General features: G+C 38.3%; 2 protein-coding genes across 6 annotated transcripts; both read right to left on the bottom strand.

Moving 5' to 3' along the window:
- Positions 1-32712: 32712 nt before the first annotated feature.
- On the bottom strand, positions 32713-33404 carry LOC133803496 (uncharacterized). Its single transcript, XM_062241565.1, has one exon. It carries the CDS (start codon positions 33185-33187, stop codon positions 32930-32932), a length of 258 nt encoding a protein of 85 aa, XP_062097549.1. The 5' UTR covers positions 33188-33404; the 3' UTR covers positions 32713-32929.
- A 1625-nt stretch (positions 33405-35029) lies between these two features.
- Positions 35030-41640, bottom strand: LOC133803472 (crossover junction endonuclease EME1B). 5 transcript variants are annotated; one of them, XM_062241537.1, is made up of 15 exons: positions 41292-41640; positions 41104-41220; positions 40902-41009; positions 40459-40620; positions 40240-40319; positions 39064-39243; positions 38827-38980; positions 38601-38710; positions 37261-37436; positions 37089-37152; positions 36879-37009; positions 36500-36589; positions 36122-36236; positions 35436-35632; positions 35030-35157 (listed from the first exon to the last, which is right to left on the bottom strand). In XM_062241537.1, exons 1-14 carry the CDS (start codon positions 41554-41556, stop codon positions 35453-35455), a joined length of 1932 nt encoding a protein of 643 aa, XP_062097521.1. In that variant the 5' UTR covers positions 41557-41640; the 3' UTR covers positions 35030-35157; positions 35436-35452. The 5 variants fall into 5 exon arrangements, with proteins under 5 accessions (XP_062097521.1, XP_062097543.1, XP_062097511.1 ...); XM_062241559.1 differs by having other exon boundaries at positions 35030-35632; positions 39100-39243; XM_062241527.1 differs by having other exon boundaries at positions 35030-35632; positions 41292-41639.
- Positions 41641-72089: the final 30449 nt, after the last annotated feature.

Here is a 72089-nt window from a genome sequence, read left to right as displayed (position 1 = left end):
AGGGGTTTTTTACTTCGAAAAACGCTCTTTGCTCAATATCATTTAGGCTATGTCTGTTTGTAGATATGAAATAGGGTTCAATTTAGGCTAAATGAATGAAATTGAGCTTGTTTAGAAATAAGGTACTCATAAAACTGGGCAACTTTTTTGGGTTTTCCTGAGAAAATTATAATGGTAAATCGGTTTCTGTACCCGTTTGGGGTGTAGAAGCCGAAGGGCTTTTAGGTTTAATCATAGGTAGCTTAAAGGTTACGATTCCTTAGGCAGTTTTGCATTAACCTCTTTCAAAAGGAAAGTAGTGGGTCTGACGGATCTGACACACGAATCCCGAAGTATCTGGGAATTTTAAGAAATTGAGGTTCGTGGCCAAAGCTTAGCTTGTATAATTTTTCAAATCTCAAAAGTAAACCACTTAAACCTTTGGACTTCCATACCTCTACAACCGTAGCTAGAAACCATCTTAGGTCACCTACTAATAGGTCATTTTGTCGTCAGGCAATCTTAATCATGGCACCCACAAAGAAAGCTTCTGCGAGCTCCTCTGTTCAAAACCAAGATAAAGGCAACCAGGTCGCCTCTGATTCTCCCATCCCTTACTTTGGTCCTATGGTGGGAGAGAGATCGTGGTCGACCCCAACGCATTCCTTGAGGCCAAGCACATAGTCTCTCGGATAACGACTCAGGGGAAAGTGAACATGATCCTGCTGAGTCATAGGATTGAGATGGGAGCTGACGGTCTTATCCCCCAACATGCGCTAGAGGGAGAGCGGATATGTGGCCCTCTCCAAGATAACTACGAGGCTGGGAGTGATGAGCACTTGAAGGCTGGTGCTTTTCTCCCATTGGACCAATATTTCTTAGACTTTTTGAACTACGTCAAATTGGCTCCATTCCAGCTCCCCCCAAACTCATGCAAGCTTTTGGCAGGGTTAAAGTATTTGTTTCTGAGGCATGAGTGGGAGGTCCCCACTCCGACAGACATTATGTATTTCTTTTGCCTCAAAGCCAGTCCCGACCAGAAGGGGCGAGGTGACAGTTTTTACTAACTCACTCATTTTCCAAACTCAGCCTCTATCATTGACCTCCCCAGCCACCCAAATGACTATAAAGATTTATTCTTTATGTCAAATGGGTTCAAGAACTGCGACCATCAGTACTTCAACCGTACTCGTAAGTCTTCCATCCTTGTGAATTCAGCATGTGAACCTTATCAAGTGCATTATACATATATATTGTTTTTTAGATTATGTCTGTGACCCTCGGGGGTCAGTACGAGACCTTATACAGTCTTCGTCCTGGGGAGAAAGACTATCGTCAGATTGTGAACAACGCCACCATGGTGGCTTGCAAATTGATTAGCAAGGGCTAAACATTAGCTCTGAGGACCCGACCTCCTCTTCCCGTCATCCCCAAGCTTCCCCCTTCTCAAGATACCTTGCTAGACAGTAAGGACGTCGAGGAGGAAGAAAATTTGGCACTGCTGGTGCGAAAAAGGCGAACTCCTGAAGATAATCAGGGGCCCAATCCTGAGCAAACCGCATCCAGGGTAGCAATCGGCCCCTCTGGCCAAGGTAACCCATATCCTAATAGAGAGTTAGATCGGGTTGCTGCTAGTTATATGCTAATTCGATTCAACCCTAACCAGCTTGTTGGTCGTCACCCCACTGACCCAGACCTAAACACAACCCTCCTCTAGTGTGTGGATCATTTGGTGGTATGCTATGATCATAGCTATCCCAAAGGTACCATCATATTTCACAACACTTTACATTTTAGATCCACCATTTTTTAGGAGTATGGGACAAACCGTAGGTCCTGGGCCTCCCTGCTTCAGGGCGCGTATGCCCCTATTTTTAGGCAGTACATAGATGAGTCCAACCCCGAGGAAGGAGCTAAACCCCATAGGATCCAGGAGGTCATAGCTTTAGATTCTCCCCTACCTCCATTAATCCTAGAGCTAGAAGTTGTGCCTAGCCCGGTCAATACCCTCGAGCTGGTCGTAATAGATTCCTCACCTAGTCTGGAGGGTAGGATTCTTGCTCTTTTTCTTGTGTTTATAATATTTTTGAATTATTAATCCTGTGAACTGAATCCTCTGTTTGCTCTTTTTTCAGGTGAAGAGATGGAACTGCTAGGAGCTCCGGATTTGAGGGGTGCTTTTAAGGCCAGCGGGATCGGAGCTGGTCCCGTAGTGAAAATACCTAAAGTGGACAAGAAAACAACTCCAAAGCAGGAGGTTCCTCCAAATCTCCATCTAAGGACAAGGGTGCCAACACCTCCTGAGAGTAGCCACAAAGAGAACTTCCCCCTGCTCCGGTAACAACGATTACTGTCCAACAAGCTCCTCCTCCTCCTCGACACATACTTCCCTCAAATCGTCAAGTGATCCAAGGCGAGGCTCCTACTATCTGGATCCCGGTTGAGCCACACGACCTGGACAAGATCCCCGGGGCCTTTCGGGGTATTGTGTATGAGATATCAAGCCACATGGTGGGCCATGCCTACAAATCCAATGTCGGGGATTTGAGGGCTATAGAGGGCCGTAGTCCTAAAGACATCCTCGAATCTGCTATGAGGATGAACCTTACCCTGAGTTCCTTTCACTCTCCTAACCTTTTCTTTTTCTTTAGGTTTTTATTTGTTTAAAAAAAACTATTCTTGACTTGCTTCATTCTTCTGTAGTCTGTCTTGGCCCAATATCAAAGCATAGCTCGTGTTAAAGCTAGGAACAAGGAACTCTGAGATGCCTTGAGTGCCGCTCAAGAGAGTGAGCAGGCCGCCAAAGCTGCCCTGACTTCTTCTCAAGAGGGTGAGCAATCTGCAAAGGCCACCATGTCCGCCTCTCAGGCTTAGGTCATGGAGCTGAGTCGTTGCGTAGATCAGTTTCAGGACGAAACTGAAGAACTCAAGAAAAAGTTGATTGAATCCGAGGCTAAGGCCAAGGAGGAAGCTGTAGTGTCCTCATCTCAAATGGAGTAGATGTTTTACCATTGTTGTGCCTTCAACCAGGACTAGAACTTCTCTTTCATGCAGCCTGAGCTGTGGGATCCGTATCTTGTTAGGTTCAAGATTCGGTTCTCACAGGAACCCTCGGAGACTGACGAAGCTTTTGGAGCTACAGAGGGGGATGGTGAGGAGGTGACCTCGTTGGAGCATGTTGATAGAGCTCAGTGATTTTATTTCACCCTTTGTATTAGTATTTTTTATTTTTTGTAATAGTCCCTTGGGACCAAAACAATTGCCTTTGGGCTTAGTTCGAGGTTTTTTCTCCTCGAGATGACAATATAGTTTTGAATATACAACTAACTTGTGATCTATTTGTGTTTCCCTCAGTTTATTATTTTCTCATGTTTATGAATCCTTAGACTCTTGTACATTCAAAATCTTAGGGATTGACTTTTAGATCGAGATAGATTTTATCGATATCTTAGTTGTATCAAAGATTTTGCTTGCTTATTTGCGTCATACCTATTAAGAATCAGGCCTTGGACCTGGTTATGTCTAGGGTTTTTAATAAACTTAATAGCACTATATCTATTAGAAATTAGGCCTCGGACCTAGTTATATCTAGGGTTTTTAATAAACTTAATAGCATTATACATGTTAGAAATCAGGCCTCAGACCTGGTTATATCCAGGGTTTTAATGATGTTTCAAACTTAGTTCATGTTAGGTTTATTGAAAACTCGAGCTTTAAAAAGTCATTAAATAATCAATTTCTCCAAAATCCCAAGTTTTTAATCATTATCCGAGTAAGCTTAAGTTTCTCAAAAACTCTCCTCAATTATGTGCACCCCAAGGAACCAAAACGTATAAACGTTCTTGGTTGCTTTTACAACATGAGCTCGTAATAATAAAACAAAGAAGTGGTTATTTAATAATCCATCTATTATTGAATTAAAATGGCTTTTATAAATAATCCTTACATAAATGGTAACACTATTGATAATACTTTTTTAAATAAAGGGCATTCCAGGTCCGTGGGACTATTCCCTACTTAGCCAGGCTAGCTTGAAACTTCCTTCGCGCTGGACCTCTATAATCTGATACGGTTCTTCCCAATTTGGGCCTAACACACCATCCTTAGGATCTTTATTTGCCAAAAAGACCCTTCGGAGAACCAAATCGCCTAATCTGAGTCTGCATTACTGGACCTTTGAATTGAAATAATGAGTGATCTTTTGTTGATAATGGGTGAATTGTAACTACGATGCCTCTCGTTTTTCTTCGATCAGATGAGGGATGCACTAAGGATCTTGATTTTATGATCTTGATCAAACATCCTTTGTCTGTGAGTAGTCACCATTACCTCAATTAGAAGCATAGCCTCGCTTCCGAAGGTTAGGGAAAAGGGGGTATGTCCCGTGGAGGTTCTATGCGAGGTCCGGTAGGCCTAGAGTACTTGTGGGAGCTACCCGGGCCATAATTCCTTGGCTTCATCTAATCTTTTCTTCAGGCTTGCCTTCACGATCTTATTTACAGCCTTGACCTACCCATTGGCCTATGGGTATGCTACCAACGAGAAACTCTTGGTTATGTCATATTTTTCACAAAAGTTTGTGAAGAGATCACTATCGAACTACATTCCATTATCTGAAATGATCTTTTTAGGGAGTCCAAATCAACATACGATACTCTTCGCAACGAAATCCAGGTTTCTCTTCGAGGTGATGGCTGCCAGAGGTTCAACATCTACCCACTTCGTGAAATAATCGATCGCCACTACTGCATACCAAACCCCTCCTTTTCCCATGTGTAGGGAACCTATCAAGTCAATTCCCCATGCTGCAAATGGGCAAGGGGATAAAATCATGGTTAGCGTGACTGGGGCAGCTCGGGAAACTATGGCGAAACGCTGGCATTTGTCACACTTTTTGCACATACGAGATCGAGTCTTTCGTTAAAGTGGGCCAAAAGTAACCCTGTCTCAATACCTTCAGTGCTAGGTTTTTCCCCCCATCATGGTCTCCACAAAAGGCTTCGTGTATTTCTTGTAAAATAGTTTTTGATTCCTCGGGCAGGACACGTCGTAGGAGGGGCAACGAATGACCTTGCCAATATAGGATTCCCTCAACTATTACATACCGTGGAGCTTGATAAAGTAGTTTTCTCACGTATTTCCTATCATCAGGTAGCTTTCCAATCGTGGGGCATTCCATTATAGGAGTCATCCAGGTCATTCTTATGTCAATCATTCTGACCTCCATTGTTTCTCCTGTTACACTCGGGCTTTCCAAGAACTCCACCAGAACTACATTCAATGTTTTGGCCTCTTTGGTTGTAGCAAGTCGAGCCAGAGCATCAGTGTTGGAATTCTACTCGCAGGGTATCTATTCAACGGATCTAATCTTGAATTAAGACAACTCGCCTTTTACCTTAGCCAGGTAGGCCGCCATCTTGATGCCTCGAGCTTGGTATTCTCCCAATATCTTATTTACAACAAGCTGGGAATCACTATAGCATTGGATGGCTTTCGCCTTCAGCTCTTTCGCCACCCTTAGCCCTACTAATAAGGCCTCATACTCCGCTTCATTATTGGATGCTTCAAACTCGAACGTGAGAGTTGTATGGAACCGATTTCTTTCAGGTGAGATTAAAATTATCCCAGCTCCCGATCCGTTTTCATGTCAGTGCATTTTGAAATGAAGCGGTTTATAGCTGCCACCTTTCCAGTCAGGCTTTTACTTGTTTACACATCCTGGGTGATGACATTTATATTAGTGACCTAATTTTTTCCGAATTCGCTTTTATCACCCTTGTGTTGACTATAAACCCCAGAAACTTTCTTGACGTAACTCTGAAAGTGCACTTTTGGGGATTCAACTTCATGTTGTATTTTTTTAGTATGCCAAAACATTCTTCTAGGTCGAATACATGGCTATTGACAATCTTTGATTTGACGAGCATATCATCGGCATACACCTCCATGTTTCTCTCGATCTTGTTAGCGAACATCTTGTTGACAAACCGTTGGTATGTAGCCTCGGTGTTTTTCAACTCGAATGGCATAACTTTGTCGCAATATATGTTATGCTCGGTCATGAAATCTGTATGCTCTTGTTCTGCAGGGTTCATCGCGATCTGGTTATATCCAGTATACGCATCCATGTAAGACATGAGCTCGTGACCAGTTATGGCATCTACTAACTGATCAATTCTTGGTAGTGGGAAATAGTTCTTAGGACAAACCTTGTTGAGGTTGGAGAAATCGATACAAGTTCTCCACTTCCCGTTTGGCTTCAGGACCAGCATGGGGTTAGCAACCCTAATCGGGTATTTTGCTTCCCTGATAAATCTGCATTTTAGTAGGCGAGTTACTTCTTCTTCTAACGCTTCGGTTCGTACTGTCCCCAAAAGCTTCAATTTTTTGGGCTTTGCAGGCACGCTCTTGTCCAAGTTTAACGTATGCATGATTATACTCAGACTGATTCCCACCATATCCTCGTGCGACCAGGTGAAAACATCCAGGTTCTTCCATAGAAACTCGACCAGCTCCTTCTTCCTTTCAACTTCAAGATTTTTCCCAATCTTTACAACTCTTTAAGGTTCTTTCAGGTCGATGTTTACTTCCTCGAGCTCTTTTATTGCTTGGAGCTCAGACCTGTCTTCTCCTACCCACGGATCAATATCATCCCGTTGGGTGGCCTCACCATCTTCTTCTCGAGGTTCTTCCATCCCACAGGTGACTTCCACCCCCTGAGACTCCTCACCTCCCTCATTTATTACCATTTCCTGTTACCCGAGTTATGATTTTCCTATCATAGAAATGCTATAGCATTCTATGGGGGCGAGTTGGTCTCCTCTTACAGTGCATATCCCCGAGGTTGAGGGAAATTTCATTGCCAGGTGTCGAATTGAAGTGATGGCTTCAAATTCCATCAGTGCAGGTCGACCCAAAATCGCATTATATGCAGCTGGACAATCGATCACCACGAACTCGAGTATTTTGGAGACAGTTTGTGATTGTTCTCCCAATGTCACCACTAGTCCGATTGTCCCTATGGCTGTTGTTCCTTCACCTGAAAACTCGTATAGGGTCATTGAGGTCGCCTTCAAATCGGATACAGACAATCCCATCTTTTCTAGGGTGGACCTGAAAAGTAAATTTATGGAACTTCCATTATCCACCAGTATTCTCCGTACCCTTCAGTTAGCGAACTGTACGATTACCACTAGCGGATCATTGTGTGGGAATTGGACGTGGCTAGCATCCTCTTCCGAGAAAATGATTGGTTGTTTTTACAACTGTTGTTGCTTCGATAACCACTGCTCCAGAACAAACTCCACATCATTATGAGCCTTCAACTCATTGATATACCTCTTTTAGGTCCCGCTACTCATGCCCGCCAAATGAGGTCCTTCAACAATAGTGGTTATATCTCCTCCTACTATTTGGGGAGGGTCAACCTAATTCGTCTGAGCTCCAGGTTGACCTATCGGAGCTTCTGGAACAACTGAGGATTATGCCCGGTAGGTTGATTGGGAACTACCCAATTTCGAGCGTACTGGGCCAATGGCCCATCTCGAATAAGAGTCTCAATTTCATCCTTTAGTTGCCAGCAATCATCAGTGTTATGACCGATGTCATTGTGGAATTGGAAAAACTTTCAAGGATCTCTCTTCGCCCTTTGATGCCTTCAAGGCTCTAGATTTTTCCATGGGAGGCGATTAGAATTAGCCAAGAAGATACACTCTCAGGTGTCTGTTAGGTCGGTATAGGTGGTGTAAATGGGCTTGAATTTCTCCACAGACTTATTCTTCTTCGTCCCATTCTGGTCACCCTCACCATTCCCCTTTCTCTTGTTATTTCCCCCTTGGTTATTCTGGGTAACAGGTTGAGCCATAGCTGCAACATCCATCATCGCTCCAATGGGTTGGACAGGGGCCTGGCTGGTTCCTGCGATAGAAGCTCATGCCTCCTCCAGGTTTATCCACTCCTGAGCTCAGGCCAGAAATTTGTCTATGCTTTTAACTCCTTTTCTTCGAAGTTCTTGCCACAGGTCGCCTCCCACTAGGATTCCCGTTCTCATTGCCATAAGCTTGGAGCTATCATCAACGTCCCTAGCTCGCACAGCAACATTGGAAAATATGCTCAGGTATGCTTACAGTGTCTCACCAGGTTGCTGCTTTACGTTGGTCAATGAATCGGCTTCAACACGAGCTGCCTGTGAAGCTCGGGATTCTCTTTTAAACTCGGAGGAAAATTTCTTCCACGAGCTTATCGAATGCCTCTTGTATTGTTTAAACCACTGCCTGGCAGGTCCGACCAAAGTGGCAGGGAACAAGATACATCTTAGATCGAGCCCGACATTGTGGGCCATGATCATTGTGTTAAAAATCCTGAGGTGATCAGAAGGATCTACGCTTCCATCCAATGTCGGCATGTGCGGCATCATAAGCCAATAGGATATGTTGCCGCTGCAATGTTTGGAGCAAAAGTTTCGAACTCCTCATCTGAGTCGCAATCATCCTTTCCCTTCCCAGATAAGAGTCTTTTCATTTGCTCTTCCATCAAAGACAGTCTATCAAGGGTTTGGTCCCTGGTCCCTTGGTTAGCTGGGGACTGTTTAACAGCTCCCATCCTATTATAAATGTTTGATGGGTTGTTGTCCCTCCAAGTTCGAGCTTGGTTAGGTGGGACATTCCCATTGTTGCGTACAATGGATGGACCTCCCTCATGCCAAATATAGCTAACATCCTCATTGCAAGTTGGATACCTTCTTTGTGAGTTCAAATGATCGCTCAGGTAAGGCTATGGATCATATCGAGGACTTCGTGTTGAACTCAAGTGATCTCCCAGGGCGCTATCGAACATGCCTCCACGCTGGCTCTCTGTCCAGTAACTTCCGTTTGCGAAACTTACGAATCGCGGTTGATCAAGGACCTGGATTCTCAGCACACGTCTGTGGGGCATAAGTATTTGCAAACGGGGGAGGATTTCTACTACTGTTCCCACGAGCTGGAGCATATCGTTGAGGGTGAGGTGGTGTTGGATGTCTTACCGATGATGGAGGATTCCTTATTGGCGAGGCTATCCTCATTCCATTAGGATGAACTAAATTAGCCTGCCTCTATTCCAACATCCCTAGTTCTCTGTGTCTTGGGCTCTGACCATGGTACAGAGGGATTCGCTGAAGCATTTTTCCTTTGTAAGCTTGTCTTAGCCCCTCCCTGCAGATTGTTATAGGCATTTCTAGGAATCTGTGAAGAAGGCACAGAGCTAGGGGTCGCAGTCCTGACCGACTGACATGCTAATGATGACCCCTGTGATTACCAGTGGGTTGAGCACTCTAGTGGTTTCTCTCTATAGGCACAGAACTCAGAGTGGCGGTTCTGACAGAATGACTCGGTTTAGACCAGTTATTCCTGTGGGACTTATGAGATCCACATTGGCACTTTTTGACATTAACGTCGGTTGCAAGAGGGGGTAACCGATCCAAGACCTCTTCAATCTACCTATTTTCCCTAGCGAGATGGTTCCTTAACTGGAAATTTTCCATCTTGATAGTAGACAAGTATTCTGGATTAGGATTTAGTGGGAGTGACGCTGAACTTCCAACGTCGTCCTGACCCACTGGTTGTTTCCCAGGACGTTGTTGAACATCCGGGCCCCTTTCATTGGGAACAACGGTATGATAGGCCTCCTGGCCACCAGGTTGTTCCATCTCATTATCATGCATCGATCGAGTGAGCACCATGAAAAAATTCATCTGAAACTTGTGAAGTACTAATTTCCTCTCAATGAAAGCACTAAACTGTTGACGCAATTTTTTGCCAACAGTGTATTAAGAAATTAAACAGGTGGATTAGTGTTGAATTATAAACCGTAATGAAATAATAAACACTCTCTCGAACATGCACAAATTTTACGTGGTTCAGTGGTTAAAATCCACCTAGTCCATGAGTCAATATTATTACTTTTCTCTCTCTATTTCTGCAGAGTTTTGGTAATACGAAAATGGTCGTCCCCTTCCCTGTCCATTATCCCTAGTATTTATAGGGGAATTTCATGGACAGGTTTGGGTAACCGCGTGAATAAATATGGCATCTATTTAATACAGATTATTCCTATTTACATTGGGATATGCTTTGATAATATAATAGAATATACTCCTGCTATCTCGGATAATAAATGATAGATATGTGATACATCCTAGGCAATGAGCATATAAAGAGCCTCTGAATCTCTTGGGATCCTTCAGTATGTGTTCTGCCCAAGTTTCCACAAGCTGAATATCTCACCTGAGCTCGTGTTCAACGACTATCTGAACCCTAGCTCGTTGTAAGCTTAGAACGCCCAAAGTTGGACCTGGTTATTATAAGTCTCAAACTCAATTGTTATCCTGAGAGGCGATCTGATAATAAACTATGTATTGTGCGTCAAACCTCCAAACTCGAGTTGTTCACATCACTGTTAGCCAGATATTCTACTTGGCTATTTTTCTACATATTCAACTGTCAGTTGTACCCGAACTAATTGAACTCGTGCTAATTTCAGGGTAAAACAAGATGGTTGGGGAATTTAATTTCCTAATGAGGGCTAATTACAATTATCCTCCCCTAATGGGGGCTTAAATACACAATAAATGGTAATTCTCCCAATAAATGAGTTTGTGGGCATCACGTTTTCCCATGTCAGGCGGCGTCGTGAGACTCCTGCTTGTCACTTATACGGGATCGACACCACGAACTATGCAACAGTAAAGGCCAAATGACTGGTTGTGGTCCAGGGTCACTGTGCTTGACACTTGGCAACCATTTTCCATGTCTGGAAAAGACTTCTCGCAAACCTAAAGGAAATGAATGGATGAGACAATCTTGTAATGAGACTTGGATTATTGTCCAGGAACATGGTCCTCATGAATTAACGTTTCCACGAGGACATACTCATCTGATGGTGGTGAACTATGAATGAAGGCAAGACTTATCTCCCATGGATCGCAAGGCAAGCTCCAGGGGAATTAACCAGCTTTTGTGGAGTCTTAATTACTCCTAATGTATGCCACGTGTCACTTTCTAAAAACATGGACAACAGGTTTAAAATTTTATTTATTTGTTTAAAATAAAATGTTAGTCTAAATAAAGGTTCTAAAACATTAGATTGATACAATTCAATCCAGTAGTTAAGCGAAGGACGCATCCAATGGATATTATCGATCTAATCTAATCGATAATTGGATTGGATTGAATCGGTTAAGTTAAAGTTAATTAGATTGGATCAGTTATAAAAATCCAACATCTAATTAATAATTGGAAAAATATTGTATGTGAATCGATGAATACCCTTACTATACATATTAAAATATATATTGATTTATATGTAAATTTTTAGAAACTTCATTACTATAAATCACCTAGAAAAAATAGACATGTAAGTTTTTGGAAGAATAATTAGCAAGTTTGCCCCCACCCCCCACCCCCCCCAAAAAAAAAAAAAAACTTATGACACTACTAGATTGTCACTACAAGAAAGACTCTACAGGGGTGACTTTTGCCATTGCTGTAGATCAAGAAGTTGTTGTTGTAGATCTACTGTGACAACATGTCATCGCTAAAACGGTGTCATTGTTGGTCAGTATGTGTAGCGACCTACATCAACGACAAAACGCAATCGTAGTAGTGTTTTACTACAGTGATGACTTGTCGGTCGTAGTAGAAAATCCCTTTTCTCGGTTGGACTGGGATATTGCGACGACATGTCGTCACTGTAGGTGGTTGCAAAATTTGAATTTCAAAAACTTCTCCAGCAACCACATGTCGTCGCCCACATCTACAGCAATGACATATCGTCGCTGGAGAGTGTGTTGGTTTATATGCCTTCAGCGTCGATATGTCGTCGTCATAGGGTCACGAAATGTTAGATTTTCATGTTCAGCGAGCACCCTACTGCGACGACATGTTGTCGTTGTAGGCATATAATTTTTTTTAAATAATTAATTATATTAATTAAAATTCATTTAATAAAATATTAAATATTAATTAATTAAATAAACCAATTTATTTAATTAAATAATAAAACCAATTTAACAACATCCATAGTCTCCAAAATATAAAAAACAAAACATAAGTAGTATGATCTCTAAAATTAAAATTAACAACACAAAATATTAATAAGTTCAAATAATAATATAAGCAAACTAAATGTCATCTAAATCAATTCCAAAGTCATCATCACTGTCAGGCTGTTGTGGTCGCTGTGGTGATTACTGTTGTTGTGGCTGTTGTGGTTATTGTCGTTGAATGTTCGCAATCATGGACTGTATCATATTTATGTCCAAGTTGACAAGCTGAAATTGTAGAGCATGGATGTTTGGATTTGTAGCTTGCAAAAATTGTTGCATTTGCTGGAAGTTGTTATTCTGGGTCATAATGGCTTGACTGAAGTGTTGAACCATGGACTGGAAAGCCTCAAGTGGTAACATTGGAGGGCCGACTGTGGTGGAAGGAAATGGTGATGCATCTGATTGTGAAGAGGAACTGGTGGCGCCTGAGGCAAAGGTACTAGTGCCCTTCAACTTGGGTCCAATAACTCGGTTGTGGCCACGACGTTGACCAAGTACCTTTGAGACGACTTGTGTCTCATTGACAGTGGCACTTCTTGCTGAAGATTCAGATTGAGATTGGGATTGGGATTGTGTCTAGACTTCTTGCTGCAAGGCATCCTACAGTTTAGAAACAAGATAATTAATACATAATATAATTAATAATATACATATATAAAAAAAAAAACTTGAAAGTTACTTACATATGCATCCTTAGCATTCGTGTTCACCCACCCACGTGTCAAATGATTGTGCATGTCATGGAACGTATCGATAATGTTGGGCAGTTCCTTAGTCTAAAAATTCATCTTTAGAAAACAAAATTTAACAAAATATCAGTTAAATATTGAAATTATTATTAAGATAACTTAAAATATTTCAAATTATCTATATATTTTTATTTACCTTCTTAAATCGAGTAGAAGCGTAAGAGGCCGATCCATGGAGACTTGGATACTTCTGTTTTGCTTTGTTGGCAACATTTTCCTTTGAGCGTGCCATGAACTGTGGAGTGGTAAAAAGGTTAACCAACTTCTACTAACTCTCGTTGTAGAAACTCATATCTATGTATGTGAGCCTCCACCACATTCAGATTCTGATTCAGCATATTGACACACTGAACGCATGGGCATCTGACTTCTCCCGAAGCATTCACACGATTCTTGGTCATTTGTATAAATGCTTGAAGACCATTCCAAAACCCATCAGAGTTACGTCGTCTATTAGTTATCCAACTCTTGTCAATCATCATAAGTGATTCAAATGGAAAATAAATTATCACAATGTGATAATTTATTTTATGAATATATATTATTAAATTTTATGAATATATATTATTTTTAGTTATGAATGTATTGTAAAGTTTCATTATATAAACAAATATTTCATTATAATTATTATTATGTTCTTTAATAACAAATTCTTATTATAATTTTAACTTTTTATTTTAAAATAAATAAAAATAAATTTTTATTATTTTTAAATTATTATTTTAATTTTAACTTTATTTTAAGAGTAAAGTTAACTTAATTACCTATTTTCTCTACATATATTATAAAATTTTATGAATATATTATCAAATTAATTAAATAAACAAATATTTAATTATAAATTTATTAATTTACCATTAAAGATTATTATTTTAATTTCTACTTATTTTATAAAAAATATTAATAAAGTTTTATACTTGCAAAATTATTATTTTAATTTATACTTTATAATTTTTTATTTAATTTTTATTAATTTCTTTGAAATTTATTGATTAAAAATTTAATCACACTAACTTTAAAACTATTTTGTAATGTTTAGTTTTTCTAATCCTACAAAAATTTCGACAGCATTACGACTGTAATCTAGCCTATCCCAAAATTTAAAATTTGCATAAAAACATATAAACCAGTCCCAGAACATACATAAAATTCAATACAATCATTTGAACTCACAAATAAACAACAAAAACATATTATAAACATATTCCCAAATCAACATACTATTTATCTAACCTAACATATATATAATTCAAAACAAAAAAATTATTTAACCTAACATTATTGACCTGTGAAATTGGCCAATGGTCGTATGTACAATATACGACACCTTATGAACGGAATAAATCTAATATACGACAGAGTACAAATATCTAAACAAAAACACACAGGAATTTATAGTGTTTCAACCCTGTTCTTCTGAACAGTAATAACCTAATCCACTTGGTCTTTAGTATTGAATCGCTCGATAGACAATTACAAAGATCAACTCAGAGTTCACTCCTCACAAGTTCGTCCAAAAGATCGATCCAAAAAGTCCAGAAAAAGAGCTCCCTTGAAATGAAGCCCTGGGTCCTTTATTTATGGTGCTTAGGGGCTGCTACATGATCAGTAAGAGTGGGGATTGTGGTTTGGTACACGATCCTTGGGAGTAGAGATACGTGTCCACCCTCCCATGATTATGAGATCGTGGGTCTTCCCGTTGTCTTCTCTGGATCGTGGCAGATAATGCACGATTAGGACCTTCGAGAAAATACTAAGTCTTGATTGGTTTATGAGACTTAGGTACTAGGCTCGATGACCCTTTAGAGCTTGGGTGCAAGAATCGTTTGTCCTCTGGGTGTTAGGCCTGTGATCTTCTGGGTGCTAGGCATGTTGATCTCAATTTGAACGAGTGTGAGTTTTACCCAGTGAAGTGTCTTTGGGAGTGTAGCCCGACCAACCTATGAAGGATAGGGTGGGTCGACCACCTCAGGGGATTCTTGGGCATGCTTAGGCCGACCACCCCTAGGGGTTGGGGTCAGGCCGACCACCCCTAGGGTGTTTAGGCCTGGTTGAGTTTTTATAGGTCCTGGACCTATCTTTTTTTCTCATCGGTCTTTTTTCAATGATTCTTCGTTTTTCCCTGATTTGTGATGCCACATGCCGCTTTCTCATTTGCCACGTCATCTCTGGATTTTTGAGGGATAACATTTGCCCCCCAAGTTTACCGTAATGTGTTCAACATTATGGTAAACTTGATTTGGTCCGAGAAACATATCATAACAGTACTTTAACAACAAAGTCCCTCAGAACATTACGTAGTACTTTTATTAACTATCTATAATTTGCTCAGCACAAATTTTTCAAGGATAATTGTAATTCCTAAAATATAATTATATTTTTCAAGAAAAAGTAATTTCCTAAAATTCTAATATGTATTTCAAGGAAATTATGAAATCCTAAAAACATAATATATTTTTCAAGGAATTTTGAAGTCCTAAAAATATAATATATTTTTCAAGGATATTAATTCCTAAAAATACAAAATATTTTTCAATGAATTTAAATTCCTAAAAATATAATATATTTTTCAAGGAATTTTGAAGTCCTAAAAATACAAAAAAAATTTAAGGAATTTGAATTCCTAAAAATATAATATATTTTTCAAGGAATTTGAATTTTTAACAATACCAGATATTTTTCAAGGATTTTGAATTCCTAAAAATATATGGTTAACCTGAGAGGCTATAAGTAGGGTATTCACTTCTTCGTTTTCTGCTCTGTGCGCCTAAGCGGTAGGGTTCTCCAAGCTTGATTTCTTCAATTCTTCATCAAACTCATATCTTCACTTGGGTAAGTATTTTCTCCTAATCGTTACATCATTTAATTTAAATGTGCTTAGAAGAAATACTTTGAATCTTTGAGGAATCTGTCTGAATCTCCTTGTTTTGTTTTATTTTGATCCAAAATAATTGACTTGTTTGAATCAAGTCTATGATTTCCCTAGCCTGGACGATTTCCAGGTTTCCAAACCCTAGCATAGGCGATTTCAGGCTTATGAAACCATAGGCCGACCCCCTTAAGTTTCATTGGCCTGGCGATTTCCAAGCTTATAAACATTAGGGTTGGGCGATTTTCAGGGTTTCAGATCATGGCATAGGCGATTTCTAGGGATGTAAATTTCATCATGGGTCGACCACCCCAAGGGCTTCCATCATGGGTTGACCACCTCTAGGGCTTCCATCATCATGGGCCGACCACGTTTCCCTTGCATTTTCCTTGCCTTGTGCGACTTTTGGGCCTACATATCTCATCACGGGTCGAGCACCCTAGGGTTTCCATCATGGGCTGACCACCCCAAGGGCTTCCTTAGCCTAGGCAATTTCTAAGGTTACATGATCCATCCCCAAACTGCACTCCTATGCCCTGGGCGATTTCCAGGGTTACAAAATTCAACTTTATACTGCATTCCATGCCCTAAGTGATTTCCAGGGTCCCCAATCCCGGGTGGTCGGTGTAACGATCTGGATTTTAAAGACTCGATAATGTGGAAATATAAATGTTTTCATTTAACAAAATGTTTCAAAAACCTGTATAAAAAAAAAAAAATTAAAAAGTCATATGGCCATACTTAACATTTAGTTACAAACATATTTCATAAAGAGTAGAGTGAGCCTAGTTTAGGAAAATTACACAACATTTCCAAAAATAAAATGGCTTCCCGAAAGGTCAATCCACATGTACATTTTCAAGGTAGACTCTGACTCTCACTGCTCTGCCTTGCCCTTGCTCTTACCTACAACATGAAACAACTAGGTAAGCGAAAACGCTTAGTAAGTTCAACTTTCAAACAAAAGCATGTAGAGAATTAGGGTTTCGAATCCATCTGGACCCTACACAATCAATTTCAAGAACGCAAAGCATCCTGGCAAACTTATGGTCATGCCTGATAACCAATGATAAATTATTCCTATAAACAAATAAAACCCTGCATGCAGAAAATCCCAGAACAAGCAGATATATTATATCACAAGTATATTTTATCAACAAATATATCCCTGCACTCAGAAAATCCCAGAGCAAGCAGATATATCATATCACAACTATATCTTATCAAGAAATATATCCCTGCACTCAGAAAATCCCAGAGCAAGCAGATATATCATATCACAATATAATTCGAGACCAAGGCTCGACAATTTCCAACAATTCGGGCGTAACACGCCCTCCAACATAATTGCTAATCTATAAGAGAGAACCGAGTCTCAACACTAATATCTAGCCAATAAATATCCCCATCAATGGTAACTATCGTGTTACTTAGGGCATCACTACTTATCCAAGAGTAAATCGAATTTACACGGTTTTACAGAGACTTCTATGCTAATCAGTGGTGTTGGTGAGCAGTTGCCCCTAGGGTGTTCAGCCTCACTCAATCTGGCAACCCCTAGTATCTCTAGGCACTCTCACTGAATGGCCAATATTCATGGCTGCTATCTGGGAATAACTTATCAGAGCACTTGCTCGGGTTCTAACCTTTCACTAATTAAGTAAGCATGAGGGCCCCTAGGTCCCATTTATTTTGGCGCCCCTAGGCTTAACCAGCTTATCCTCACCTCTTGGCCACTCGCCGCGGTAATGAGCCGGACATAATAAAATCAAGCAGTGTGACGGGGATCATCCGTCTAGGATATGACGGATATCTACCATTCATATTTTCTAAATCGGCACTCACTAGACTAACGTCTCTAAGCAACCTTCTACGACAGTCTATATATGTGCATGTATCCCTATACTAACATACAAGACAATAATCGTTTCATGTTGCAGCCATACAATATAAGTTGACTTACTTGGAGTCCTTAGCACTCAGCAGGTTTTCACCCTCCAACGTTCAGTCCAGTTACGCTTAGCCAATACTCGGATTAATTATGGCACATAATTCATTATTATTGTTTTGAGTAGTTTGGTCATTTTCAAAATCATTTGTAAGGATTTATGATCCTTATTTGGTTTTTTTTAACCCATTAAGGAAATTCGTACAAAAATATTTGAGACTACACTCTAAGTCTCGGGGAGACCTATCCTAAGGCCTCGATACCTAGGCTCGGGTGACACAATGGTATTTTCCCACAATTCGCTAAAAATCTTATTCTTTCAAGGTATCGCTATTAACCCACACTTTCAACAAGTCAGTTAAAATATGTAAGATTTTAGCCGATATTATATCCAGAAAATACTAAAAAATTCCTTAATTATTTTTAAAGAAAATAAACTCTTACTTTCCCTTTTATTTTTCTTAAGGTTTTAATCTCTAAAAACCGTTTTAAGAAAATTGTCTAATTTGTCTTAATTAGGAAAACCGTTAAAAATTTCCTTTCTTGACTAGTTAATTTTTCCAAAATCAATTTTACTTACTAGAAAAATAATTCACTTAATTATTTTATCAAAATATAGGGTTTTAAACCCTCTTTTAATTTATTAACTATTAATAAATTAAATCTCTTATTTTTAAAAAGAATAAAAATTCTTTAATAAAAATAATTCACACTAAACTCAAAGTGGTAATTTTAGTGAAAATATATTTTCAAGACTTACCAAGTTTATATCTTAAAATAAGCAAAATTTTACTTTTTACCTTATGTTCCAAAATCTCATTTTTACACTAAGTGTGAAAAGTCTATTTTCACATTTTTAACTACATACTTCGTTAGTTCATAACATGAAATTTACTTACCCAATTGTTACCAAAATTTCCCAATTCCATTTTTGGTATGCCATTTAGGTCTTTGTAAAATCTTAGGTCAAAATGAGCATTTTTTATTGGTGAAATCATTTTCCAACAATGCGGTAAAAATGACCTTATTTTCAATTCCTTATTTTTTCCAAACTTTGACAGTTAATAACTTTCAAACCGTTCAATATTTTCTTACCGAATTTTACAGTGGACTACTAGGTTATGCCAAAAATATGTCCACAAAATTTTATAAAAAACTGGGCTCATTTTCCCTATACAGTGGCTGTCTAAACTTGGTTCCGAAAATAAGAATACGAAAAAACAGTTTTTCACCTAAACTTTGAAATAGCATAACTTACTCATTTCTAAACATTTTTTAGTGTTTCAAAAGCTCAATCTTATTTACTCAATCTCAAAAACATTACAGTACAATTAAATTTTACAAAATAAATATACAGTTGATGCTAGACCCCTTGGAAGTCACAGCTCAAAACATGTATTTTGTTTTAAGGTTTCCTACAAAACCCTTGGGGGTTTTGGTTCCTATTTTCAAAAATCAATACACAAGCATCATAAAAATTATAAAAAAAACTACCATAACCTTATTACATCACCAATAAGAAACTTTAAGGATTAAATATACAAAATAATGCTTAAAACTAAAAACCCTACTACAAAAATCATCAAAAGTAAACTTTTTACCTCTTGTTGTTCTTGCTTAAGGTTTGGACCTTCCTATTAGCTTTGGCTCCTTCAAAACCTTTCAAAAACCCTAACCAAGTTCCCCCAACAACATAGTTAATTAGCTATTTGAAACTCTATGATTAAAACTTTACAAAAGTCTAGATTAATGAAACTTTACCTTAGGGAAAACCCTTCCTAGACCAAGACTTAGCTTCCAAGTTTCCTTGGTGTTCTTGGGGTTGAAAATGGAGAGAACACTTGAGAGAGTCTTCAAAAATCAGATGAGAGTGAATGAGGGAGAGTAGTGTGGTCGGTTGGGGAGGGTTAGAAGAGTTTATCAAACTCTAAAATTCCTAAAAACACTTAAGTGCTTTACTACCCACTTGCCCACTTGACATTATCCCAAACTTTTAAATAAATGGGATTAAACTAATTAAAATTTTGTTCAGACCATTTTAAAGCCTCACACATGGTCGGCCACCACATATATTATATATGTGATCAATTTTTTTTATATAAAGGTTAATAATTATTTCCTAAGAAGAAAAACTCAATTTGACTTTCTACACCTTTTTCACTCTTATTAAGTTTTAAATCACAAAACTTAACATTAAATAATTAAATTAAATGTCTCTCAAATTTAATTTAATTAATCACAATATAAAATTTAACCTAAGGTCCATTCATGGAATAAAATTCCCCATTTCGGTAAAATTAAGCATTTAACAAAAAATGCCCTAAATTTTCCATTTTCTCTTAGGTTTATTATTTTTGACCAAAATTTAATTTTTATGAATGTAATTTATGCCCAAAATATATTTGCCATAGCTTTTCATTTTATTTTCTGAGATTTTTACCCAATCAGGGTTTTTGTGTCGGTCCAAGACCGAAAGTCTTATCTTGACTTTTAAATCACAAAATTCATATTTTGGCTAGCAATAACTCATGGAATAATTTCCAAATAAATATAATATTATTTAAAATAGTATTCTTAACTTGGGGAAATAATCCCGACCCGAGTCGTTTAAAGGTACCCAAAAACGCAGGCGTTACAATACCTACAATTTATAAAAGTTTCGTCCTCAAAACTAAAACAAATGAGGATACAGCTCCCTCATCTTGTCTTCTGTTTCCCAGGTTGCCTCTTCAATGCCATGGTTATGCCATTGCACCTTTACCAACGGTACCGTCTTGTTCCTCAACACTTTTTCCTTTCGGTCTAGTATCATAACCGGTTTTTCCTCATAGACGAGTTAAGGATCTATGCTTAGCTGCTCATAGCTGATTACATGCGAGGGATCGCACATGTATTTTTTTCAACAAGGATACATGAAACACGTCATTTAAAGGTACCCAGAAATGCAGGACATTACAGTCGGCCCAAACCTTAGCATAGGCCGACCACCACTCTCCCTGGGCGACTTCCAGGGAACCAAGATCCAGGGTGGTCAGCCCAACCATAGGTCGACCACCTTGACCCTAAAAAAAAACTTTCCTTCGGTTTCTTCAATTTTTCTCCTTAGTTAATGGATATGCCCCCAGCTATTGGCTTCATTATGTTCACTTACTAACTTTACTCTTTATTTTTCCTTTGTTGCAGATGTCCAGCTCTTTGATAAGTCTGTCAGCGAGTGTACTCCACAAGAGTTCTTGGAAAGGGTGAAAAGGATTCTCCCTTGCTCCACTTTATATCTATTCAGTGAGGAAGATTTCTTGAAAAGGTATTGTCCAATGGCGAGAGTGAAACAGACAACTCAGCAACCCTCCGAAGATAATCATCAAATTTTCAGGCACATCACTCAGGGCTCTTCGCCTTGCTCTTCGCAGATCTCTTCTCAGCATAGTACTCCTCGTGGATCTCAGGGCACATCACAATGAAGTCACTCTTCTCAGCAGAGTTTTTCTGGTCAACGGGACTCCTTGCCACGCCCTTTGAATCGGGATACCATTCGGTTTCCCCATCACTCTTCTTCTCAGCGAGAACATACCGAGGGCTCTCATCGCCAGGTTACTTACCCTTAGGAGCGTTCTATTCATAGGTTCTAGCCTAAGGTGGTTCGCCCTTCTTCCAAGAGCAAGACAGTCTCACCAGTTGTGCAGCAAAAGAAGAGACGACAAAAAGAGTTCCATTCATCAGATTATAGGACCACCTTTGCCAGTGATATCATATGGAAACTGGTTGAGAAGCCTTACCCTATTGATTACGAGGTTGTTTGGTTCACGGGAGCTGCCTCAGATATGACTGAAGAAAAGGTAAAGAACTTAAGGAATACCTTTGACCTCTCTGGCGTTTTTATTACTGTCCCTGGTCCAAACGACAGAGCTGAGGAATGTGCGCCTGGACACGCTCAGCCATCAAGTCTGGTGCCCTACTTCCTCTTCGTCCATACTTTTGGAGTATGGCGGATTATTTCGGTATTAGTCCTTCTCAGTTGGCTCCCAATGCGATCTTTGTGTTATCTACATTATACTTTATCTATCATCGCAGAAAATGGGCTGCTCTAGTACCTCACGAGATCCACTACTTATTCGATCTAAAGATGAACCCTTCTCAGCGCAACTCAGGGTATTTCTACTTCCACCATTATACGAGAGAGGGTAACTACACCTTCTTGGAATAGATCTCTGGAAATAGCAAGGTGTTTAGATATGCCGACAACTATTTCTTCACCAAGGATGTAAAGGCCAACTTCTCCAAGTTTAAGCACGTCGGGCCTTTTTATAGACCACTCCCGACTCAAGCTATGACAATTAGGGTCAAGGCATTGATTTCCATGACCCCTAAGGAGAAGAATGTCAAGACCCTCGTTACTTCAGGAACCTTAGAAAGGTTGGGTTGTTTCCTCCTACTATAGCCGATGTTCCGGATGAAGATGGTCCCAAGCCCATGAACGCCATAGACTCCCCGAGACCTATTCATGTCAAGGAGGTACCCTCTTTTCCTGTGCTAGCTGAACAGGAGGGTGATGAGGTGGGTGCATCTGTTGCGTACTCATCGCTTGCTTCGGATGACTTTGATGAGACTATGTTTGAGCTTGAATCTCATTCAGAAGGTTTGACACTTTATCACCTTTATGTTATGATTCATCTGTGCTTGATATCCTTCTAACATTTGATCTTCTTTTGCAGGTTCAGACATGTTCGGTTTTGTCCATACCCAACAGAGGTCGACTCCCACCGAGGCCAGTCCTTCTGTCCGAGTAGCTAAGAAGGCCAGGGTTGAGGTTGAGTCGATAATGGAGGTTCCACCCGAGGTGCCTCCTCCGACTCCTTTGGCGTCTAGTCCTGTCGCAAAGGTAGAGCCATCCTTGCCTACACCGGTTCTTCCCATTTTCACTGATGCGGGTGCCTCCTGTTCTGCGCCTACTCCCTTATCTGAGCCACACCAACTACCATATGGAACCTAGGTGCAATCATGGATCGAGCGTCCCATCTAGAGCAGACGACAATGGCTTTTAATGGGATTAAGAATGAGGACTTTAGCACCATCCTCATGAAGTCACTCCTTGACATTCAAAGTGTAAGTCCTTTACAACTTTCTTCTTGTCTCGTTAGCTTGTGTGCTAACGTTTATCTAACACTTGTATGTTTTTTGCAGGCACTGATGTTGGTCTCCCATGTCCGTGATAGGTCTATAGATTATACCTCTATGCTTTCCAACCTTTGTTCTGAGCTTGAAGTTGTCTGCCAGGAGGTGCTGGACCTTAGGTGTGTTCTTGGCTATAGGGATGCGAACATTGCTTTGAAGGATGAAGAGATCAACACTCTCCGCAGTACCGTGGATCTCAAACAGCAGGAAGTGATCAAGTTGAGTCTCAGGATATCCCAGATGGAGGGGAAACTTGTCGATCAGCTCCAACAGTCTGAAGTTGAGAAAGAGAAGTTGATTGCTGACATGGACCAACTGCGGAAGGATGCTCTTGTTGAGAAGGAGAAAGAGGTCAAGGATGCCCGAGACAAGGCTCAAGAGGAGTATTCAAAGACGGCTGTCTCTTTCTTCTACTTGATATAGAAGTCCAACAAAGATCTGAACTTGGATTTCCTTCCTGAGAAGACGCGAGCAAATGAGCTTAGGAAGTGTCTGGCTCATGAGGCTGCCAAGGCTCAGGATGGCTTTTTAGATGATGCTCTTCGCCCTAGTTAGTCTTCTTTTGTTCTCTTACTCTTTCTTTCCTTTCATGCCATTGGTGGGGCACCTTGTACTTGACAATTTTTACATATGACATTTTATGCCTTTATGCTTTTTTGTTATGAGTACTTAGTGTATTTATTGAAAAAATTTATTTCCAATGGTTACTAAGTATATCAACTCACAACCCTCATTGCTTCAGGTACCAATATACCCTAAACACATGTATTTCATGTGCCATACTATCCTTACTCTTTTATATTGTTCATGCTAACAACCATGGTAATGTGAGTAGTACGATACTTCACCAAGTACCATGAACAAAACAGGTCAGGCCGACCACCCCATGGGTGATAGGTCGATCACCTTATAAGGGTTGGTGGGCAGGCTGACTGCCCTATAAGGGACATACCTAGGAGTCTCCCTTCCTTTTTATTTTTGTTTTTTGCACTTTCAGAATATATGTTGAACAAATGTCCTAGAAAAACTTGAGCTTTCTTGGTACTTAAGGTCACGTCCTCATTGCTTGTGTATACCCAGATCATTATGTACTATATGCCCCCCAAGTGATCATGGGTTTAAAAGCCTTGGTCACTTGCTACTTGACCATGCCTTGCTTCGAGTGTTTAGACATGTAGTACTATCCTTTTCACCCAATAATGCAAGCAGCAAATGCTTGTCCCTCATAATCTATGTAATCTCTCGTGTACTCGTTATAATGATTGTAGACAGAAGTGTCTAAGTTGGAACAACCAGGTCTAGATGGGCTAATCGAGCCTGTAACGAGTCTTAGATCAAATTATCGATCGATCCGATGATGGCGACTGGTCTTCAGACCAATCTATTTTTTGATCGTATGGGTCGATAAGTTCCTCAAGAACCTAGATCGAACATGATCAAATAATTTGGCGACAAGGTCCTAGGACCTGTCTCTCTTTTGGATCGTATGGGTCGATAGGCTCCTCAAGAACGAAGATCGAACATGATCCATTAATTTGGCGACAAGGTCCTAGGACCTGTCTCTCTTTTGGATCGTATGGTTCGATAGGATCCTCAAGAACCAAGATCGAACATGATCCATAATAATTTGGCGACAAGGTCCTAGTATCTATCTCTCTTGTTGATCGTGTGGGACGATAGGTTCCTCAAGAACCAGGATCGAACATGATAAAAAATTTGGTGACAAGGTCCTCAGAACTATCTCCCTTTTGGATCGTATGGGTCGATAGGCTCTTCAAGAACCAAGATCGAACATGATCCATAATAATTTGGCAACAAGGTCCTAGGATCTGTCTCTCTTGTTGATTGTGTGGGTCGATAAGTTCCTCAAGAACCTAGATCGAAGATGATCAAAAATTTGGCGACAATGTCCTCGGATTTGTCTCTTGTTTGGATTGTATGGGTCGATAGGCTCCTCAAGAGCCAAGATTGAACATGATCCATTACTTTGCCGACAAGGTCCTAGGACTTGTCTCTTCTTGAACGTAATTTAAAGAATTAAGAGAAACTTAAGAAATTAAATTCATTAAATGAAGCACAATGGTTGTTACATAGATAATTTGAAAATACTACATTTACAAATTAAAACTTGTGTCGCTGCTGAACAGCTTCCCGTGTGGTCCTTTCTTTGCCTTGACCACTGACGCATTATATAATTCCTGTGCCTCCCTTTGGTTACCCTATATGCATCGTTGCCTTGCGCTTGTGGGGAACTCCAAAGATAGATGCCAATTAGACACTGATGCGTGTAATGCCATCAGGAGGGGTCTCTTGAGCACTACATTGTAAGCCAATGAGAAATATACCACCAGGAACTCTATCATCACAATCTCGTGCCTGGGGGCATCCCCCACCGTGACCGGTAGTCTGATAGTTCTTGTTGGTTCTAGGCATTCTCCCGTGAACCCATACATCACTTGGGAACACGGGGTCAAATCCTTGACCGTGAGCTTCCCGTATCCACCAAGCATCTCTTCACTTGGGCATTGGCGATTTGAATGGTAAGGACCAAAGGGTCATTGTGGGGGTACCTCACGTGTCTAGTGTCATCCTCCGTAAAAGTGAGAGTTTCATTTTCATACTTTGGATTTTTTGGAGATCGCTCCTCGATTGCCATGCACTGGGAAGACTCCCCTACCTCATGTCTTTGGGTCCTTGCATATCTCTCACGAGCATTATTACTGTTGCCTACTATTTGGGGCCCCCCACATATGGTATCCAATGTGAAGTCCACAGCCACTGGCTCCAGTTGTGGACTCCTCTGCCTTCAGAACTCTGGATTCCTTCTCGGGGTTTTGGTCTTGACTCGATACCTCGAGAGTTTTCCTAATCGGAGGAGAAACTCTATCTCATCCTTCAACTATTTGCATTCATTTGTGTCGTGCCCATAATCATTGTGGAAACGACAAAACTTATTTTTGTCCCTCTTTCCTTCTGAACGCAAGGGTGGTGGCTTTCGGTATGGTACCTCCTGGTATTTTTCCATGTAAATCTCAGCCCTTGATGTAGTCAGGATAGTATAATTGGTGAACCTGGGCTGATGCTTAGGCTGTTTTTCGGCTGGTGCTGACTTAGCTTTTTTTTCTCCACCCTGCTCGGCCCTTAAGGTACTCCTCCTTTTACCGTTGCCCCCATTTCCGCCCTAAGGGTTTGCGTTGTTCTTGCCTGCCTTGATAGTGGTCAGATGGTTTATGTCTTTTTCTTCCTTCATGATGTTATATTATTTCATATAATATAATGTTAGATTAAATAATGTGACAAAATGTGATTTGTCACACAAACTTGTAACATATTATTGAGAGTCACAAAATTAGACACATGTGTGTGCCAAAATGTGACACATTTTGGAGTTGCAAAGTATTACCCAATAATGTGTAGATTGTATGTTACACATTTGAGATTAAATTTCACAAGGCCTTTATGAAATATGGCTGCTGGAGACATGTTCTTAACTCTCATTAGGTGTTTGGAGGTTACAAAATCATGTGGGAAAGGATTTGGGACGTTTTGGAAAAATGACATTTTTAAGCTGAAAATGGCTTGTGGCCGCGGCTAAGAGCATTAGTGGTCGCGACCTAGGGGACAGTGAGCCACGGCCGCGGCCAGGCATGCTAGTGGGCACGGCCAGAGATGTGTTCAGCCAATTTTCAACCCTTTTTTCCACTTTAAACGATTCTAACACCCCAAGTAACTCTCCGAACTCCTTTTTAATTCCATAAACATCCAATTAATCATTGGTAACAACCATGGAGATTGGTGGAATTTGAAATTCAAAGGGTGTCTCAAAACTCTATAAATAGAAGCCTAATGCTCACTTGTAAGACAACTCTATTTCTATCCACTAGAGCACTTGGCTAGAAATATACCAAAAGGCTTAATTATTCTAAAGAGCTATTCCCAATATTGAGAGAATCCCTTATTGCTTGAGATAGGGAGAAATAAGCTTTTGGGGAAAGGTTTTAAACCTTGTTCAAGTTGGTAATCCCCCAATGCTCTTCACTTTGGTTGTGTGAGTGAGAGTGCTTTACCTTTTTGTTCTTGTTATTTCTTCTACCATTGCTTTTATCTTCTATTCTTCTATTTTCTATTTACATATTTATTTATATCCTTTGTTTTAGAGTTGTAGTTCTTATAATTTTCTTCTTCCTCTTATTTCTACATTTACTTGTATTTTGATTATTGAGTTGTAATCTTATTTAATCAATTACCTTGTCTATTGTATTTTTGCATAGAGTTGTAGTATTTCTTATTTTCTATTGAGACAACACAAATATCTCTAGCACATGATAGTGTCATCTAGCTTCATTTATTTGTCTGCTCGGTCCAAGAACTCCTGCAAGGTGTTGATGGGGTTCTTGTGTATGCTATCCCATAAGGGACTACGATAAATTATTCCTGTCGAGATGGCAACGAACTTCCTTTCATCTCCTATTGTGGATGCTCGGTTTGCCTCCCTCGTGAATCTTTGGATGTAGTCCTTCAGGGATTCATCCTTCCCTTGCTTGATAACAGCTAGTTGATTGGCATAAACTGGTTGAATCCGTCCGGCACTGAAGACCTTGCAAAATTCCTTCCTGAACTACTCCCAGGAAGTGATGGATCTAGGTTTGAATTTCCAATACCATTCCTGAGCTGAGTCGGAGAGAGTGGTAGGGAATACCCTGCACCTATAATCATGCTCCACACTGAGTAACTCCATCTGATCCTCGAACTTTCCAATGTGTCGTACTGGGTCCTCCTTCCCAGTGTATGTTGGAAGTTTTGGGGTCTTGTATTTCGTTGGTGGTTGAGCAACTTGGATCTTGGCACTGAAGGGACTCCCACTTCTATGAGCCAGCTCGATATCGGAAGGTTTCTTTGTCAGACACTGGACAGCCATGACGAATGCATTTATTTGAGCCTGCACTGCTGGTGGGATCGCTGCTCCATATGGGGTAGATGTCCTTGGTACCTTCTCCTGAGCGTTGGTCCTCCTATTGATGACCTCCCTCAGATCCTGATATTGTGAATCTTTCCTTAGCCTATCAAACATGGTATTGGTGTTGTTCATCGATTCCTTTCCCTTGAGAGATTGAGCTTGTAGGGATGGTAGGTCTGCCTTGCCCTTGTCAATGAAACCATACCCCCGAGCCTCTCCTCCTACATGACTTTGAGACTTTGAGTGGCCATTTCCATTCCTGTCATGCCTCTCATATGCTAGACCCTCATCTCTTGCGTTGTTTCATCTGTCCCCCTGGGAGGGGGCATTCAGGTTGGTAACACTCTTACTCCGAGATGAAGTGTTATTCTTCTTAGTCATGGAGGAGGTAGTCATGGATTGCGCCTCTTCATCCTGTCTTTGGGAAAGTGGCTCTGAGAGCGTCCTTGGGGTTCGACTCCTCCTCTAGGACTCCCTATTACTGCTGTCTCGCATCCCTGCTGCTTTGGCCTGAGCCTCCCTTACCTTACCGCTTGAGCAACAGCTTCAGCGTTAGCTCAAGCTAACTGGGTAGCTGCCTCCAAGGCCACAGTAACCTCTTGGTGCCTCCAGTCAACTTCTTTCTTCCTCTAGATCATCCTCTAGATCTGCTCGTCTATCTCCCACCATTGTCGTTCCATATTTTCTCTCTGGAAGGAAATTTCTACAGCAAAGGCCTCCTACCTCGCTAGTAATTGTGCCATCTCCTCCTGGTGAGCTTCTTGTGGATCTTTCGCATTAGGTTGATCTCCAACCTCCACCTAAGGTTTGTTAACGGGATCGATGGGATCCTGAGTGGTGGAATCCCTGGGAGCCGTCTTCTTTGTCTGACTGGGTTTTGGAGGCATCGTAAGATTGATGAAAGTGTGTTTCTTGATTTCGTACTCTCAATGAAAGCACCAAAATGTTGACCTGTGAAATTGGCCAACAGTCGTATGTACAATATACGATACCTTTTGGACGGAATGAATCTAATATATGACAGAGTACAAATATCTAAACAAAAACACATAGGAATATATAGTGGTTCAGCCCTGTTCTTCTGAACAGTAATAACCTAATCCACTTAGTCTTTAGTATTGAATCACTCAATAGACAATTACAAAGATCAACTCATAATTTACTCCTCACAAGTTCATCCAAAAGATAGATCCAAAAAGTCCAGAAAAAGAGCTCCATTGAAATGAAGCCCTGGGTCCTTTATTTATAGTGTCCATGGGTTGTTACATGATCAGTAAGAGTGGGGATCGTGGTTTTGTACACGATCCTTGGGAGTGGAGATACGTGTCCACCCTCCCATGATTATGAGATCGTGGATCTTCCCGTTGTCTTCTCTGGATCGTGGCTAATAATGCACGATTAAGACCTTCGAGAAAATGCTAAGTCTTGATTGGTTTATGAGACTTAGGTGCTAGGCTCGACAACCCTTTAGAGCTTGGGTGCTAGACCCGTTGGTCATCTAGGTGCTAGGTCTGTGATCTTCTGGGTGCTAGGCCTGATGATCTCAGTTTGAACAAGTGTGAGTTTTGCCCAGTGAAGTATCTTTGGGAGTGTAGGCTGACCACCCTAAAAAGGATAGGGTGGGCCGACCACCTCAAGGGGCTCTTTGGCATGCTTAGGCTGACCACCCCTAAGGGTTGGGGTCAGGCCAACCACCCCTAGGGGCCAATGGCAGGCCGACCGCCCCTAGAGGGTTTAGGCCTGGTTGACTTTCTATAGAACCTGGACCTATCTTTTTTGCTCATTGGTCTTTTTTCAATACTTCGTCGTTTTTCCCTGATTTTTTATGCCACGTGTTGCTTTCTCATTCGCCACGTCATCTCTAGATTTTTTAGGGGTAACAAACATATATAATATAGAAAACAAAAAATTATAATAAACATCTAATCATATTAATCTAACCTACTGCACAATTTAAAAATATATTTCACATTCACATTTATATACATATAATCATATTCACATAATCACATTTATATACATATACTTATACATATATCTAACCTATCATATATTTTTTTATAACATAACATTTAATTAAATTAAATTAACATAAAACAAAATTAACAAAATTAAAAATCACAAATATAATTAAATTAACAATACAAATCCCTAAAATGAAAAACAAAATTCAACGCTATCTAAAATAACCATTTAAATAATTAAAAATATATTTTAACCATTAATCAATCACAAAATATTTTTTAAAAAAAAAAATTACCCAAGGCTTGGGATGATGATTCAATACCCAAATCTGAATAAAAAAACAAAAAAAATGTCAAAACTTATTTCCACCAAATACAAAATACATGCATATATTAAGAAAAAAATACATATTACAGGCTATAATAGCAGGATAGTGAGTTTAGACTATCGAAACTTGGGAGAAATTGGCCAAAAAATGGTTGGGAGGCAGAGAGAAATAGAGAGTTTCTCTATTTTTTTTAAGAAAACCGAACAAAAATGAGGAAGAAAGGTTCTGTCTGGGGGTTATATCACTATGACCTATAGCGACAACATGTCGTCGCTATAGGTAATAAACAGTCATCGTCGAGGTTGAACGCATCGTTTCACTCAAACGGTGAGACCCTACAGCGACGACATGTCATTGCTATAGAAAAGTGAATAGTACACGAATCCTTTCGATTGCTATGCCTCCAGTCTATAGCGCGACAAGCAGTGAAAATTTGACTGAAATCTTTGGCGGTCCACTTTTCCTCCTTTTTTTTGACCCTATTTCGACGACATATTGTCGCTATAGAATAAAAAGTAACTATCCAGTTGATTAAATTAAACTCTATAGCGACGACATGTCGTCGCTATATGGAGTGAAAATAGGTAACCAACTTTTGGCGGTTAAGTTCCCTTTGTATCCTACAGCGATGACATGTCATCACTATAGACAAAGATATTTCCCTCTTTTTTTCGACGAGGAGTTTCTGGCAACGACATGTCTTCGTTGTAAAGTCTGTTCCCGCCTCTAGTTCCCTCCAAATTCCTGGTAACCTACAGCGACGACATGTCGTCGCGGTAGGGTACCAGGAATTTGGAGGGTCTGGTCGTGTGTTGTTGAATGTCGTCGCGGTAGGGTACCGGGAATTTGGAGGGCCTGGTCATGTGTTGTTGACGACCCTACAGCGACGACAAATCATCGTTGTAGCTTCTTTATTTTAATAAATTAAAAAAAAAAAGAATTTTTTGTGGATTTCGACTACATATAGCGACGACTTTGGAGTCGTCGCAATAGATGTCATCGCTGTAGAGTCTTTTTCTTGTTGAAAACCCCTTGAACTTTTCCATTTACAGAAACATTCTTTATGTTATCTTTGTTCCATTTTTCCGTTTAAACAATGATGTGGCATTGCCACGCCAATCCCGCATGTAAAATAATTAACACTTTTTGCTCCCCTAAACTTTGATTATTACCAAATTGTGCCAATTTTTATTAAAAAACTATTTTTTTATTAATTCTTATAAATATAATTCATACCTTAATTTAAATCTTAAAAAATTATATAAAAGTCATTTAAACTCTAATCATATCTTTAAAATTCACTCTATATATTAAAAAATCAAATATATATCAAATATGAATGAAATAAAAAATCAAATATCAAATTAAAATTGACTCTAGATATTAAAAAATCAAATATAAATGAAATAAACAAATTAAATAAAAATAAAATCTTTATTAATTCAATAGACTCGTATTAGCAACCTATTTATTTTTGTTATAAATTAAAAAGAAATGATTCCTCCATGTTGAGTTTTGAGTTGTACGGCACCAATTGTTTCATTTTCGTATAATCTTTCTTTTCTTTTTTTTTTATTTTTGTAAAAGAAAGAAGATACGTATGATTTAATTTGAATTTAAATGCATATTTAGTTTTTTTTTACAAAAAAAGTATATTTAGTTTGGTATTTAGGTTTTAGTTTTATTTAACTTTTGATTTTTATATATTAAATTATTATAAATTTAAACTAATACTAGGATTTTTTTTCAAAATTTTAATGTTTTTTTTAATGTTACTATTTTAATTTTAATTTTGGAATAATTTTTTTTTTTAAATTATTAAGTTTGAATTAATTTTTAAAGAATTAATAGAAAAAACAGATTTTTTTAATTTGTCTAATAAAAAGGGGCACGATTTAGCAATGGTCAAAGTTCGGGTGGCAAAAATATTAATTATTCTACACATGGCAATACTATATCAGAATTTACAATATTACATCAGCGTTTAAATGACAAAATGGAACGGAACTTGACGAAAGGACTAGGATTTTGTAAATGATATAATTTATGGGAAGATTTTAACAGGTCATATATTTTAGGGGTCACAATATGGTAGTGTTATAAGTTCGGTGCAAAAATACTAATTTTTATTTTTGGAATGGCTATTAATTTATCTATTCACCTATTATAAACGTAAATATACGCACATGTCGTCTCTCACTAGTTATCATATAAAAAGGAAGGATGTGGATAATATTGTAGTTGAGATATGCATGATCATAGCCCTTGTAGACTACAAACAAATTACATATCTCAATCTTATATATCAAGCAGACCTTACATAGGTGAAGAAATCTAACTATTGTAAATCGATCTTTTGTGCCCCGGAAAACAAACACATAATTAACAGTTATTAAAAGCTCCGAGTTCCTTCTTGATGGAAGTTTTTTCGCTATGAAAGTTCATAATTCTTGAGTTTTCAAATCATTTTAAAAAATGGGGCTAATTCTTATATTATAGTGGGGACTTATTATATAATGTTTAATAAATTGTTTATATAATTCTCAATACTTATATTAATTTAATATTACATAAATAATATTTTTATAATTTTAATGGGGCTTGAGCCCCCACTTGCCCCTTACTGGCTCCGTGCCTGCAAACCATTTCACTGTTGGATTGAATTTGAATATTATGAGATATCACAGGCATAAGGAGTTTTAATTCATCAACCATGTTTGGAATAACTATTCTTAAAAAACACTGTAAGCTGTACAAAAAATGAAACTTTTTTTCCGACATTTTGGTTAACATACATGTCTTCTTCCATTCCCAGTCTCAAGATCAAGAGAGAAGGAGAAGTTTCCTTCTCTCAATGACAATAGTAGCTTTTGATGAGTTCTACTCATCATAGTAAGTGTCCGCAAACTTGCTCTTGATCCATTTGAAGCTATTGCGCAAAGAAGACTTGAGCTTACCTTCTGTTGCATACATGTTATAGGCTGCAACCCTCTTCCTCCTCTTCATCTCAGGGTTACTATCGTCCACATGGCTGCTCGGACCGTTGAAGTTGTACGACTTGGACCGATCCTCGAAATCGAACCGGGCATCTCCATAAAGGTTGGAGTAGTGGCTTGGCAATGATTTGCTCCTGTCCATGGTTTATTCTTCTAATGCCCCAAAAACGAGGTGAAGGCGTTTTAAGTAGTGAGAAATATGAAGCATGTAATGTAATAGCTAGAGAGTCACTTGTATATGGAACAGCATGCAAAACATTTGTAGATATGTATATGTTAGTGGAGTATGCATGAGCCACTAGCGTTTGGTGTTGATGAGTAAAGAATTGAATTATCATGATTTTGTGCTCAGTGATTGGATGGCAAAGTTTTTTTTTTTTTTTGGAAATATATATATTTTTTGTGGCAGACATGATTCCGGCTTAGGTCACAATTGTTTTGAGTAGTTTTAAGGGTAAAATTTCATGTCCAACCATATATTTATATATCGCATCACATAGGAATAAATGTAGTTGACATTGATAGGTTCTTATAAAGTTGCAGTAACTTGGAAATCTTTTCCCACTTAACCATAGCACCGTAATTGGTGACACACAACTGGGCTGTTACATATATATTTTGAGAACTGAGTTGTGAAATTTATTATGTCATCATTTGAAGATAAGAATGTATAATTATGTGACTTTTTTTATTGTTGTCATAAAGTAGGACTACAATAAGATTATAAGCAATTGCTTTAACTTGATTATGTTGAGATATGATGTTGCTACTTGCTAAATAACAATTTTAATGTCAAAGAATAACACAATAATACCAAAATTCCAGATAAAACCTCTTTAGTGGGGTTAAGTCCTCAAGCAATGGACGTTTTCTTAAAAAAAAAAAAAAGGCTTACATAATTTTGTTTGATTTCTGAATTCTCTAGAAGGTGCAAATAAAAACAACATTTTTCTCAAATAAATTATTTAATTGAAAGGTGTGCAGTGGGAATTTAATCAACTTACTGTTACTCGTGATACTCTTGATGGTATTCATACAAACATGACACGTTTTGCTTTAAATTTGAAAAATCCTAAAATAGTTAGGGACTGGGATTGAGACAAAAGAATATAATTCACGTTCAGTAAAAATGACATTTGAAAGTTTACAGACAAATACTAAAACAAAAACATATTCGAGTAACAAATTTAGGACATTCTGAAAATTAATTACTAAGATGGAACTTATTAAATTGGAGGTACTAAATAATACAGATATATTTATATAATATGTAATACGTTTCTTTTGTCCCTTAGTAGTCCTTAGTGGGTAGTTTGGTGAGAACATCACAGCTGCAATTAGAACAAGGCTTGGCTCATAAAGAGGAATCATGGGAGCACCAACATGGTGGCAATAGTAGCTGAATAAGATATTCCACCACTAAATCAATGTAATGAGCCACCAAGATTCCAAAGAATGGTGGGGCCCAAATATTGCTGTGGGGGAGTGACTATTCTAGTTAGGCTCAGGAAATTTCATGGTCCACACAACAATAAGTTCCCTCAAAGTGATAAGGCGTATAATTTCACACATCACACAAATTGACCAAACCATACCACATCCTATCAACATTTTTCACTCAATACAGTTTCTAAAGCTCCCAAAAGCATAAATTGTGAGCTTTAATGCAGGTCCAATTGAATTCTTTACCTCAATATTTTTTATTTACTGCTGTTCTAACATCAGCAATTTAGAAATATATTTATAAGTGTAGTACATTCGTACAAGAATTATCTCCGCTGTGATTTCAAACATCAAACTGGGTATTTTTTAAAACTTAACTAGTTGGTTGACAGAACTTGTTTGTTATTATAATAATAATAACAACAACAACAAGAATAATAATGTCAATTAGTCCGAGGAAAATTAGAAGCAAAGACTTTATAATAAAAACAGTTGGAGAACTTTAAACTGAAAAGAATTTGCTATGGACAAGCTTTAGCCCTAAAGAAAATTTGAGTATTATTTATATAAAATTTCAAGTGACCAAATCTGTCGAGCCTTGCCCAAATCGTACTAATGTTTATGCACAAAACAAACCAATCCACACCGTGAAGTGGGAAGACTCCTTACCTAACAGCAGTGAAGAACATCATTTGAAACACAAATTCTAACAAATCACTTACATAACTAATTAAATTGAGAAAGTATGACTAATTTTAACTCCTTCCCCCAAACCTCTTCAACACTTTCCCTTTACAATAACTCTTCCTTGTGAATTAGTAAACATGCCCTTAATGTTGGTGGGTTTCATGATTTAATATCTACCTATAATAGTTTTACTAGCAGTAATAATAATTTAGAGAAAAGAAGTTACAGGTTACTAATTGTGTTTGAAATTGATTACTTACAATGAAGAATGAACATTTTAGGGTGATTGACGTGCAAAAAAAGCAGCACCATTCTCTACATCATCAGTTTTGATAGATCCACTTTGTGCCATAAGAATTCTGTACACTCTCTTTGAACAGACCTCACCTAATCTTCTGTCATCACCAATCAATCCTTCAACTGTTAAGTCCTTGAGCAAAAACTCCTTTTCATGCACCTGTCATGTTTAATACAAAAATCAACAACAACAATAATAATAATAACAATATTTTTTTCCCTCAAATTTTAATGCCCATTTCAACTTCAGTGTCCAAATGGGGGGAAAAAATCCAAAGCTATGAGAACAAAGAGACCTAAAACGATTATTTGGGTAGTCATAGTACACGATTCAAAATCAAACAAAGAGGAACCCCCCAAAGACACTCTAACATTCACACAGTTCCTATACACTTGGTAAATTAACCGAAAGCTTCTGAAACTTGATATTTCTTTCTCACTGCTGCTTAACCTCAGTCATAGTTAGAAAAGTCAATGTATTATCGTGTTAATTGAATCTGATAACACATATACAAGGCTATTTATATACAAGAACCTAATATCTCTACAATTTTTCAGAAGAACAAACATAAGTTAATAGTCGGAAGAACAAAGAGTGCCTGTTACGTTCCAGTGCCAGAGGAAAAGAGTTTAGTTTGCCTTCGCTTACAGATTTACTTGGGTCCATGTATGCAGTCAGAAGAGATTTCATGGTGGGATACTTCTTCCATATAGCAATAGCAAATCGTGGCTGTACCTTAGGAATAGCTACCAAAGCTTTCATCCTGGACACATACAGATGTCAGTAAAAAATCAGTAATGTACTGTTTTGTTTTCTAAAAATTGACATGCTCAAAAGTTGGTTATTAACAACTAAAAGGAAAAGTATACCAAGACCTCTCCCCACACACACACAAAACAAAAAACAAAAGCTATGGTAGCTATGAAAGTAAAACAAAGCTACATAGAAGACAATTTAAATCAAAGCTAAAAGAAAAGTAATTACTACTACATGCATCTGAGTGAAAAAATAGAAATTGTATCATACCACAAGTTCTTTTGAATTAAATTCCTGTCAACAGAGTCCTTAGGGATAAGGGAACCATTCGCATTTACAGACAGTCGTGTTAACTTCTTTCTGCAAATTAATAATATAAGAGAAAGGGAAACAAAAAAAAGTAACAGCAGAGAGATTGATAAAATGGGATGATACAAATGCATTATTATGTATAGCTGCAAGTGAGTACAAAATTTTGGAAGTCAGTAAACTTTAGTTCAAGTTGGGGAATCATTATCACATATTGAACAAGAGAATGTACAAAAGAATATGAATCTTAGTAGCACATAGTATGTTACTAAATCATTAGAGCAAATACATTTTTTAAAGTTGTTTATTATTCTTTTTTTTTAATGGGGTACTAAATTACCTAAATTGGCAAGAGGCCAGACTGCTTGTCAAACCAACAATGTGTTCAGCTAGCTCAGCCTCGTCTACACACTGTCTTGAATGCACTTTAACAAAGTGGGTGGTTAGCTTTGCCAGTACCTGTAAGAAACACTACAAATCATAAACTACCTAAAAATCAATAATGAGTAGCGAGAAACCAATCAGAAGCAAATTTTATTTTGTAGTTCACCTCCTCAACAGGCGGACGCCGCCACCCATTACGATTTATTGGGTTCTTGTATTGTTCTTGTTCCCTGAGACGAGAGTTGTGCATTATTAAATATATCTTCAAATTTTAAGCCTCAAATGCAAAATTCTAATACTGTTCAGCCTCAGCCTGTTTAGTTTGTAATCTCTCTCACCTTTTATTGATAAATGACATTAACCTATTTGTCAAGTAACACACTGTATGAGATGGATAGCGACTTCGAACAACAGAAACATGGTCCAAAAATGATTCACTTGTTACAAGGTTACAAAATTCCTCAGCTTCATACACGAGTAATACATATTGAATCTCTATTCCTTCAGGAGAAAGCTGTAATAATTCAATGATTTCGTGTATGTGAAAGAAGTAAATCAGATTGGGGTTCAATAATCAGGAAAACACAATATACTTATACTTTAGTTGAGAAGAAGATAGCGCTAAGGCTTGCAATAGAACAAGTAAGAAGGTCAATGACTCTTTGGTAATACATCATTTAAAAGTTCTTAACTTAAATATATATATATACTCAATTTTTACACAGAATTTATCTCTATCCATTGATTTGGAATAATTTGGCCCAAAATTATAAAAAAAAAATTTATATGACACCATTAATGCTTAGCACCACACACACTGAAAAGTGTGTACCACCTAAAATTTTATGCTAGTGATGCCAAGTACCAGACCAGTGGTGCCCTTGAAAGCAACTAAAAGGTTGGCAATCTCACATGAAAAGGCCCTTGCAAACAACATTGAAAAAGAGGAGATATAACAAATTTTAATAAAAAGTAGTTATTCCTGTATCCAAATAAATAATGAAAACTAAACATTATTTATTTATAAAAAGAGACAACTTCTATAATGACCAAAAACAAAAATTACACAATAGAGGAAATTAAGGTATCCTCAAAGACAGAAGCAAGAAAAAAGAAAGGTAAAAGACAAAGATAAGGTATCGTAAACGCAAAGAAACTAAACCTAATTTTCTTGCCAGTACCTTCTCATTCTTTTTTATTTTTGTTTTAGTATTATCAGCTCAACTATAATTTCAAAGTTACTCATGTTACTCAGCAAAGAAAACTAAGTTGCCAAACCAGTTTTGGTAATGTACACACAACCAGTCTAAAGATGTACAAACCATAAAGATGCTCTACACTAACAACACATCATTAATCATAGCTTAAGACAGAGTCATCTATCCATAACTTCTTGGTTCATGTCCTAGAGAGTAGATTAAAATTGACCTGGTTACATAATCTCACAAAAGCAAAGCCATATATATTTAGACCAGGGTGAAAGGCATAATGACGCAGATCATGATACACCAAGCTTTACAACCCAAAAAGATGAATATAATAATGATCGTAGCTAAAAAAAAGGTGAGCGAATTTACTAGAAACCACATAATTCACATAACTTGAAAGGTGATCCGATTTGGAATGTAATTTTCTTGGTGAATGCTTTTCATCTTCAGTAGTTGGAACAGTTATTTACCTCAGGTATGTGTTCTGGCAATTTCATAGTCCAAAGAATAGATCTTTCAATTGGATTTGACGTTATGCGGTATTTAAACCCCTTTTCGGCAAACCTTGTTAACAGACTTCCTAAATAAATGGTGGAACAGTTTTCCATTAAATGAACGGAAAGAAGGATAAAGACATTGTTGGCATTCATATAATAGACAAGTAAAGAAGAAAGTTGAAAAATAAATATACCCCACCTCCAACTGACCCCATCTCAATTACTTTTGCATCAATCTCTGCCACAATAGATTTTAGGGCAAACTTCCCATTCTCCCACTTTTTCCTTTCTTTCTCTATTTTTTTCAACTCCACAACTTCAGCTTTAAGAGCTGCTTTTTCAGTCTTTTCATGCTATATCATAAATTTTAAATATAAGTAACCTTATATTCAATTCAAAAAACTATGTGAACATTTAAATCACAGGAAAAACTTACAAGCTTCTTCAATTTTTTCTCTTCTTTTAAACGAACCTTTTCCTCTTCTGCTGTCCTTTTTCTTCTCTTTACTTCACTTGTACTATTTTTATTCTCAGTGTAATCTTTTGTTCTTTTGTTATGCACAATGTTATCCATCTGGTCTTTGCTAACATATTCTTTTCCAGGACTGACTCTCACCTGACAAATGTCATCACACTGATTACTACTTTTATTGTGCAGTGACCACAATCCAACTAATTGTAATTCAACTATAAACAAGAATATTGTTTCTAATGTTTACAAAGATTCTAAATATATAAGAAAACTGTATCTTACACTCACAGAAGATAAAACAATTTAAAAGTCACTAGCTCATAAACAGGATTTTTCTGAATTGCTGTGAATTCCAATCTAACTAATCGAAAGTCAAATATAAGCAAGAATATTGTTTCTAATGTTTATAAAGATTATAAATATATATATATATTTATATAAGAAAAAATAAAAGCTGTATCTTACACTTACAGAAGATAAAACAATTTAAAAATCACTAGCTCATAAACAACATGATTTTTCTAAATTTGTGTGAATCACAATCAGTATTGAGCTACAAAGTACACCGAAAAGATTTGACTGTAATCATGGACCATGCTAATTTTGCATTAATGTATGCTGCCATTAGACTATCAAAGTGAAACTTGCTAGAGGAAGCAGAGAATAAAACTCAACTATAATTGACCACCTCTTAATTACAGACTATTACTATTAAAAACATTGTAAGCACATCAGATCCCCTCTTTCATCTTTGTATGAAGTTTGAAAGCATATATCCCAAACTTCTAGACGTCAATTATATGTCCATCCCAACCACTGACACTCACTAACTCACAGCTCTTTAATCCCTAGAGCCTTTCTGTTAAGGATTGCCACACTGTGCTTTACAGTTTTCTTCCACAACATTATAACAAGTGCCCACCCCACTTCCTCAATCCCCAACTAAGACATAAAAGAGGATCACTGCAAGACCAAGTTTGTATTTTTGTAAACTGCAGATGAGCTTAGAACTTCCAGCCCATAATTTGAAAACGAATTTGTAGAGTCGAAACAAATTAAAAATAGACAGATAAACTATAGCATAAAAAAAAAGAGGAAGGATTATATCGTGTGAAACAACATGAATCAAGATGAAAGCACCTGAGGAATGTCACCATGCAAGGGGGATAGAACTGGGTTGGAAAACCTGACTTCAGGAATTTGTGTTTCGTCAGCATGGCCTGACAAACATGTTACATAAGTACTCTGTGCCAGTAAAGATATCAAAAAAAAAGATCCCTAATTGGGGGCACATTGTCAACAATGTAACCTGAGAATTGCAAAAACACAAAATCATACTGTTTATTAACATGAACTCACCAGAAGTAGTACGTGTACCCACAAATCTAGAATTCCAATCAAAATCCTTCACTGCATCAAAACCAGAATCCAAAATGTCATCTCCCTTCCAATTTTCCTTTTCAGATCCATCTTCCGACTCATTATCAGACTCCAAACATATCAATCGATTAATGCCAAAATCTGAAAGCACCAAGATCAATACAGTCTCAATCAATACAAAGATGTAGATGTACCATTATTTCTTCCTGAAAGTACAATATAGCCAAAAATCTTATTTCATCAAAAATAAATTAAAGAAAAGACAGCATGATGTATACTCTATTAATTATCAAGCTAAAGGAAAAAACTAGTTCAAAGAGATTAAAACTTAAATTAGGTCAACTCTATATAATAATCGATCAAATAGGCATTTCCACAAACACGAAAAAGCGCATCAAAATCAGTGACAATGCAAAGCCTACCAGAGAACTTGTACTCCGAATTGGACACCGTAGTCTTGGGATCGGATGAAGAACATTTAATGGCTGCAATATCTGACATCGGCGTGTCAGGAATGACTGTCAAGTCTCCTACATAGCAATCCATCAAAGAGACATTTCAACATACATTCAAAAGAAGAAAAAAAATGTATCTTTAGATTCAGTAATGAGTGCCAAAGCTTACCAGAAAACTTGTTCTTCGAATCTGAAACCTTAGCATGGCATTCGGATGAGGCTCTACTAGAGAAACATTTGACGATTGCGATGTCAGACATTGGCGTCTCGGGGATGACTGTAAAACCTGCATTAGTTTTTTTTTTTTTACACATAAAATAGGCATTTCGACAATAAAAATCAGTACCACCATCTTACCAGAAGAATCGTGCTTTGAATTTGAAACCCTAGCCCGGGAATCAGATGAGGCTGTATCACAGGATTTGAGGATTGCAACATCGGGGATCAGCGTATCGGGGACGAATGGGGGGCCCGGCTTCTGCGGAGTGGGGTCATCTTCGAGGAAGACGACGGTGGGGATTGGGTTAAGGTTGGGTTGGGTCCGACGTTTCTTGGATTGGATTGGGGTTGAAAGGAGAAGGTGGTCTTCCTCGTCGGAGAGGATGATTGGCTGAGACATCATCGTTCGCTGCCTTCACCTTCGCTTTGCTCTCTTTCAAACTTAGCAATAAGCGCGGGATGATTATGAGTTTGTCTACGTGTTGCCTCCTCCTAGGCTGGGCGAAACGCACAGTTTCAAAACCGATATATTCTGTTTTCAATAATGCTTATATGTTAGTCTGTATTTTAAAATTATACATATTTGATACTCTAGATTCAGATTTAATAGATAAAATTTTGTAAATATGATCAAACTGTCATTACTTATATGTAATTAAGTAATTAAATTTAAATTTGGAACTTACATAATTAACAACAGTTTAATTAAATTGGTAAAATTTTATTAATTAAATTTGAGTTTAGAGTATCAAATATGTACGATTTTAAAATACAGGGTACCATATGAGCATTATTGAAAATAGAGGGTACCAAAATGATATTTTGCAAAAACACAGAATACTAAATGGTTATCTATCTTTTTTTATTAGATGGTTTTAAAAAAAATGCACTTGACCAACTAGTTTGTGTGCGGTTTAAGCTGTTTTTTTTACATGCGGTTTTATGGGCCACTTGGATTGATTCAAAGTTCAAAATTATTAACTAATCATATTTTTAAAAAAAATAAAAATTTATAGACCATAAAGTTTAAATTTATATCATTTTTATTCATCAATATCATCATGAATAATAATTTGATAAAATATTATCATATATCAAATTTGAATCTTAAACTTTACAAAATAAAATTCTAATAATTATCTAAATTATAAAAATTATAAATGGTATTAAACTCATCAATCTACACATTAATAATTTCAACAATTTGAGTTTTGTTATGAAAAATTTCACTAATATTAAATCTTCAATACAAGTAACACTATTTTTTTTCATTTATTTTTACTAAACAAGTTTTAATATACAATTCATAAGTTACCACCATTAATCTCATGACAATGAAAGCTTTCATTAGAACATGTTAAATCTTTAGACTGCCATAAATATATATATATATATGTATAAATATAAAGAATACAATGATTCACATCCCAAAATCCAATACCTTCATCAAACATATTAAAATGATTAGAAATTTTATAATTTTTAATGAACCATTTATGGGTTGTATTTTTAAATTTAGATTATTACTATAAATGTACATACAAAAAAGAATAAAGTAGCGGGTGTAGGTTAGATCATCCTTATATTATTGTAATCCGTACCAAATCCATCTTGTGGCGGGTTGGGTTCAACCCAACCCAATTTCGGTGAGTTTTTAAATGAGCGGGTTCAAAGCGGGCAGGTTTGGATGGGTTGGGCGGGTGGGCGGATTAGCTGTTTTTTTTTTACCCCTAAATACTATGTAGTATATTGCATAATTGCTTTTAAAAGTTACATTTTTGTTGCTTGTAAAATCATTTAAGATACCAATTGGTTACATTTTGATATATGACTAAATTTTTGGATGTGCCACAAATTTAAAGCAATTAACAAACTTAGAGAGTTACCAAAAAAAATATTCTTATGTTCTATTTAAAAGTTACCAAACAATATTCTAAATAATCTATTTTAAAAAAATTTACTTAAAACGTTTCTAAAATAGCTTTAAAGTTATTTAGAATACCATATGGTATCTTTAAATGTAAAATAAGAATACAATTTTTGTACATTAACTTTTGTTTAAGCTTAAAATTTAGTTATTTTTTGTTAACAAAATATAAAAAAAGAAACTAAAAGGTTGCTTTTTATTCTGGTTATCTTCTCCGGTGATTGCGAAAAAACATATGCTTCTCACATATCAATATGATCACCTTGAAGAGTAGATCGCGATGGTACCACTCTTGAGCTCAACCGACTAGTGGTGTGGGCGGAAAAGATTTTTGAAGTTAAGGAGAAGAAAGAAAGAAAGCAACCTTAAAAAAATGTGAAAAATGGTAAGAAGAAAGTGGAAATAAATTTAAAAATGGTATAAAATAAATGTATAATTATGAATAAAATAACTCAAACTAGTATTGTAATTAAGATAAAAAAAAAGGTACCAAGTGTAAATTTTCTTCTTTTTGGAGAGGTCTTTAGTGATGCCTGCATCTTGCATCTGTGCGTCTGGTTTTTCTCCAATAATATCATTTAACTTGTATACTAATTTTCTCTCTCTATCAAAAGTTTTTTTTTTCTATTTCTTTATTTACGAAAGCAGATACAAATAATATAATTAAAAAATATTGCTTATTAGATAACAATAGTAAAGATTCTTCTAATCACTGTTATACTTATCATCTTTCTAGAAAAGATTGTGAGATAAATATGTTAGCTAAATCACAAAATCTTATACAAGATAAGAACTATTATATTATAAGAATATTAAAAAGAAAACTTATAAAGATTAATACAACTATTAAACCTAGTCTTAAAGATCATGTAAATAACGCCCTAAACTAATACTTATAAAACATTCACATAACATTATTTATAAAAGAATACCATTCATTATCAAAGTCTCAGTGGGGACTTGTTTAAAACCATGCAAGTTGGCACCATTAGTTTTAAAAGAAAACATGAATTTTTATTCAAAGTTCAAAAGAAACAAAAATTAAATAACTAAGTCCCACTGATAATTTGGAAAGTCTCTTAAAACATAACATAATTTAAATGGTGTCCTAAGATGATCGTTTTTCCGTCCATAGGATGCCCCACGCCATACACCCCACGACGATATAACTCATCACATCACCACGCGTGCCATAAAGAAATCTTATTTGCTACCTGTAAGGAAAGTAAGGGGGTGAGCTAAAGGCCCAGTAAGGAAGTACAAACAATAAGCAAGTAAGGATACAACAAATACGAACACTAACGTTCATCTAACACATCATGGCATATCATAACATTATCGTAACATATCATCATAGCATATCATAACGTTTTCGTAACATATCATCATAGCATATCATAACGTAATCGTAACATATCCTCATATCACATTCATACAGCATACATGATGAGCATGGCCCGCTAGTTGTCCATGTCACCCTATGAGGTAAACAAGAGTCTCTGGTCCTTGAATAACCTCGGCGCGTCCGCCCTAGGAGTTACGTCTTTATATCCTTAGTAACTCGGGTTACGTCTTTATATCCTTAGTAACCCATTTGATGTGTCGCGTTCATCACGCTAACATCCATTCATAAACATATCATATTCATACAAGCCACGCATCATCACAATATGGCATTCATAATTCATAACAATTCATTCATACAACAGTCTTACCATTCATAACATAAAATCATAGAATCTATCTAACTTCCTTACCTCAGGTCCGAACTAAGAAATTTCACAACCTCTCAATGAGCTTATACCATAACCAAAACAACATTTCTTAGGTTCATAAAAATTACTATATTGCCCTTTCATACAACTCATGTGTGCATGGGTCATGCACACATAATAAGAGTTACACACATGCAATTATTCTTAACTACACATAAAGCCATAAAAGAATAATGCTCATTTTACCTATTTTACATGCATGATCTTTCTATAAAAACCACATAGTTGAATAATAAACATAATTTTGGACGTAAAAGTGGATTTGCATGTAATATGCATGCGTGGGAACATTGCGTAATTGAGACGTTTTAAAAACGAAAATTCTACATTTCTTACTTTTATCGTTTTAAAATTAATAGACATATAACATGCTTTATTTTTCTTAAAATTTCTAGGTTGATTAAATTTCTCAAAACATTATTTTATTTTATAAAATAATTTGATTTAGCTTTAAAAAAAATATGTGACAATTTCCCTTATTATTCTTAATTTACAAAGAAATAACAAAAGCTTGGAATTTAATTAAAATACCTATGATTAATATGTTTCTTTAGAAAAATCAAATTTGATATTGGTTAATTGTATTACATAAATGATGTGAGAAAAATATATTTTTAAGTGTGGGAAAAATATATTTTTATTTAAATTATTTAAGACTTAGTTTTATGTAACATAAATCCATATGTGGCAATTAAATAATCATTTTTAAACTTTTTAAACTAAACTTTCAGCCACTATTTTATTTCTTTAAAAATCACAAATAAATTGAATATAAATATTTTATCAATCAAAATAAAGAAAAATCATAACTTATCAAAATATGCATTCATACCATATTAAAATACCGCTTTTAATATTACCATAATTCAGGGTATTAATTTTATTTCAAAAACTCATCAAATTTATTTTAGTGAAACACACTTCACATTTTTTTACAAAAATTCCAGCAACCATTTTTATCTTTAAAAATTACCATATACAATTTAAAACCTCATATTTTTCTAAAAATACAATAAAAATTCTGTAGGTATTTATTTGAGTAAAATATCATTTTATTGGGACTTAAAATACCCTTTTTAATTTCATAAAATTAACATAACATCAAGGACATTACTTAAGCATGCAAATCATTTTTATCAAACTTTTACCCAATTATTTACAAAAATCAGCAAGCTTAATTTCTCATTAAATTCATCTTTTATCCAAAAAATTTCACATAAAATCATACATGTCCAAAATCTCATCATGCTCTTATTATATACATAATTCTAAGAATATTATTAACATATTCACATGCAATCTTATAAAATCTCATTTTTCTATTCCATTGAATCTACACATGAAATCCAACAAAAATAACAATGGCAATAACATACATTAATTCATAAACACCATATTTCATACATGCATTTATAATAACCCTAACATATTTCTATTATTTCTCCTTTTATGCATATCATGATTCATTGGTACAAAAATTACATATATCTTATCATATTTCTAAAATCATTATTATTTCAAAACACACAAGAAAATGCACATGATTGAACTTTTTACCCCTAGGCCTAAACATTTAAGATCCACCATAAAACATCACAAAATTCCCATCTACCTTCACATAAAACCTAGTATGCATCTATCATCATTTTTGTCATTTTACATAAATCAAAGATTTAAAAATAACCATAGCAATATAAACATAAAATATAACCTCATATAAACCCTATCAAATCCATTTTCTCAATCATTCCCATGAGCCCTTTTTAAACAAAACATATTCCCTTTAAAAATACAAATCATAATCATCAATCCTACAATAATCAAACCATTAACATCACCATCAACAACCTCAAAGATAAACCCATTAAAACCAATATATAGGCTAAGAAAAACCATTACCTCTCTTGATTGTTGAATCAAGAACACTCTAGCAAGAAAACCTTGTCACCTATAGAGGATTTCCAAACACCATACACCCAAAGAAAGAAGCCACAAAATCAACCTTAGATTAGAGAAGAGGAGAAGATCCAAATGCACATATGTGAAACACTAGTTGATAGATTCTTACCTAGGGTTCGAAACCCTCTTCTTCTTCTCCTTCTCTTTCTTTTCTTCTTCTTCTTCTTCTCTAGAAAAATATGGCAGCCCTTCCTATCTCTCTCTCTAGCTCGCCTCCCTCTCTCTCTATCTTCTCTCTAGGTCACGACCAAATGGCCTAATCCCTTCTTAATCCCCTTTTTAAATTCTCATTTCCATAAAGCCACCATCAAGAGGAAATGGTAAGTTTCCTTTCTTCTCTATTTTCCTTTAATTCCTTTTATTTTTCTTTTATTATAAAAGATTGGAGTCAAATGGTGGTTTCCCAAAATGTCTATCCTCATCCAATTAAATTTTATTCTCTTAAAAGAAAAAAATGGAAAGATATCAATTAAATCCCCCTAATATCCTACACTACACGTCCACACCACTTGTCTCTTTGTATTTTATTTATTTATTTTCCTATCAATTAAATAAAACTACCCAAAAATATCAAATAAATGGCAATTATAAAATGTGTAGAAAATCCACACATGTGCACCTTATTACCATATACTTGCACACACTAAATCACTAGGGTGCATCACTATCTACCATGCACCTTAGTGCATTCAACCAAATCTCACATAATCACATCAATTGTCACACTTATATAAAATGTAACACTAATAGTAAAATAAACATGTGACACAATTATTCACTTATTAAAATAATTAACCAAACAAACAATTAACAAATTTAAATTCAAAAGATTATACCAAACAATTCTAACAATTAAATCAAACAAATCAAATAAAATAAACAACAACTAAATAAAATAAACAACATTTAAATAAAACAATTCATCACACTTAACATTTAAATAAAACAAAACACAGAATTTAAATAATCTAAAAAAAAAAATTTGGTGCACTACAGATCAAGAGTTTCAAAATAAAATATTAGATAATATAGACTATATTAAAAAACAAATAACTAATACAAACAATAAAATAGAATTTATTTTAATAAATATTGAAAATTTCCTAGTAAGAAAGAAATAAAAGATTTATTAGAATACGTTAACAAACAACCTAAAATAGTAGAAATAGAGACTAAACAATTAATAACAGATCAATATCTATTATTTAAAAAGGATATAGAATAATTAAAGACACACGTAGAAAATATTCGTGATATAGTTCTTTCTTAATTTATGCTTTATTTATGTCTTTTAATAACCCTGATTATATTGTTGCAAATAATCTAGTTAAAGATTTTGATGATAATAGAAATTTAGCGGTTTCAGTTCTTCTGCTACGTCTGGTCAAGATAAGGCCAAAAACCATCAACTTAATACTATAATTGAATTATTAATAAAATTGCATGAAAAAATAGATAAAATAAGTGAAATAATAAATAGAGACGAACCACTAAAAATATAATAAAATTGAAACTGACATAGATCAGCTAGTAAAACATATTAGTATATTAAAAATTGAGGAAAACGTGGTAATAAAAAATAAAAAAGAATTTAGTAATAAATTTGAAAGATATATCGAACAGACTAGGCCATCCAAGCCAGACACAAGTAAATAGTCATTTTAGTAATCTAAGGAATAGTAGAACCTTAAGTAGAAGATTTACTGGCATTCTAGATCGAAAAACTAGTAATAATAACAAATAAATATTATCTTTAGATGAAGTAGTATATATTAATGAATCCTATGATAGATTTACACAAGAAACATTAGTATTAAATAATGCCCGACAATTATACTATGCTGGAAGATGGCATCCTAATAGAGGTCTTTTCAGTCATCAAAGAGAAATCCCAATAATAGTCAATGATAACAACTATCAAAATTTACAAATAATCCCTAACGAAACTATTAGAAACTTCATAAAAGAAGACAAATATAAATATATTCATCAAGGTTTGTATGTAATAGGAATAAAAGGACTAGTAAGGAAAAATTAGGAGCAAAAGTTTTATTAATATTATATGAAGAAAGTATAGAAGATGATAGAAAAAGTATTATCTCTATGATGGAAGTAGACATGAATAATAATTATGGATTATTCTTTTTAACTCCAGACTTTATGATGATGATTAAAGATATATGAAGTATTAAACTAAGAATTCAAAGTAGAGGATACAGAAATATAGACCGAGAAAACCTCATAATATGTAAAGGATTTCAAGGAAAATTAATACATAATACTAGCATAAGATTCAACTTAAAAATAGAAAAAGTAATAGAAACCCTTCAAAGTAAAGGAATAAAAATGATAAAACCTCCCGAATACTCTTCACAACTATTAGAAGGAATAAAATGGCATGTAAAATTAAAATAAAATAAAAAAGAAAATATAAGTGTTCCCACCAATGGAAGTACATATCAAAATAATAATAGACTTAGTATTTCATTTTCAGATTATGGAGAACAAAGTAACAAAGAAGAATTAGAAGATGATGAAAAATATAATATGGATAAAAACATAGATGAATTTAAAAATCAAATATTAATCATCAAAGAAATTTTTTAAAAATGAAAATATTACAGAAAAAAATAATACTGACGTATCTGATATTTCATATCAAAAATATTTTATGGAGAATAGTTCAGGAGAAAGTAGTATGACTAATGCGAATAGTAATCTATTTTTAAGACTCCATACTAGAACAATTGAACCATTAAGCGGAGAAATTTTCCCTAAACAACCAGTATATCCTTATAGTGACCAAGGAAAACCTAAGTATAAGAGTAGAGGTCAGAGAGAACCAAGAGATTTACGTATAAATTGGAATAATAATAAACAATTTAATATAACAAATATTGACCCCCAACTATGGAATTCAATAATAATGAGTTGGAAGGCAAAAATAATAAGAGAATATATAAAAAATGAGCATAATCACACTGGAGAAGAAATGTATGCTTATATAGAAAATTATTTAGGAGAAACAGTAAAAGCACATTGGGAGAGGTATAAAGCTCAATACCCTAATGAAATAAAAGAATCAATTGATTTATGAAATAATCCTTATAATTTTGTTAATAAAATACATCTTTTAATAAATGGAGAAGATCCTAATAGTGGATTATTAAGTGTTCAACAAGATGCCACGAAAAAACAAAAACAAAAATATATTAGGGATTGGAAATATATTAAAGTTTATATTAATGATTTTGTAAAATTAGGAAGTATTTCAAGAAACGCTATTAATAGTGAATTAGGAGATAAAATGCTAATAAAATTACCTGGAGCTTTAGGAACAGATATAGTAAACTCATGGAATAATAACATGGCACACACTAGAAATACGACCATGGATAATTTAAGTATTAGAGGAAATTTTATCCTAAAACATTTAGTAGATAAATGTACTTTTATCCAAATACAAAAATAATTAAAATAAGACAATTTTAGTTTTTGTAGTAATATATTTACTCCACAACAATATGGAATAAAAGATAGAGAGTATAAACCAAGACATAATAAAAAAATATAAAGGGAATAAAAAATACTATCAATTAAGACGAAGTAATGCTAAAAGACATTTCCTTCAAAAAGGTGGACATGTAAGAAGATATAATGATAAAAGAGATTATTAAAATAAAATAGCATGTTTTTCTTGTGGAGAGATAGGACACATCTCTACTAGTTGCAAAAAGAAAAATAATAATTTTAGTAGAGAAGCAAAGTTAGTAGAACAATTTAATATGGAGTTCCTTAATGTTGAAGACGATATATCTGATACAGAAAGTATTTATAATATAGAAGAAATAGACCTAGACCAAATTATAGAAGAACAAAATGATAGTTCAGATGAAGAAGAATACTGTAACGCCCTGGTTACCCCAGAACAGTTATGGTGAACCAGAAATTTAACTCGCTACCCAAGCCCTTTGGTTAAAAACGTGCTTCTAAGTGTTATTAATAGGCTAAGGTGGAAAACCAATCAAAAGGAAAGGATGTATTTCATTTAATACATAAAACTGGCCATGGGCCCATCAAAAACATTTACAAGTTATTTACAACTCAAAATGGTCATTACTGTTTCAAATTTACAAACCCGCCGACCTAAGCAGCAAAAATAGGATAAACCCCCTAGATCCTCTGAGAACTCCTTGGCCGTGGTGGTCAAGCGGCCGCATATGTACACATCACCACCTAAGCTCTCCACTCAAGGCTGGGTGAGCTTTTCTTTCCCTTTACCTGCACCACATAGCACCCATGGGCTAAAGCTCAACAAGAAAACACAATATACCATGAATATAGTATCAATAATGATCATAATCATCATTCAGGACTTTCAGTCCAAAACAAATGAGTGACAGTCGCAAAAGTCACTAAGGTGGGTTCCGTTCCCTCTAGCCATATGACGATAGGGTCACCAGGGCTTTACAAATAAGTGATCCTTTCACTAGCTTAAACAGGATAGGTGCTTGATGATTAGTCACCAACATAACCTACCTCATGACCATAGAGTCATAACTATGGGATTCTGCTCCCTAGCCATGTGACAAGCTGTCACCTATGCCTTTGACCCTGGCTCTGAGTAACTAGCTTAGACTAGTCAAGCACTTATAAGTTTCATCGATCTTAGGGTCAATCCAGCATCAATGCCCTAGAGTCATTCAACGCTGATATCGATTAGATCTAATCTTTTAATCGGCCCTGCGTGCAGGACGCTTATGCTGTTTCTGACTCACAGGTCAGTAATATGCGACCAGTGCCGTCCCTAACTAACTAGTGCCATACACAAGTAAGCAAGCTCTGCATTTAATATGCAATCAATGTCCACATTTATCAACCAACATGCCTCAACAACAATCATGCATGTCATATACACAGGGTGCAGTTTTCTTACCTCTGATTCGAGCGAGTATGAATAAAAGAACTACCCATGAGAATGATCTGACTTTTAGTCCTTTAGCGGTCACCTAGTCATAACCAAATATGGGAAACCATCAATAAAATGAATAACAAAGGTTCCCAAACCAAGATCTAGCCTCCGGGGCATCAATCCTCACTAATTCGGGTAGTAGGAACAATCCCGAGGCCTAAAACCAAGTTCTCGAGGTCAAAACACTCAAACGGGCTCAAAACTACCCAAGGGTTGCGGCCCTAGCACCTTGAGCCGCGGCCCCCAGCCACAAGAGGAGCAAGGGCTGCAGTACCCCATACCCAGGGTCGCGGCACCCAGCAAGGCCAAAACCTCCCCAGCTGCTTCTCCGAGCTAGGGCCGCGGTGCCCAAGAACAGGGTCGCGGCCCCCAACCTAGAACTAGCCATAAACCCGTTTTCCATCATCCCAAACCCTCCAAAAACATACCTAAACACTTCCAAATCCAAAAATCAAAGTTCCCAAACTTTCCAATGATCCAAAACCATCAAATCCCGAGGCTCAAACGAACCAAAAAGTCAACGATTTACAAAATCCAATTCGAAGCTTAGAAACTCTAAAAACTCAAAACTTAAAACTCAGATTACCTTTGATTGGGTTGTTTCTCGTCAAATCCTTCAGTCAAGAAGCTTCTAATCTTTCCTAGGATCGCTATGCCTCGATCCTCGCTTGATTCCGACTCCTAGAGCTCAAGATTTCTTCGAAAATGCCTCGAACGGTAAAACGAACTAACGGGAAGAGAGAAAAGGTTTTCTAACGTATGGTTCTATCTGACAAGCTACTTCAAGCTTAAGTAACCTCAAATAAAACCTAGTGCTCGGGGTCTCGAAAACACCCCCGGGAACATTATAGTCAAAACTCCCAAAATTTCCTCCTGATCTCAATAATTCCCAATTTATCATCAAATAACATTCTCATTACTCAATATCCCAATAAAAGACCCTGTTGTGACAAAACTGCTAATTCACACTATAAGACCGTCTCATGCCAAATAGCTCGAATATATCTCCATAATAATGGGATCTCATCCATAACTCATAATATGCACCAAAATACACAAATATGCCCTCAACGGGCCAAATTACCAAAACACCCTAATAATCAAATGTGGACCCACATGCATGCATATAATATTATATTATATTATAATTCACATAAACATGCATATATTCATTTAATGGCATAATTAAACAGTTATGGCCCTCCCGACCTACTAATCCAGCCATTAAACTGCATTAGGGATTTCAGGGCATTACAACTATCCCCTCCTTACAGAAATTGCGTCCTCGAAATTTACCTGAATAGCTCGGGATACTGACTCTATCTCCCAGGTCGCTTCTTCGACCTTGCTGTTCCTCCACAATACCTTAACCAAAGGTATCGTCTTATTCGTGAGGACCTTATCTTTTCTGTCAAGTATCTGAACCGGCTGCTCCTCAAAGGAGAGATTTGCCTCAAGCTTCAGATATTCATAGCTCAAAATATGAGTCACATCAGATACAAACCTCCGAAGAGCTGAAATAGGAAACACATTATGCACAGCCGACAACGCCAGTGGCAAATCCAACCTGTAAGCCACCTGACCAATCCTCTCCAAGATCTCAAATGGACCTACAAACCTAGGGCTCAGCTTGCCCTTATTCCCAAACCTTTTCACCCCTTTCCATGGAGAGACTCTAAGGAAGACATAGTCTCCCACTTGGAATTCCACGTTCCTGCGCTTGGGATCTGCATAGCTCTTCTACCTACTTTGAGAAGCGAGCATCCGAGCTCTAATCTTTTCAATGGCCTCACTGGTCCTCTGAACTGCCTCAGGACCCAAGTATCTCCTTTCACCTGTCTCATCCCAATGAATGGGAGATCTGCACTTCCTACCATTCAGCATCTCATAAGGTGCAACTCCAATGGTAGACTGATAACTGTTGTTGTAGGAAAACTCTATCAAAGGTAGATACTTACTCCAAGATCCACCAAAGTCCAGCACACATGCCCGCAGCATGTCTTCCAATATCTGGATCGTCCTCTCAGATTGCCCATCTGTTTGAGGATGATAAGCAGTACTAAACTTCAATTGCATACCCATGGCCTTCTGCAAACTTCCCTAGAACTTTGAAGTAAAAGTGGGGTCCCGATCTGACACGATCGACCTCGGTGCTCCATGGAGGCGCATGATCTCTCTCACATAGAGAACTGCATACTGCTCAACTGTATAAGTAGTCCTCACTGGCAAGAAGTAAGCTGACATGGTGTAGCGATCAACTATCATCAAAATAGAATCATGCTGACCAGCAGTCCTGGGTAAGCCCACCATGAAATCCATCGCGATGTCCTCCCACTTCCACTCTGGGATATCCAGAGGCTGCAATAGCCCTGCCGGCCTCTGATGCTCAACCTTGACCTGCTGGCATATCACTTAGCCACATACTCTACTACATCTATCTTCATCCCTGGCCACCAATACAATGATCTCACATCTTGATACATCTTCGTGGTGCCTGGATGCAAAGAGTAAGGTGTAGTATGAGATTCATCCAGAATCTCTTACCTCAAAGCAGTGTCTAACGGAACACATATCCGCCCCTTGTATCTCAACAAGCCTAACTCAGACACTGTATAATCTCTGGATGCTCCATCCAAAACATCCTCTCTGATCTTGATCAGTTGTGGATCACTCAACTGACCCTCCTTGTTCCTCTCCAATAGTGTAGACTGTAGCGTAATATTAGCCAACTGGTCCACTAGTAACTCTATATCAGCTCTGGTCATATCATCTGCTAACTCTCTGGCTATCAGCCTCATACCATAAATCTGTCCCGGACCCTTCCGGCTTAAAGCATCAGCTACCACGTTGGCCTTTCCTGGAAGATACAAAATCTCACAATCATAATCTTTTACTAACTCCAGTCAACGCCTTTGTCTCATATTCAAATCTTTCTGGGTGAATAAGTATTTCAGACTCTTGTGGTCTGTATAGATCTCACACTTCTCTCCATAAAGATAATGCCTCCATATCTTTAAAGGAAAGACCACAGCTGCTAACTCTAAATCATGAGTGGGATATCTCTTTTCATACTCCTTCAACTGTCGTGAAGCATAAGCAATTACCTTCTCTGACTGCATCAGAACACAGCCCAAACCCTGATGAGAAGCATCGCAGTAAATCACAAACTTCTCCTGATCTGTTGGAAGGCTTAGAATCGGAGCTGTAATCAATCTCTGCTTCAGTTCCTGGAAGCTGTTCTCACACTTATCTGACCACACAAATTTCTGACTCTTGCGTGTCAGCTCAGTCAATGCAGTAGCAATCTTTGAGAACCCTTCCACGAAACGCCTATAATAATCTGTCAATCCAAGGAAACTTCTAACCTCAGAAGCATTCTTTGGCCTTGGCCAATCTTTGACCGCCTCAATCTTTGCTGGATCTACCTTAATCCCCTCCTTACTAACAATGTTCCCAAGAAAGGATACCTAAGATAACCAGAACTCACATTTCTTGAACTTTGCAAACAATCTGTGTTCCCTCAGTCTCTGTAGAACCAACCTCAGTCTTTGACTCAGACGATCACAAACTGGTCCAAATAATCCTTGAACACTTTGTTCATCAAATCCATAAAAGTAGCAGGGGCATTAGTCAATCCAAATGACATAACTAGGAACTCATAATGCCCATACCTGGTATGAAAAGCAGTCTTCGGTATGTCTCCCTCCTTGACCCTCAACTGATGATAACCAGAACGAAGGTCAATCTTTGAGAATACCTTTTTACCTTGCAACTAATTGAACAGATCATCTATCCTTGGCAAAGGATACTTGTGGATGCTCAATATTCCGCGCCCACAATAGATCCAAGACGCGCCTAGGCGCGAGGCCCCGCCTCGCTCGGCCACGCCTAGGCGCGAGGCCCCGCCTCGCTCGGCCATGCCTAGGTGCAAGGCCCCGCCTCGCTCTCAGCACACCCACGCGAGGCCATGTCCGCGTAGTCACCAACTCGGCGTCGCGCCTCGGCAGCGCGAGGCCATCCGAAGCCCTCGCCTATGCCCAGGTGCAAGGCCCATCTCGCGCACAGCCTCGGCCACGCGAGGCCCAATGTACCAGCGCCTCGCAAGTGCTGCCAGTGCCCGGGCGCAAGCCCGTCGTCGCCCAGCCTTGGCCACGCGAGGCCTCGTGTCCCTGTGTCTCGCGAGTGCGGCCCGTGCCCAGGGGCGAGACCCGTCTCGCGCACAGCCTCGGCCACGCGAGGCCCAATGTACCAGCGCCTTGCAAGTGCGGCCTGTGCCCAGGCGCAAGCCCGTCATCGCCCAGCCTCGGCCACGCGAGGCCCCGTGTCCCTGCGTCTCGCGAGTGTGGCTCGTGGACAGGCGCGAGACCCGCCTCGCGCATAGCCTCGGCCACGCGAGGCCCAATGTACCAGCGCCTCGCAAGTGTGGCCCGTGCCCAGGCGCAAGCCTGTCGTCTCCCAGCCTCGGCCACACGAGGCCCCGTGTCCCAGCGCCTCGCAAGTGCGGCCCATGCCCAGGCGTAAGCCCGTCGTCGTCTAGTCTCGGCCACGCGAGGCCCCGTGTCCCTGCATCTCGTGAGTGCGGCCCGTGCCCAGGCACAAGCCCGTCGTCGCCCAGTCTCGGCCACGCGAGGCCCCGTGTCCCTGCGTCTCGTGAGTGCGGCCCGTGCCTAGGCGCGAGACCCGTCATTCCCCAGCCTCGGCCACGCGAGGCCCAACGTCCCTGTGTCTCGTGAGTGCGGCCCGTGCCCAGGCGTGAGGCTTGTCATCGCCCAGCCTTGGCCATGCATGGCCCAGAAACCTTTAGGTGTAAGGCTACGCACGCATGATGCCAGGGTTTAAGGTGGCCCACAAGAGACAAAAAGAATACGAACAAGGTACATCTAAAGGGGTACGTACGTGCCTACAAGGATCATGGGATAGGCCTGACACCTGTACCTAACAAGTAGTGGCGGTTGGGAATAGTACAAGGAGTGGCTACACCACTACCACGTCTCTAACACCCGTACAAGGCAAGTAGTGGAGTCATGACCGGGTACAAAAGCTGAGGTGCTCCCACGAACTCTGACCATGTCCCAAAGCCGACACCACTACCCCTGGAGCCACTCTCCTGTTTGTGTACTCGTGTACCTTCTGGACTACCATGTACCCAGGGCTATTAGAGCCCCCTATAAAATGAACTCTAACCCCACCTAATGGGGGGTTGGAAAATTTACTGTAGCAAGGGCACCATAATGAATGAAAAACTAATTTCACCATTGCTCTTCTGCAATTGTTCTTAGAGTTAATACTTAAATATCTAAGGCTTGTCTATTGATAATCTCTATCTTGCAATTATTTCCAACTTAACTTAGTTGACGAGTTCTCACTGTCAACAGTTTGGCGCCGTCTGTGGGAACTTAAGTTCCAAGCTACTGTTCTACCATTACTTCCAGTGAGAAGAAATGCCAAGACGTTCAAAGCGACTCAGGGAGCCACGGGAGGTGGAGGTCCACCTTACCGGAGTCCAGCTGAAGGCCTCCATGAAGGACCCTCCTCCACCCAGAGACGTGGAGCCCCCAAGGGACCCTGGGGTTCACAAAGGTGATAGAGAGGCCTCGTCACTGGCCACTCCACCTGGAGAGAGTCCTTCAATAGCACCACCGGAAAATGCTAATGAGTTCCCTCTCCCTAAATCACCACAGGTACCGAACTCCGGCTGGCAGGACCCGGGCCCCTCTACCCGTAGGCGTGATAAGCATCTCCGGGTCCATTCCATGAGCTCGAGTTCGAAATCTCGATTCTATGAAGAAGAAATACGTGAGCTCCACCGTAAGAACCAAAGGTTGGAGACCACCCTGGAGAACATGCAAGAGGTGTTGAATGGCCTATTGCAGGGTAAGTCAAGCGTGACCTTGCCTAAGAGGAAGGAGAAAGGTCTGGAGGCGGTGGAGACCACCGTACCAGTAGATGATGGGAGGACCCGGCACTCTACCAGTAACACCCTCCGAGCGAAGCGACGCGAACATCCTGAACCACCGAAGTAGGCCCAGAAACCAGAGCCAAGGACCAACGCTGCCCCTCGCAACGAGGACAAGGTCACCTCTAAGAGAGCACCCTCAGATTTACGGGAGGAGCTCAATAAAAAGAGGGTGGGTAAAGGGACCACGCCCCCTATGGCGCCTCGGGAGGGCAAAGGGGAGGGTGATCCTAACCCGTCCATTTTAAAGGACTCCCTAAGCAAGAGAAGGTAGGACTTGGACACAGAAATGAAGAGCCTGCGAAGCAAGATCGTCATCGCCTCAGGAGGTCAAATTTTTGAGGAGGAGTTCGACCATGAGTCACCCTTTGTCAGGGAAATCCAGGCCATCAGGCTCCCTGCCAACTTTAAAGAGCCCCACATGACCCCCTACGAAGGAAGCACAAATCCGAAATATCATCTAGATACATTTAATGACCTGATGAAGCTGAGGGGAATTGGCAGCGGGGCGAGATTTCATTGCTTCGCTGTCACATTAAAAGGACCTGCGTACAAATGGTTCAAGAGGCTTAGACCAGGGTCCATCCGATCTTGGCAACAACTTTTTGATGAATTCCTCCAGCAACACCACGCTGTGCGAGACTACGTGATGCCAGGCACCAACCTCACCAATGTGAAGCAAGGAGAAAACGAGAGTCTGAAGAGCTATATCCACAGGTTCAACATGGAGGCGGCTAAGGTAGGAAGCCTGACCCACCGAGAACTGAAAATGGCCATCACGATAGGAGTACGTCCAGGGAGCAAGTTATGGGATAACATGCTCAAGAGAGAGGTCACAGACTTGGATGATTTCTACGAGCGGGCACAAAAGTACATTCGCGTGGAGGATGGTCACGAGAACCTCAAGGCTGGAAAAGGCCCATCGCCCCCAAAACCTTCAGTCCGGGATAACCAAAGCGGTGCAAAGAAGAAGGGGGTTTATGAGGGAACGAGGGGTGATCGACCCTGGAAGCACCAACGCTTTGATGAGCGCACACAGAGCCCCTACACCTTTTACACTGACCTCACCCACGCGAGGGAAGATATTTTCATTACGAACGAAAATCAGGTCCCTTTGAAAAGGCCCCCGCCAATAAAAAAAGATCGGTCTAAAAGAGACCCCAGCAAGTATTGCCAATATCACAAGGATATCGCCCACACCACTGCGGAGTGCAACCATTTGAATGTGGAAATTGAGGAACTCATCTACAGAGGATATTTGGGTAGGTATGTGCGCAAGGATAGCCAGAGGCCAGAAGAAGGAGTGTCCCCACCGCAGGCACGAGAGGTGGCCCCAGAAGTGCAAGGGGAGGTCAGGACCATCTTTGGAGGACCAGGATTCGGAGCTGATTCAAGGAAGGGGTGAGACAAGTACGCCAAGGAGGGCCGACGAAGTCCACCACCTTGCGTTTTAAGTTTGGAGAAATGCCCCCCGAAGAGCTTCAAGGGCGAGAATGACTCAATAACTTTCACTGAAGAAGATGCGCAGGGGGTGCATTTCCCTCATAATGACCCCCTGGTGCTAACTGCCCAGCTTGCTAACATGAGGGTACATCGGGTCTTGGTGGATAACGGGAGCTCTGTGGACATCTTGTATCGACCGGCGCTGGAAAAGATGGGATTGAGCCTCCGTCACCTAAAGCCTTGCACTACGACTTTGTATGGGTTTACGGGAGATTCGATGCAACCCCTGGGGGCAATCGAATTAGCCCTCACCATGGGGGAGCAACCCAGGAAAACTACCGTAATGGCTAACTTTGTCGTGGTGGATTACATCTCAGCCTTCAATACGGTATTAGGGAGACCCTCTCTGAGAGAATTGAAGGTGATAACTTCTGTGTATCACCTAGCTATGAAATTCCCAACCCCCAGGGGAGTATCATGCGTGAAAGGGGAGCAGAAGGAAGCGAGGGAATGCTATAACATGTCCCTCCGCACAGCCACCAAACCATCTATACCGATGGCAATGGTTGTGTATGAAGGAGTGACCCACACAAGTTAGATTCGCACAAGATTGGACCCTCGGGTTACGGAGCCTCTCGAGAAGTGCTACCAGCAAGGCTTCGGCACTCAGTGCAAAAAGAACCTATGTTTAGTTTGTTCCTCGTTGTTTTAGCTTAAGTAAGTAAGAATCAAAGAGGCTACCTAGGTAACCTCCTAATTAGATGTAACCCCTTTTATTTACAGAGTTGGATGTAAACCGCATGTTATGAATGAAATTGTTTTCAACTTCATATGTTGTTTTTCTTCGCTACACGAGCATCAGCCAAAGTGCCTGCCGAAATAAATTTCACCAAACACTTGGGGGGCAGGACAGGAGGCAAAAACATACAGTCAACAGGGGGAACCTAAAAAAAAAAGGGCTCCTAAAAAGGACCCTCTAACGGAGGATCCTAAAAAGGACCCCTTGCCTTCCTAAAAAGGAGGCTCCTAAAAAGGACCCTCTATCAGGAGGATGGTAAAAAGGACCCTTTAACGGAGGATCCTAAAAAGGACCCCTTGCCCTCCTAAAAACGAGGCTCCTAAAAAGGGCCCTCTAACAGGGATCTTAAAAAGGGCCCTCTATCAGGAGGACCCTAAAAACGATCCTTCATCAGGAGGACTCAAAAGGGACCATGACCCTAGAAAGGACACTTTAGCGGGGGATCCCAGAGGGACCCTTTATATCAGGGCCTTAAGCGAAGTCCTTACAAGGCATCCCCTGGGCTCACAAGGATTAACTACCCTTGTGGACATCAAGGAAGCCAAAGGGACTTACAAAAAAAACTATGGTAACGACAGTAATAAGTCTAGAGTGGCCACCAAGCCGTCTAGCCAAAAAGGGTCCTAAGAGAGACCCTTGCAAAAATAGTACTATGAATAACGACGAGAAGGACGCTTCTTGCAACAAATAATAAGCGCGCGCAAGAATATATAAAAGGATAGCTAGGACCCAAGGGGTCAAAATATCCTTATAAGAGTAATCAAGAGGCACCAAAAGAGGTCCCAGTGAACCTTTTCACATGGGCTCCAAAGGACCTCCAGCCTGGTAAATAAAAGAGGGGAACCAACCAAACCCCATCATACAGGCTTAAAAGGGCCTCGAATGCAGTAGAATAAGAGATAAATAGCAACACATGTATATATACATTGAAAAAGAAAGTTTTGAAGACAGTACAAGAGTTACAAAAGAAAAGTAGTAGTGATAATGATATTACAAAGTCAAAGAAAAAAAAAAGAGCGTACACCCATGGTGGGCTAGCTAACAAAAGTTATGAAATGACTACTTCAGGGCCTCCTACCGTGGGCGCTCCACATGGCCGCTCGAGCGACGGCATGCTCACCAAAAGAAGAGAAATCAAAATTGGGATCCTACCTCCATACGTTGTAAAGGGTGCGGTCTATGGACCTGTACTCAATGGCAGTCTTCTCCGCCTCCAAGGAAGCATTTCCCTCCTGCAACGTAGCGACATTGGTCCTGGCAGCCTGGAGTTCGGTCCTGGTAGCCTCGACTTCGGCCCTTGCAGTCTGGAGTTCGACCCTGATAGACTCGACTTCAGCCTCTAAATAAGTAACCCTCTCCTGCGACACTGTCACGATATCCTTGGTCGCCTGGAGTTCGCTCTTCAGGCTGGCAACTTGGTCCTTCAGCTCCTTGGCCTTGGCAACCGCCTTCAGCTTCCTTCTCGACGAGGTGGCAAGTTCGGCCCGAACCTTCTTTAGCTCAGACTGGGTTTTCTCAAGCTCTTTCTCAACCTCCTGGACCCGGGCTGTAAGGCAGTCCCTCTCAGCAGTAGACGCGGAGAGGTTGCTAGACGAGTTGGCAAACCGTAGAGCCATGGTATAGGCCTGCACAAGAAAGTTAACGACATCAACAATAAGTAACAAAAAGAAAAACACATGTACATCTATACATAATAATGCTGACGCGAGGTGCAGGAACTTACCCAGGCCATGGTGCACCTTAGGGTTTCCCCAAGGTCCATTTGGGCAACGTTCCCAAGACCGTTCCAGTCAGATACGGGGAGGCCCGAGGCAAGTTGGATGTATCGCTGCCCGTAAGACGTCGCCATCCGAGTCACCCAGGGCTCCCCATCCGCACCAATGGCACCTGGTTGGGTAAGGACGGACGACCCGCTCGCCGAAACAGGAGGGGGTGTGGTGAAAGTGGAAAACTAAGGATCTGGTAGATCAGAGGGAGGCTCCGGAAGGTCGGCAAAATAAGTCCCCAATGGTCCAGGGTCGAGAGGAGCCTGAGTGAAGGCGTCGTAGCCCTCAGGGTCAGGGCAAACATAACACCCCGGAACGGCCCGCTGGTCTTGAGAGTGAGGGGCTATGTCCAGATCATAGGAGGCACATGGAGGGCATCCCTCAGGAGATGGGGGCAGCTGGTGGGATCCCCCGCGGTCAAGGGGGGCTTCCTTCGGCTCTTCCTCATCCTCATCGTCATCTGGGCAAGGCTCGGCCAAGGCCCCCTTCATCTTCGTGGACCCAGAGATAGTCAACAACAACTTGGGGTTCGAGACAGGGGACAATTTATAGCGGTTCAGATTCTTCACGGTGAATAGGCACACCGCCTTTTTCATAGCGGGGTCAGCGCTGAGGAACGTTCTCATGTCTCTCGCTTTCGACCCGACAACTATGGGTTCAGCGAATTGCTCTGCATAATACACGCCATGGTCGATATGAACGTAAATCACGAAATAATAAGTTGTAAGAAAGTAAAAGAGAGAAAGTGATGCTCAGGGTACTACTGGGAGTGGCCCGAAAGTCCTCGCAGACAGAGAGGGGGCCTTCCACGAAGAAAAAGTCCAACTTTCAGGACCCCGGGTTGGACACCGAGCCCTCTATCAAAGTGGCCTCATTGTTGGCTTTTTTTAAATAGTAAAAGCCCTTGGACTTGGGAAGGGGCATGATGTTGTAGAGGAAATGCACCTCCGTCGCCGTAGGAGCGCGTTTAAACAGCTTCGTGAATGCAACGAAAAGGCAGCTTAAAGTCAGCCAGCTGAAGCGGGGCAAGGTCGAAGTAGTTGAGGACCGCAATAAAGAACGGGTGTAACGGGATGGTACCACCCGCCTTCAGGATGTGCTCACTGAAGGCCACGAAGCCGGGCCTAGGACTATCAGCCCGACATGTCTCCTGAGGAACATATAACGCGTACTCCGGAGGGACGCGATAGTGATCCATGATGTCCATCAGTTTGTTTTCGGACACACGCGACACCAGTTCGGTTGCCAGTAAAGGAACATCGTCCGGTTCATTGGAAGTCACCTGTCGTTGTGCCCTCGGCATATCTGCAAAATCAAAAGAAAAATGTGAGGAAGAGACAGAACACTTGACCCTCCATTTTTTCCTCCTAGCAAGAGTCTTCCATCGGGGGAGCGACCGCGGAAGCGCTAAGCTAGGGAAAACTGAGATTAAGGGCTGAGGAGAAGTGGTAGTGGCCCCATGACAGTCATAAGGCGAGGATGGGCTGGAGGGCTCAGGCGGAAGGTGTCCCTCCATAAGCTCCAAATCCCTCTGCAGCTCTAAAAGGGTCACCCTAAGGCTCGCTACATGGTTACTAAGGTCTGGGAGGAAAGGTGCTCCGTCTCCTCTCAACACTGAGTCAATTTCACTCTCCACCACCCATATTTTACGTCTAAGTTTAGCCAGGTGCTCAAGATGGCGGATACGGGCCTGCCATAAGGAATCATAGTCTTGGTAAGGATTTTCCTCATGGGACTTTGAGTCTGAGGATAGGTCAACAAACTCAACCCCCGGAAGTACGTCGAACGAACCGTCACTGGCCATGAAACCTCGTCCCGAAAGCAAAAAGGGGTTCACGAATAAGTGAGGGGACGACTACAAAATACAAAGGAATGGGCTTAAAACCTCTAAACGCATGTGCTCTAAATGATGCACTACAGGGTATAAAAAGGAGGGGCATGCAAAGAGTCAAACTCACTACAAGCTTAGGCCAAGGTACCCTATCCCGAGTAATGCTAATCTGGACCCAATGAACGTAAGGGAAAAGGAAAGTATACCTCAAGCAGCTGAGAAGGAGCGTTGTCGAGGTCAAAAGGAGGACGAGGGCCAAAAGCACCGAATGGTCGAAAGCACGTGTCTGCAGAAATAAACAAAAATGGCGTGTTAGCCTCCAAATAGACATACCAAAGAATTAGCTCATATGTAAAAAAAAAATGAAATGAAAAAATGAAATAAAAATAAATAAAATAAAGAAAACTATGGCAGAAGTGAGGTTGTGGGGGATTGAACCCCTTACCTCTTGAAAGGAGTAAGAGTCTAGATACCACTAAGCTAAGGAAGTAAGGTGTAAACAATAAGCCTTGCATGATGGCCTATTTATAAGAATCAAGGAGAATAATCTATAAGAGCACCTAAAGGTCCTCTCCTAGACTGGGGGGCAAGTGTGGATGCTCAATATTCCGCGCCCACAATAGATCCAAGACGCGCCTAGGCGCAAGGTCCCGCCTCGCTCGGCCACGCCCAGGCACAAGGCCCCGCCTCGGTCTCAGCACGCCCACGTGAGGCCATGTCCGCATAGTCACCAACTCGGCGTCGCGCCTCGGCCACGCGAGGCCATCCGTAGCCTTCGCCTATGCCCAGGTGCAAGGCCCGTCTCGCGCACAGCCTTGGCCACGCGAGGCCCAATGTACCAGCGCCTCGCAAGTGCGGCCCGTGCCCGGGCGCAAGCCCGTCGTCGCCCAGCCTCGGTCACGCGAGGCCCCGTGTCTCGCGAGTGTGGCTCGTGCCCAGGCGCGAGACCCGTCTCGCGCACAGCCTCGGCCATGCGAGGCCCAATGTACCAGCACCTCGCAAGTGCGGCCCATGCTCAGGCGCAAGCTTGTCGTCGCCCAGCCTCGGCCACGCGAGGCCCCGTGTCCCTGCGTCTCGCGAGTACAACCCGTGCCCATGCGCGAGACCCACCTCGCGCACAGCCTCGGCCACGCGAGGCCTAATGTACTAGCGCCTCGCAAGTGCGGCCCGTGCCCAGGCGCAAGCCCGTCGTCGCTCAGCCTCGGCCACGCGAGGCCCCGTGTCCCAGCGCCTTGCAAGTGCGGCCCATGCCCAGGCGCAAGCCCGTCGTCGCCCAGTCTCGGCCACGCGAGGCCCCGTGTCCCTACGTCTCGCGAATGCGGCCTGTGCTCAGGCGCAAGCCCGTCATCGCCCAGTCTCGGCCACGCGAGGCCCCGTGTCCCTGTGTCTCGCGAGTGCGGCCCGTGCCCAAGCGCGAGACCCGTCATTCCCCAGCCTCGGCCACGCGATCATCTTCCTTTTGCAATCAATAGTTGTCAATGGCATAAACAAGTTTAATGAAGCAATGCCTAGATTCTATTATATGCAATAACCAATTCTTTTATCCTTTTGAAATAATTTAAATACCTGATCGAAGATCTTTGAGAAAGCTTGGAATTTCTGAAAAAGATTCACTGTCCCCTTGTACTATCGCAAGGTGTTTTAGCAATGGCAAACCATTTTATTAATAAACTAATGGATCCTTTTATTTTTAATAATCCTTTATTAAAAGACATAAATAAAGCATGAATTAAGAAAAAAAAATATTACGAATATTTTCTACGTGTATCTTTAATTCCTCTATATCCTTTTTAAATAATAGATATTGATATGTTATTAATTGTTTAGTCTCTATTTCTACTATTTTAGGTTGTTTGTTAACGTATTCTAATAATTCTCTTATTTCTTTCTTACAAGGAATTTTTTTCTATATTTATTAAAAACAATTCTATTTTATTATTTGTATTAGTTATTTGTTTTTTAATATAGTCTATATTATCTAATATTTTATTTTGAAACTCTTGATCTTGAAGACTAGGTTTAATAGTTTTATTAATCTTTATAAATTTTCTTTTTAATATTCTTATAATATAATTGATCTTATCTTGTATAAGATTTTGTGATTTAGCTAACTTATTTATCTCACAATCTTTACTAGAAATATGATAAGTATGATAGTGATTAGAAGAATCTTTACTATTTTTATTTAATAAGAAATATTTTTTAATTATATTATTTGTATTTGTTTTCATAAATTAATTTTATATTATTAAAAATTAATAAAAACTAGACTTCTTTTCTTTTTAAAAATTGTAAGCTTGAAAATTGTAAATTTGTGGTATAATAAATACGTTCTATGATACCAGAAATCAAATATTGTAAGCTAAATAATAAATAATAAATAATAAAATAAAATTTCCAAATAATTGAGACTATTGTACGAGATAAGAAGATCCATATTTTTGTAGTTTATTATATAGTATAATAACTATGATACATAGTATTGTTGTAATTATTATCTCAATTATAATAAATAATTATGACTATGCAATAATTATTGATAAGAACTAATATTATATAGCATCAAATGTCAAATATTGTAGGCTATAATAAATGTTATAATATATTGTTATAATAAATATAGTAGATGAATACGCTATATATATCAAAGGTCAGCTATTGTAGGCTTGAAAATACCTAATAATCAGTAATATTTATGACTGTCTGATTTCTATTTTTGAACATGTCACTTTTAATACTTTCTAATAAAGTTATTTGACTAGATATAAAATTATAGCTAATGTTAAATTCTTCGTTTGATAGCTGTATATGGTGTTCGTTAAAAGTCTTTACTATGTTATGTGATAAATTATTAAACTGATTATCTAGACTTTCTTTTAGTTCATTTATTAATAGAATTATTTTGTTCTTCTATAATTTGGTCTAGGTCTATTTCTTCTATACTATAAATACTTTCTATATCAGACATATCGTCTTCAACATTAAAGAAATTCATATTAAATTGTTCTACTAACATTGCTTCTCTGCTAAAATTATTATTTTTCTTTCTACAACTAGTAGAGACGTGTCCTATCTCTCCACAAGAAAAACATGTTATTTTATTTCGATAATGTCTTTTATCATTATATCTTCTTACATGTCTACCTTTTTGAAGGAAAGATCTTTTAGCGTTACTTCGGCTTAATTGATAGTACTTTTTCTTCCCTTTATACTTTTTATTATGTCTTGGTTTGTACTCTTTATCTTTTATTCCATATTGTTGTGGAGTAAATATATTACTACAAAAACTAAAATTGTCTCCTTTTAATTGTTTTTGTATTTGGATAAAAGTACATTTATCTACTAAATGGTTTAGGATAAAATTTCCTCTAATACTTAAACTATCCATGGCCGTATTTCTAGTGTGTGCCATGTTATTATTCCATGAGTTTACTATTTATGTTCCTAAAGCTCCAGGTAATTTTATTAGCATTTTATCTCATAATTCACTATTAATAGTGTGACTTGAAATACTTCCTAATTTTACAAAATCATTAATGTAAACTTTAATATATTTCCAATCCCTAATATATATTTTTTCTAGTTTTTTCATAGCATCTTGTTGAACACTTAATAATTCACTATTAGGATCTTCTCCAATTATTAAAAGATGTATTTTATTAACACAATTATAAGAATTATTTCCTAAATCAATTAATTCTTTTATTTCATTAGGGTACTGAACTTTATACCTCACCTAATGTGCTTTTACTATTTCTCCTAAATAATTTTCTAAATAAGCATACATTTCTTCTCCAGTGTGATTATGCTCATTTTTTATATATTCTATGCTCATTGTTTTTTTAATATAGTCTATATTATCTAATATTTTATTTTGAAACTCTTGATCATTAAGACTAGGTTTAATAGTTTTATTAATCTTTATAAATTTTCTTTTTAATATTCTTATAATATAATAAATCTTATCTTGTATAAGATTTTGTGATTTAGCTAACTTATTTATCTCACAATCTTTACTAGAAATATGATAAGTATGACAGTGATTAGAAGAATCTTTACTATTGTTATCTAATAAGCAATATTTTTTAATTATATTTTTTGTATCTATTTTCATAAATTAATTTTATATTATTAAAAATTAATAAAAGCTGCACTTCTTTTCTTTTTAAAAATTGTAAGCTTGAAAATTGTAAATTTGTGGTATAATAAATACGTTCTATGCTACCAGAAATCAACTATTGTAGGCTAAATAATAAATACCAAGTGTAAATTTTCTTCTTTTTGGAGAGGTCTTTGGTTATGCATGTTGGGGTTTTATGCCCTAATTAAAACTCAAATTCTTTGTAATCTCATTTTATTATCAATAAAAGAATAGAAATTATTTTTTGACTTGGTCAATCACTTTGCTCACATGTTTTATTTTCATGATTATTTGTTTAATATAAACTTCTATTAAATCTCGAGCATATAGCTGATCGTATTTATAGTGACGTAATCACAGTGGAATATAAATATGATTATATTTATATTTATAAATATGTGTAATCAAAATAAGCTAGTCCTAAGATTAGTCAGTGCACAGGATTTACACTGACTTGCCAATCTACGATATGATCTACTTACACATTGTAGTGTTATGTTCTTTCTAGAACGTTAGCAAAGTAGATAAGATCGGATGTATTTGTTACATCGGACAAGATCTATATTGACAGTTGATAAGATAAGTAAACATACCGTCATTATCTATTCTAGTCATATCATATAGTTGACCATAGGTCAATTCAATCCCAATTCTGAGTGGTTAGTGTTCTAACTGATTGTATTATTTGAGTTCTTTAACTTGTTCGTTACCAGCTTACCCTACAGACTAGCCCATACTTACATCTTGGGAACTTGGTAGTATAATTGAGTGGGAGTGTTAATCATAGATATGAACATCTATAGCTTCTGATGAAGAAGTGAAATGATGGTTTCCTTTTAGTTTGGTTCAATGTGTTAAATGATAGAGATCTCATTTCAGTAATTAAATTAGTTTATTGAAATATCATTTACAAGGAACTAGGTGTTTTAAGGATAAAATACAATGAGGGGTAAAACGGTATTTTAGTCCTATCTCATTGTAGACTGTCTATATAGGATGAGTGACAATTATGGTTGTAACAATGGATAATTAATATCGTATCTATATTTTTTATAGAGCGTTCTATGAATTCAAGAGTGCAATTTCGTGTCTTTAGTGGAGTCATGAGGAATTAATAAGTTAGTAAATTTATTTGTTAGATTTATGATAACTTATTGGAGCTTGATTTCACAAGCCCATGGTCCCCATTGTACATTGGATAAAATCATTTAAATAGTCTCAATTAATTGATTTAATTATCAAAGTTGACCATGTCAATTTTGGATAGTTTCACAAAGTTATGTAATTTTGAGAAGAAAAGAGAAATTATGGCAGATTTATTAATTAAGATAAATTGGTATCTAAATTAATAAATAAGTTTAAATCAAGGTTCAAATTATAAATAATTAATTTGATAAAATGATTTAAATAATTTTTTAATTAATTAAATCAATAGAAAATAATACAGGGCTTAATTTTCAGTCCAATAGGCTTATAATTAAATGGGAAATTTCACGGGCCTAAAACCCATGATAATTTTGACATAGGGCTTCAAATTGGCTATTGTTTTATTGATTTTTTAATTAAATTAAATGGCCTAATTGAGTCTATAAAAGGAGTGCTTAGAGAGAAGTCAAAAGACAAGTTTTGACAAGTCACAAGTCAGATTTTCTGATAGTTTTAAGATTCTCTCTGAACACAAGTCATTTTCTAAGCCTCTTTGTTATTTTCTATTCTTCTCTCTATTTCTAACTCATGTGTTGAGAATTGCCCACTCTAGTCTAGGTGATTCTAAGGATACTTTGGAAGACTGTGAAGATTATAGAAGAACGGTTCAATTTCTTGATAATACTCTGCGATAGAAAGGATACAAGAGTTAAAGAAACTGAAGGAATGACTCTTTCATTCCGCTGCGTATACTGTAAGTATTCTTATTTTTGTTTCTCTTTGAATTCAATTTTAGAAACATGTTCTAGGTTATCTCATATTAATTTTTTTAATATTAGATCTACATGAAAATAAATAAAGATCCTATATAAGTTTTTAACAATGCCCGCATCTGTGCGTCTGGTTTTTCTCCAATAATATTATTTAAGTTGTATACTAATTTTCTCTCTCTATCAAAAGTTATTTTCTTTTCTATTTTTTTAGATTTGTGTCCGAACCAATATAATTACACAGAATTTATTCAATTTAATTATAAGAAAATTGACATTTGTTGACCCGATTTTTCGCCAACAGTGTATTAAGAAACAAAATGGGTAGATTAATGCTAGATAATAAACCGTAATGAAATAACCAGTACCCACTCAAAAGTACAGAACTTTTACGTGGTTCGGTGTTTAAAATCCACCTAGTCCACGAGTTAATATTATTACTGTTTCTCTCTCTATTTTGGCAGAGTTTCGGTAGTACAGAAACATTGGTCCCCTTCCCTGTCCAAAATTCCTTGTATTTATAGGGGGATTTCATTGACAGGTTTGGGTAACCGTGTAAATAAAACACGTAATTATATATGGTATATAATTAATACAAATTATTCCCATTTACATTGGGATATGATTTGATAACAGAAAAAATAAGCTCCTGCTATCTCGGGTAATAAATTATATATATATGATATAGTTTGGTCATTAATGAGCGTATAAAGATTTCCTGAGTCTCTTGGGATCCGTCAGGAGTTATATCTAGGTCCTCGCGAGCTGAATATCTCACCTGAGCTCGTGTTTGATAGCTATTTGACTCTGAGCTCGTAGTAAAACCAGGACGCCTAATATTGGGCCCGACCATTATGAGTCTCAAGCTGCTCATATGGTTAATAACTAGATATTCTACTTGGTTATTTTTCCACCTATTTACCTGCTAGTTGTACCCAAGCTGGGTAAGTGAACTCGTGCTAAATTTAGGATACAACATTTGCCTCCAAGTCCTACTTGTGTTTGATGTCGTCACTTTCCGACATACACAGTATGGGGTTTTAGACTTCTATCACATAAAATCGTGCCTACCTACTACTCAAGCACTGGGCACGTGGCTTCCTGCAATTGGCGTCCGTTCGGGTTTCGAGGACTGAAACAACTGTCCTATCAACTTTTTGCCGCCATGTGGTCTATTTAACCTTGACCCTTGGATCTCGAACTAACCCAATTGGATGGCCCATATTGATTTCCGTGGTTTACGTATAAATAGGGTGATCAGTCTTGAGACCTCACCACCTTTGTATTAATAAAATGTCCCTTTTCAAACACTTAAGCTTCCCTTCTTTTTCTCTAGAATCCCCATAAATTTTCATCTTTTAGATCTTCAGAAGCTTTCAAGGAGCTTCCTATGGCCATACCTACATCTTCTCTGAATCGAACAAATTTTCTGTAAGTATTTCATCCCCTGGTTTGAATTTTTTTTTATTCTTCATTTTCCAATGAGATTTTCTTTTTACTTCGAGAATGTTCACTGTTCAGTATTGTTAGGCTATTTCTAAGTGCCAATAGGAAATGGATTTCGGTTTAGGCTTCATGAATGAACACAAACTTGTTTAGAAATAAGACACTCATATATCTGGGCAATTTTCTTGGTTAGTATGGGAGAACTCTAATGGCAAATCAGTTTGAATACCTGTTAGGGGTGTAGAAACTAAAAGGGTTTTAGGTTTAATTCTAGGTAGCTTAGGGGTTACAATTCCTTAGGCGATTTTGCATTAAACCGTTTTCAAAATGAAAGTAATGGGTCTAACGGCTCTGACATGTGGATCCCAAAGTATCTGGGGATTTTAAGAAATCAAGGCGCGTGGTCTAGGATATCGCGTGGGACCACGCGTTGAAGCTAGAGCAAAATTTAGCTCCTATGAGCTTTCAAATTTAGGTAGTAGTCCAATTAGGCCTTTTCATTTCCCGTACCTCCATGATCCTAGATATAGACCATCTTAGGCCGCCTACTAATCAGGCCGCTTTGTCATTAGGCAATATGAACCATGGCGCCTCCCAAGAAAAATTTCACGAGCTCATCTACCCAAAACAAAGGCAAAGGCAAGAAGGCCGCCTCTGATTCTCCCATTCCACACTTTGGTCCTATGGTGGAGAGAGAGGTTGTCGTCGACCCCAACGTGTTTTTCGAGGCTGAGCATATAGTCTCAAGGATAACAACTCAGGGGAAGGTGAACAAGATCCTGTTGAGTCACAATATCGATATGGGAGCTGGTGGTCTCATTGCTCGACCTACATTTGAAGGAGAACTGAGTTGTGCTCCCATCCAAGACGACTATGGTGCTTGGAGTGATGAACACCTGAAGGCCGGTGCCTTCCTCCTGTTGGACCAATATTTCGTAGATTTTCTAAACTACGTTAAATTGGCTCTCTTTCAGCTCCCACCAAATTCCTACAGGCTTTTGCCGG

The sequence above is a fragment of the Humulus lupulus genome, chromosome 1, assembly GCF_963169125.1.
Source record: "Humulus lupulus chromosome 1, drHumLupu1.1, whole genome shotgun sequence".
Lineage (NCBI taxonomy): Eukaryota > Viridiplantae > Streptophyta > Magnoliopsida > Rosales > Cannabaceae > Humulus > Humulus lupulus.
The sequence above is the reverse complement of the archived record's forward strand: the minus strand, read 5'-3'. Positions and strand labels throughout refer to the sequence as shown.

What these genes read in the sequence shown, in the direction of transcription:
- LOC133803496 (XM_062241565.1), bottom strand. Translation starts at nt 33,187, where the DNA reads ATGGACAGGAGCAAATCATTGCCAAGCCACTACTCCAACCTTTATGGA.
- LOC133803472 (XM_062241537.1), bottom strand. Translation starts at nt 41,556, where the DNA reads ATGATGTCTCAGCCAATCATCCTCTCCGACGAGGAAGACCACCTTCTC. An exon ending in CTGGCCTCTTGCCAATTTAG is followed by an intron (nt 36,590 to 36,878) that starts GTAATTTAGTAC and finishes ATTAATTTGCAG; the next exon opens with AAAGAAGTTAACACGACTGT. An exon ending in TTAATTCAAAAGAACTTGTG is followed by an intron (nt 36,237 to 36,499) that starts GTATGATACAAT and finishes GTATGTGTCCAG; the next exon opens with GATGAAAGCTTTGGTAGCTA.